Source organism: Parasteatoda tepidariorum, chromosome 1 (assembly GCF_982258835.1).
Source record: "Parasteatoda tepidariorum strain Cologne lab strain chromosome 1, Ptep-v5.0, whole genome shotgun sequence".
NCBI lineage: Eukaryota > Metazoa > Arthropoda > Arachnida > Araneae > Theridiidae > Parasteatoda > Parasteatoda tepidariorum.
The window spans coordinates 136,575,901-136,647,989 of record NC_141755.1 but is presented as its reverse complement, the minus strand read 5'-3'; the positions used below and the strand labels follow the sequence as shown (position 1 = coordinate 136,647,989).

General features: G+C 28.7%; 1 protein-coding gene across 4 annotated transcripts; it reads right to left on the bottom strand.

Annotated features, from left to right (window-relative positions):
* Positions 1-29,939: 29,939 nt before the first annotated feature.
* LOC147817058 (uncharacterized) lies at positions 29,940-56,199 on the bottom strand. 4 transcript variants are annotated; one of them, XM_087154304.1, is made up of 5 exons: positions 53,281-56,199; positions 48,588-48,680; positions 43,892-44,056; positions 38,143-38,249; positions 29,940-30,485 (listed from the first exon to the last, which is right to left on the bottom strand). In XM_087154304.1, exon 1 carries the CDS (start codon positions 56,008-56,010, stop codon positions 54,928-54,930), a length of 1,083 nt encoding a protein of 360 aa, XP_087010430.1. In that variant the 5' UTR covers positions 56,011-56,199; the 3' UTR covers positions 29,940-30,485; positions 38,143-38,249; positions 43,892-44,056; positions 48,588-48,680; positions 53,281-54,927. The 4 variants fall into 4 exon arrangements, with proteins under 4 accessions (XP_087010430.1, XP_087010429.1, XP_087010431.1 ...); XM_087154303.1 differs by having other exon boundaries at positions 48,575-48,680; positions 53,281-56,193; XM_087154305.1 differs by lacking the exon at positions 53,281-56,199 and adding an exon at positions 48,774-48,926.
* Between the last annotated feature and the right edge of the window lie 15,890 nt (positions 56,200-72,089).

Below are 72,089 nucleotides of genomic sequence, written 5' to 3'. Positions count from 1 at the left end.
GGATGTTTCTTTCTCTCTCTGTGTTCTATCTCCTTTCCTCTTTGTGTGAATGTGACCCGTCCTATAAACGGGTTTGGGGTTGTGTGACGTGGGCGACGCTGCTCCACCGCCGTGGCTTCGCTACAGGTGCCCACTGGGTAACGTAAAAAGAGTAGCAGTTCTGGCATTTCTGTGGCCAATGGGACAAAACCCAAGTGCCCGCCATCAAAAAAAATATTTTTACTTATAATTAGAGAGCTTGAAAATATGTATAAAGAATACCTGTGTCCGATCTGTGTCGGTTAAAGAATTTTTCTCATTGCGTTCTAATATGTTAACAAACTAAATTCCGTTATTTTATGTAATCCTTTTTATTCATTGAAAGCTCTTTATGCACCTCGTTACCAAATTTAAAAAGTTTTTGCATTTAAAAATTAGACTAATGAAGTTTCTCAAATTTTAGAGCATTTTGAAAACTTAGTTAAATTTTATGAATAGGTCAAATAGAACAAAATTTACTGAATACAATCAACTATTCAAATGGTTCACTTAGTTTCTTCAGAATTCTAATTTTCCAAATGCTGAAGGGGTGGAAAAAGACCTTGTCAAAACCATTATTAAATCTTAATCTCCATTATTACACGAGCGTAATATTCTAGCTATATAAGTTCTCCATTATGCTAAGCAATGTCGACCAAGATAATTTTCTACTGACAAAAGTGTACACACCAATAATGAAGTTTTTTGAACTGTTTTATATCCTCGAAATTAAATTCGAATAAAACAACAAATGGTTTTTCATTGTGCTTAAGATACAGAACTGGGTACATACTGAGGGTACAGAACTGGATATGGATCGTTCTCTGCTTTAGGTCTAAATTACGATCTGTGGATGTATGAACGGATCCGCCCTATAAACAGGTGTGATGTATGGTGTGGCAGAAGTCGAATTCTTGGCCATAGATGGCGTTTCTGGAAAACAAGAACAATCGCACCCTTCTACCTTAACAAGCATACGAGAGAGAGAATTGAATGGTTCCACTTTTGTATAAACTCCTTATTGACGGGGAATTTGTAATCTAAAACATTAGGCCCATTTTTATAATAACTTTTACATTTCGGTACTGTACATGTATAAATATAATATTATTTATACAATGATATAAAGAATAGCATATCCGACGGACATACGAAGCTGTTGTTCAATAACAAATATTTAAAATTGTCGGTTTTAATCAGTTAAGAGCTACTGTTTGTGACGTCGCTAAAAGACCTTGGAGATCTCAACGGCCTTATTTCTCAGAGGCTATGGTTCAAGGTCGGAGTTTTTTCTTTTAAGGTTAAATTTTATTTTATAACCGTGGTTGAACAGCCAACCCAATTTTATGGGTTTACGACTACTAATGTTCAACTCCGCAGCCTTGTAATTTTTAGCCCAATCCAGAAGACAAGGTAACTACTGGATTGAGTATTGGGAGAAATTTGCCTTCGTGATGGACTTTTTGATGGAGCTATCCCGCATCTGCGCTACATGGAGAGGAAGACCACGAGAACCTCGCATTGATAACCTGACGGCAAAGGGAACCCATGAATCGTCTACTACTACGGAGAATATTTCTTGTTAGTATTGTGGTCAGTGCAAGCGGGATTCGGACCCGGTTCGCCTCATTGAAAGGCGAACCCTTAGTCATCGCGGCTCTTTAAGCTTAAATTCGTGAAATCTCTAAAACATAAACGCGTTTTTTGATAATGTACTATAATGTAGATGAGCCGTGGTGGCTCAGGGGATAAAGCGGCCGCCTTCTAACGAGATGAATCTGGTTCGAATGCCAACTGTGACAAGTCGATACAAAATCCGCACCGACTACAGTGCTGACATAAAATGCCCTCAGTGGTAGGCGGATCATTAGGCACCTTGTTGTCAGGCTAACTGTGGGAACTTTTCTTCTCCATATTGCGCCAATGTGGGTTAGTTGCATCAAAAAATCCTCCACGAAGGTAAATTTCTCCAAATACGTGATACAGGAGTTCCCTTGGGCTCTGGATTGGGATCAAAATTACTTGTAATAGTGTGCCCTACCAGAGGAAATAGTTATAGGCTACACAATGTTGCTGCCCTATAGGTTACTATGTATATATATATATATATATATATATATATATATATATATATATATATATATATATATATATATATATATATATATATATATGAGTGTGCTAAATAGCGTTAAAATGAGGAAATTCGAAACCAATATTTTGTATTACAGCATGGCCCTATATCTCCCCTTAATATTGAAATTGAACCACGTATTATATTACCGGGTACTAGTGTACCCTACATGATTTTAAAGGAGATAATTACATGCTTAATAGGGGGCCCACAATGTGGCCCTATAAGTTACTAATTTATTTTTTTTATTGTTCTTTACTGAAAATAAATCGACACGTATTTTTGCGTTTTTGTTTAAATTGCATATTTTTGACTAAACGAATTTTTTAAAATTTCGCTTTTTTGAGCGCACGACTTTGCAAGTTATTTTTTAACGTATTGTCATCCAACAACAAAAATATTTAAATACACTTTCTTGAAGTGATTTTTCTCAAATTTTAAGAAAAACAACATTAAAATATAAAATTTTTTGTTTTTGACATAAAAAAATTCCTTTTTTGAAAAAAAATAATTTTTTTTTGCAATTTGGACATCTTTGATTTTTTTAATATTTCGACAGTGTGAAGTATAATCAATAATGATATTAATTCCAAATTTTTGGAATGGTAAGACACCTTGTTCGAAAGATATAAACGAAACAGCACGCACGCCTCGCTCTAGTTTAGTACGGGTAGCGGATGAGTTCGAGAACAACCGAGCCATATTCTAAATGCATACGCGGATATCACCTCATTTTGAGACTCTAAAACAATGTTTCCCAACCTTTTTTGTGCCATGCCCCACCTAAGCCTTTTTAAAATTCTTATGCCCCCCTATGTAACCTATACATTATTTTTACCATTAAAAAATTGAATTGTTCACTTAAAAAACTTAAATGATAGGTTTTCGGAAGAAATCACTAGGAAATTGTTAACGAAACACAGTATGTAAATTTTCAAAACGTATAATGAAAAACTAAAATTCAAATGCGAAATAATTTAATCAAAATTTTTCTACAATAATTTAATATTTTAATTTAGTGAGATCCTTGCAGTTGATGCTTGCTGCACAGAGATTTTATGTTAGGTTCCAATTTCGTTAGCTTCAGTCTCAAGTCTCCCCGTTGTGTTATATCCAGACGATTTCTTTTTTTTACCAGTAAATCATTTACAGCACTAAATCCACATTCAGCTAAATATGAAGATGGAAGCGGTAACAATAGTTTTCTTGCCCATTTGGTTGAATTCGAGTATTTGATTTCTGTTTCCTCTCAAAGCCGTGCCATCACTCCTTTTGTATTAAATAAAGTTTTAACTGACTCATCATTTTGCATTTCTGCGAGCTCTTTTTGATACAGCATATTTGGTATATCAGACAAATCCATTAACATTGGCTGCATCATCCATGTTGGAAAATAATTAATTTTAAATCAGAAAATCTTTCTTTTAAATCAGTCGGTACAATTTTCAGTTGATCGACAATAACAAGTAAAGCGGTATCATTTACTTCACATATTTGGAGCCAATGAAACTGTTCGAAGATTTTGTTGTTAATATATTTCTGACATAACTCAATAAGGTAATGAAACAAAATATCTTCGCTTTTGCGTCAACAAGAGTTTTATTTGTTCCTTGAAGTTGCTTATTTAAAATATTTAGTTTTTCAAAGATATCTGCTAAATAACTCACAAATGCTTTACCATCGACTGATAACAGATACTTCATTTTAGGTTTGTTGCTTAAAAAATCACTAAGAGTATCAAACAATTCCATAAATCTCTTCAAGCAGTACCCTTTAGAGAGCCATCTTACTTCAGTGTGAAGTAAAAGTCACATAGTCTGCATTTTGTTCTTCACAAAATAGCTTGAAGAGACGCTCACATTTGGCATTAGCTTTAATAGCATTGATACACTTTATTACTGAATGTAGTACTTTATTTAGAACAGTCGAGATGTTTTTAGCTACCAAGCTTTCCCTATGAATAACACAATGCAGAAGAATCATTTCTGGATTCTCATATTTCATCAATTTTAAGCAACCATTTTTTTGCCCATTATATTAGGAGCACCATCTGCAGCACAAGATGTTATATTTTTCATTGGAATATTATTGATATCTAAGTAGTTTTTTAGCTCATTATATATATCTTTGGAGGTAGTGGTGCTTTCTAATCTTTTACAGAGCAACTTTTCTTCAGCAAAATGTTTATCAATATTTACAATATTATCAATCTTTATCAATATATCTTACATAAGTTATCAATACTGCAGCACTATCTATCTAAGTTGATTCATCCATTAACACTGAGAATTTTCTTGTTTTCAGCTTTTCAACAAGTTGTTTTTCAATATCTTCACCAGGGATCGGTCCAGGTCGAATTTACTACCGTTTAGCGGTACCTTCACAAATTCAATTTTAGGAAAAACAGTAGTTTCACAAATTCAACTTTAGGAAAAACGGTAGTTTCACAAAATACATTTTCTTAAAATTTCATTTTTTTATCCCTTAAGAAACGATAAATCCATATTTTTGTGTTGATTTTTTAATATAATTTTTAATTGTTCACAAATTATGTCAACATTTTCACAAAATGGTACCTCTCAGAAAAACCTAGACAGACCCCTGTTCACTCATTTCGTCTATTTTTCAGATGCAAACAACTGCAGTGTTCAGCGAGATTTTAAAGCGTCCGAGGGTTCGCGCGCAGCCTGCAGCAGCGAGGTCAACTTGACGCCGCCAAAAACCCAGTTGATATTTCGGTCTCGTCAAACAAATTTATAATATTAATTGGCTGCAACTATTTAAGAATTTGCTTTTTTCTTTCAATTTTGGCATCGAAATCTAGTATTACATTCAAATGGCCCAGAGCAAAAGGGTTAAACTCGTGTCGAGTCCATTTTCAATTTGCCCCCCTTAACAATCAAATTGCCCCCCCTCCCCAGTGGGGCGTGGGCCTCACGTTGGGAAACACTGCTCTAAAATGATGGCGGTCCCGTGGGCTCGAATCACCAAACTTTCGGTTAAAAATGCTCTACAGTGGATAAATATTCAATCAACATAATATACTTCATGCATTTTTTGACTATAAGTTTTATTGCACTTAAGTTGAATATTACAGAGCGCCCCACTTTCAGGTGACCATCGGTAAGATTAACGTTCTAATGAATGAAAAAAAAGTGCGTAGGAAGTTATTAAAGGCCGTAGGATAGCCTGGTTGGTAGAGCACTGGGCCCATGTTCAAGACGTTGTGGATTCGATCCCCGCCGGCCGAAAACTCCCTGTGTAGTAAATGGTGACTGGTGCACGTTAAATCTGTCGAGTCACAAAGTCCTCCCTGTTCACAAAACAAATCATACCTTTGGGGGTACTGATCCAAGAATTTCCTTGTCTTTAATATAATATCAGGTCGAGTTTGTTGTTGTTGTTAATTTACGTCGCACTAGAGCTGCACAATGGGCTATTGGCGACGGTCTGGGAAGCATTCCGGAGGATGATCCGAAGACATGCCATCACAATTTTGATCCTCTGCGGAGGGGATGGCACCCCCGCTTCAGTAGCCCGACGACCTGCGCGCGAAGTCGAGCACTTTACGGTAGCACAGTTTAACGAGGACCAATACCGCACACCCTTGGTCCCTACGCAGACTGATCCAAGTGGTCACCCACCCGCACACTGACCGCAGCCAGTGATGCTTGACTTCGGTGATCTGCTGGGAACCGTGTCTTAACGATCAGTCCACTGCGGGACAGGTCGAGTTTGGAAATTATAGTTAAATATTGAAGGGAGATATGGGGCCATTTATATGTACAGTATATGAGCAAGAATTTCTCCATTTTACTGCTATTGTATGTGATTAAAAATAGTAGTTTTTAAAAAAATGTTTTATTTAAGTTACAAGATTTAAAAATAAATAAAAAAAGCACATTTATTTTCATTAAATATAATTTTTAAATATTGAACATGACCGAAGCTCGAGTCCCGAACCCTCGGGACTAGAAATTACTTGTTTCCTAACACTCAACCCATAGATGTAGACGAGGAAGATGAATCAGTTCACCTGAAGGGCGTCAGGGTAAACTTGAACATTGTAGTCTTTACTCTATATTCGCGCCATCTAATGATCATTTATATAACATTTTGTTCTCAAATATTTTTAAAGAATTATCGAAGAGCTTGGTTTTGAACATAACAATATAATGTAAATAATTTTTAAAAATTGAATCTTCAACGATATCATTGTTCAAAATGATATTTATTTATAAGGAACTACGGTGCGAAATAATATTTTTTTTTATTGAACACTTCGTATTTTTACATTTTCCACTATTTCCAAATAAAATTACCAAATATCAAAGTATTTTTCGTAAAATTTTTTTTTATTTGTTCGCAAATTTCAAAGAAAATTCTTTTCGTTCAAAAATAAAAAGGTCAAAATTAAGTCATGGCAAATCAGTTAATTCATAAATTAAGGAACACATAAAACGTTTTTAAATTAAATAATCATCTATATGAAAAATAAAATGAAACAAAAAAATAAATATGTTTACAATAGTTTTAAAAAAATTTCTTTAGAGCTGACATTTTTGTAATTATACCTTATGATTTTATTTAAAAGAAATTAAAGGCTAATAAGAATACTATGTTTCTTGCAAGAAATTTACACAATTGGCATATTTGGAATTGCTTTACAATATAAGTTTGGATTGCTTTATTATTTCAGTTTTAATGGTACTTTTATTCAATTGTTAATTCCTTTACTCTAACAATGTATTTTTATTAAAACGAAAGTGTATTTAAGTTTTTTTGTTTAAAAAATTAAAGAGAAAACTTTATTTTGACTTAATATCAAGAAAAATAAATTAATGCCCAATTATTATTAATCATAATTAAGTTCCTTTAAAAAGTTGTTAAAAATCGTTTCTCACAGTATATCATACCTTACGATAAAAAAAACTTATATTTATTGCCATAGAGTATTAGTGTAACACAATTTCAAACTCTACACATACTATAAATAATATTAATAATGTATGGATACCATGACTCATTCTTAGGAAGGATAATATTTTTCCTCACATCATAAAAACTTTTCATATATAAATAATATAAATTTTCTAAACTTTTAGTCACTTGTTACATTTAAGACCTTTTTTAAAACTTTCAGGACAAATTTTTAAGGTCATACAAATTATGCTGTTATCTCTATCTATTTGTTTAATTGACTTAATGATATGATTTTGAAAAATAGCAAAAGGTTGCATGGCCCTGCATACAAGGTTAAAAATCAAAAATTAATAATATAAAATTTCTACTAAAAACTAACAAAAACTTAATAATTTTGTTAAATATCTTATGATTATTGTATACATACCTAGATTTAAAATCAGGAAGGATAATAATTTCTAACCTTCTATACCAACCTTTTCCATAAAACTCTACGTATAAAACTCATTCAGCTAGGATATAGTATATACTCAGATTACAATTAAACCAAGCAATAGCTCTTGCTTCACTGTCCACCATTTGGCCAAGAAGTAATCCAACTAAATATTTAAACTATATTGGATCTTTGGCAATTTCACTGAAACCCTAATATAGTTCACCATTTAGTTCACGTTTGGATATGTTAAAAATCTGAAAATATAGCTTAAATCTACTGGGATTTTATAAAATAATTTTCAAGCAGAAACTAAAAAATAAATAAAAAAAGTGTAGTTTTACATAAAAAAATATACTATGCAAAAATATAATAACATATAGGACTATGTAAAAATATAATACAATGTGAAAATATAATAAAATGTAGGACAACATTAATTTTAAAAAAACTAGTAGTTTTGAAAAAAAATTACTAAAAATATTGCAATTTATTCAATTATCAAAGAATTCATTTTAAAAATAAACTATTGTAAGGACGCAAGACGATGGCAGAAAAACACCATCATAAAGAGCTCAGTATTTTTAATCATACTTTCACATTAAACATTTAACAATAAAGGGTAATAACATAACATTATCTAAAAAAAAAAAAAAAAAAAAGAACTTGAAAGTTTTACTCAAATGAGTGGGAAAAAGGGAACCATGATGGTTCGCAGAGCTCGTCTTGCGTCATCTCCAATTAAGTCAGAATGAAGATTATTGTTACTGTTTTTGCGGATAGAGGGGTAGCGCCATCTCGTGCTATGAATTAACTATCCGTTACACTATGAATATTGTTAAATACATACCAAAGTAAAACATCATACAGGAAAGTAATTTTCACCACATTCTAGAAATTATGGCAAACAATAATAATAACAACAATTAATAATATCAAAGTTCCAGACGCTAATAAAAGCATGCATTAAGAAAGAAAATATTATAAAATTCTTAAAAATAAATCAATAACAAAACTGTATTTAAACCTATAACTTTCCCAGCTTCAGCCTGATGCAAAAATCACACGCAATATAAAATTAATTATTATTATATTTATTTATAATATAATCAATGATGAAAAATTTCAAACATTAATAAAAGCATGCACTGAAAAAGAAAATATAAAAGTAATTCTTAAAAGAAAAAACAGTAGGTATAAATCTCTGTACAAAGTTTCCAGGCTCCAGCCAGATGTAAAAATGATATGCAACCTAATGATATGCAATCAGCATATGCAATCAGCTTAAAAGTAAGAAAAAAATGATATGCAAAAGTAAAAAATGATATGCAATCAGCTTAAAAGTAAGAAAACTTGTATTGCACATCACTACTGTTCCCATCTTGCTTTTATTTTATAATTTTGACATAAATTTTTTTTTATTTTATCATTGATAAACCTTTTAATGATATTTCATAAAGGAAAAAAAACAACACATTATATGGTTCTAAAACATAACTATGTCAACTCAAAATATTATTTTTCCATGTCTAATAACTTGGCACTACTGTGCCACTAATTCTTTCTCTTAACGATAGGAATAAAACTGTGTTATTAGAGAATTACAAATTTATTATCATAAATTAATGATTTTTACTGAATTTTTCTTAAAAAGAAAATAATTTTAAAGGAAAATAAACTTTGAGAAGCAATATGTAAAAAATTGAGTAAATTATTTATACATATTTTTAATTAAAACATTAAAATCAATGTATCAGAAATATTTGTAATTAACATTTGTGACCAGTTTGGTTCTGATAAGGATTTTGTCATTTTTCTGTTCCTCACTACAGGGTCCGGTGTTGTGGTAATATAATATTTTGAATATAATTCAATAATTTATAGAAAAAAACTTCAAATAAACCTTTACTGGCCTTTATGGATTGTGTGCCCGGTCAGAACATCATGTCCAAGGCATACACACATTTCAGTTATATCATTTTATTTCAATTAGTCGGTAATTTCTAAACAAAAATTTCAAATAGTCACGAGTGGTCTTTATGTGCATCAGATTTTTTACTGTACCCAAAGTGCACAAAACAAAGCTTGAATTCATAGTATATAGCAAAGTGGATGTTTGCAGCTTTCAAAATTCAATTTTTAAAAAAATTGATTACTTGTTTTTTTAAACAATTACAGCTAAAAGTACATAAATCATATCATCTTTCAAGTAGGTAACAAATCAAAGTAAAGATATTTATAATCAAATTTTAAGTTGAACACAATAACAATAAGCAAATTAATAAAAATAGCTAAATATAATTCTTTGCATAGCACTAATAATGAAATTAGATTTTACGATTTAAAATCAAAATTATTTTTAAAAAAAAATAAATATATGTATTTTTTATTGATTAGTTATTGTAAAGTAAATTTTTTTAAGTGAATTTTTATGTTATTCTCAATTATTTTTTTTCTTTCGAGTAAAAGAACAATTGATTACATAATGTAAAAACTAACAGAATAAATAATATTGATTCTGTTTTATTAGAAAACTATAAATGTAATTTAAAAGCCACTTTAAAGCACTACTTTTTATATATGGTTCAAAAAATTCTTTGATGTAACTTTATTCTTAGATGTGATGGTCATAAAATAAGTTAATTGTCTTGATATGAAAATACTTACATCCTCTATTAATTACAAAATGTCAACCGTTAGAAACTGACTATGTAGCTTTGTTATTGATTACTTTGTTATTGATTATTGATTTTATATTTTAAATATTATATAGTAATAAGTAGGAAAACTTTTAAAACATTCATGATTCAAGTAAAAGTGTAAAAACAATAAAAACCTATAATCAGGAACCTTAAAGTTGACTTGATTGCAGATTTTTTCACCTTAAACATTAATTACATAATAAAAAATATCAGTTAAGAAAATAGTTTTAATTGGACAGCATAGATACAAAAAATTAAGTTTTTCTTAAAATACGCAGTGAGATGGCAGATAAATGCTTTCAGAAATCTCGATTACTAAATTGTAGTTTATAAGAAAAATTTGAATTTTGTTTATTATGATTTGTTTTTATACGCTAAAATTCAATACATAAGAACCTCAATCGATCCTTCTCGGGGAACTATTCTTCACAAACCACAGATGCAGGAAAACGACGACTGAGGGTTAACTTTTAAGAATTTGGAAATGTATGAAAATTAATACAATTGTAATAAGTATAAAACATTTAACTGAAAAATTATTCAAAATATTTACAGTGCAAAAAAGGGATAAATAAATGTATTAACTTCCTTAAAATATTTGAAATTTCGGTTTTCTTTTTTCTTAGGACAAACAATAAATTTTTAACAGCTGTTACAGATTGTAGTTCATTTTCTGAAAGTTCCTGTGAATACAGAAAGCTCCTTATTGTTTTTAAGGCTTTCAGACCGCCTGCAAATGTTTGCTTTAATTGGTTGTGTTAAGTTCAGTCTTCATTGGAATTATATTGCACTTCTTCTACTTTTACAACTACTTCTTTAACCGACTACATCACAATGTTTTTATCAATTGATGCATAAACATCAAACCTGTTGCTTCAGGTGTTTTACCCAAATTGTAATAAATCCACACTTTTTCTTTCACTATTAGCATTAGGATTCAGAAGATATTGTTTGTCTTCTCAAAACAAATTAATTTCAATATTTTTATCAAATGTTGGTAAAAATTCTTAACAAGGAAAAGAGTACATGTAAGGAGCATAAATATATCTTGATTAGAGTAAATTCTTTTTAGTGAAATATCATCTTAAAGTAAAAATAAACAGAAATTTAAAAAAATTGCAAGCCATATTATTTCAAAAAATAAAAATACCTTATTTTAAGAAGCCTTGACACTGACTTAGCTTATTATTGAGTAAGTGTACATAACTCAACAAATCTACTCATTATTATTTGTTCAAGATAATGATTTGTGTTAGCCTTTATTTAAATGTTACAAATTAAATTTTAAGTTCATTTTTCTTAATTTAAATTTAAGTTTAATGTTACAAAAAATTAGGCAAAAATCAAAACTTTCTTCTTTACACAGATTTAATATTGCCAATATGCTTTTAAACATTTAACAGTTAAAACATTCGCACAGATTCTGTATTGTAATGCATGAATGAAAGTCTACAAATTTGCTTGCAGTTTATGATCACAGAAAAATAGTAAAAATCTAAGTTGCCGCTTTAAAATATAATAATTTTAAATACACTCTCCATTCATTATGTAGAATAAATAAGTACACCTATGTGTCTCAAATTGTTACTATACATTTTTGCATACCTTGAAAGTTTTACTTGTCAGAAAGTATCATCAATAGTTATTTCATTGGACTGTAAAAAGAAAAATTTAAAGTATGGAAATAATTAGCAATTCAAAATTATCACAAAAATTAAAAACCATGTAAGCAATAAAAATTTGAAATGACAGCTTTTTCCATGTTCAAAAAAATACTAGTACATAAAAATAAGGATTGCAAGCCAAAATGAAATAGTACAAAATTTTTAGCAAATATATAACATCTACTATCATTTTTACTAAATTAAAGTCCTGTATAAAATAAAATTATCCAAAAATAACGAACGATGAATACCAAAATGAGAATCACATAGTTTCATACAAGTTATAATTAACAAATTCAAGCAATGTTATTTTTTATTTTATTTTTAATAACGTGCTGCATTTTTTATTGCTGCAAATATTTCAAATTTTTACAAAATTAGTTGGCAAGTAAAAATTTATTACATATGATTTACTTTTTACCTTTAACATTCTCAATCAATGTAACTTTTTATCTGACCAACTAATGAGAAAAATTTGTTCAAAACTTTTGCTTTAAGCAATTTCTAAATTGAATGAATGATACGCAAGACTGAACAGAGATTTCATGTGCCTCTGGTCAAGTTCTACTATTCCTCAAAATACAAAAATCCTATTTTCATATTTGTAGAATGTTTTGTAAAATTTATAGAATATTTGTAAAATACGTAGAATATTTGCAGAATATTTGACTCTTAATACAAAATTGCAGTTTTTACTTAGATATAAAAAACTTTCTTTAAAAAAACTATAATTAATAAAAACTAAATTTTTTAAAAAATTTTTTTGATAGAGCCCTAAGCAGACCCAACTCCAGAACTATGTCCTTCTCCATCACCCCTTGAATACCGCCATAAACAAGAGGACTGAGTGAGGCAACAAGTGAAGTACTAAAGTAAAAATTAAGTAAATTTCATACAAAACAATTTATTATATGCTCGTTATTCATGTAAAAAAAATTCATAGCCAACTTTTAAAGTTTTACAAAAAATTTTTGGAAACATAGATATAAATTTAATACATAAATTTAATACATAAATAATCAAGTTAGTTCATTAAAAAAATATCAGTCTCCAAGTTCAAAAAGAACTATTAAAATTAGAGGACTTTAAAAAATATCAAGAAATTAAAGTTTAGAAATTATATTAAAAATATAATTTTCTAATAAATAAGTTTCAACTATTAAGCTTTTTTTTAAAAAAAAATTTATCTACCACCTAATAGATGAAACTAAAATCAGCCAAAATCATGATAAATGTAGCTGCTCACTTTCATATTATAATAAATTTAAATGTTAATAATTTTTATACCAGAATAATGGACTTTGAAAATTGTTTCAAGCAGTTTAATCATTCATTTTTCAATTCATTGTAATAATCACTTTAATTTTCCTACATTTATCTACTGACATATCCTGCTTGCAGATACGACAAAAATACAGATAAATGTTGACCTATAGAGTCGTATTTCATGTAATGGTATATGCTAGGTTAAAGGTTCAATACTATGTTTTAACATGACCAGTTTAATCTTGTTATTATAATACAGATGCAAACCAGGCTCTGATAATCAAGATTCACAGATACATACTTCAGAATAATATTAAGCCAAGGACGGAAACAGATTGAAACTAATCTAGGTACTTTTTCATTTCGATTGCACAAGTAATTTCAGCAACTAACTTATCTATTTTTTTTCTTTTTTAAAAACATTACTTATAAATAATAATAATTAAAAAAAACTGTTTAATTTATTTGCACTAAGTAAGTCTGCATTGATGACTTTATCCCCTACCCTGGCAAAATAGAAATATACCTAAATTTATTTAAAAACTGTTAACAACTAATTGAAATCTAAAAATCAATAACATGAAAAATATATTCCAATACTCCATGAAGTTAAGAAAGAAGTAAAAAATTAAAAACAGGAGAAGTAAATAGCTAGGAGAGAAAATTACACAATACATGCTCAGCTTAAACATCTATGAGAGTTTGTGAAGCACGAGCCCTTTTGTAGGACATCTGGGGCAAAAGGCTGAATACTACTAGTTTTTAAAGATAGAGCACCGCCAAAAATGACTCCTATTATTATGAGCTAATGCATGTGCTCCGAAGAAGCGTTTGAAATTGGAATAGCTATCGAGGAAACAAATTCTCCTTATTTTCGTCTCCCATTGTTATGCAGATCTGAACAGTCCAATTGATTTTGGCCCTCATTGTTACAGTGTTACTAACAATATTAAAACTTAAATAAATTGTTTAAAAACTACCATTAGCCACCATTCATTAAATTTTTGCCATCTCAAGGGTATTTTTATTATGTTTTAAAATTTTAATATTTTTTTTCCTATTTTTTTGATGAATTTTTACTTGCAATGACACTTTTCATTAAGAATACTTGAATTGATTATAAAACAAATATCTATTAGCTATGAATTATTAAGTTGTTTTGATCAGCTTTCTGACATTTTTATTTCATCGTTCTTTGTGTACTCTTTCTTTGTTAGGGTTTCTATTGACTGCAAAATGTTAAAAAAAAAAGGGAATGGATTGCATAATTGGATCGGGGAATGGAATGCATTGGATCTTATTGATAGATATTATTATTAATATTTGATTTTTCTCTTCAATAAATACTGTAATTACAAAACTTGCTGGTTGAAAATACCTCATATACTAAAACATTCATAGATTAAATTTAATAAGTGCCGGCCAGGTGGCCGAGTGGTCAGCCTGCCTGACTGCGAAACCAATGGTTGCGGGTTCGTATCCAACTTAGTGCATGGATGTTTCTCTGAGTGGGCTATTCTCTGTTGTGTGAATGTGGCCCAACCTATAAAGAGGTATCTGTGACAGTGTAGCATGGGTAATGTTGCTCTCCTCCGTGAATTAGTTTTACAGGTGCCCATTGGGTAACTTTGAATGGGCAATACTTCCGGCATCTTTCAAGGTGAAGAATGAAAGCTCAGTGCCTGTCATTAAGATAAAAAAAAATTACTTAATAAATTTTAAAACTTATAATTGTTTATTAATTCAAGCATTTACTTCTCTTTTTGCTTGCAAAGAAATTTTCTAAATTATAAAAAGATATTCACTAAGCATTAGGATGATTATGTTGTTTTTCGTCATTCTAAGGATATTTTAATTAGATTTTTTTTTTCAGTTACTTTTTTTTGGTTGGATTGCAATAGACTACAAAAAATTTATAAAAATTATGGTAATAATGTCATTGATATTACGATAAGTTTTAAATTTTTCTTTTCAAAAATTATGTGATAAATACTGTACTCACAAAACTTTTCAATTGAATAAACATTATATTCCATAACATTCTAATGAGATTGAATTGTTTACTTAATAAAATGTTTAAAACCTAAAATTGCTCATAACTGCATGCATTTATTTTAATGAAAAATAAATAAAGGTCAATAAAGATACATAATTAAAAGAGTAAATAGCTTAAAATATTTACTCTATGAATTAATTCAAATTGCTGCAGCAAATTTGCTTAACTGAATTCTTACAAATGAAATTTAACCACTAAATATGTTCTTTTTTTACTCCATTAAATATATTTTAAATTTTAACCTTTGAAAAAGGGTAATATTATTCAACAAAAATCAAATTTATTTTCCAAGATGCATGTGTTAATTTTTTTAACAAATTATTTAAAAATATGATTATCCATGTTTTTTTATTATTATTAAAATATCTTTTGGTATAAAGTTTATTTTATTTTTTTATACAATTTATTTACAACTACTTATTTTTTTACACAATTTCATGGCAAAAAATACTATTTAATGAATTAAGAAACATATTTAGAATTAAAATTATTACGATTACACGTAAAGAGAAGGGTAATAACTGAAAATTTAAAAAAATAGGTATGCTCTTTTTTTAATTTATGGTAAATATTATTTGTTTGAGTATAAGTAAGAATATATAATATAAAATAAGAATTGCCAATAATATGTACATTTTGGCTACGAACAATTTAATCAAAGATATAAACAGCTTTATTTACTTATTTGTAAATATCAAAAATTAAATAAAAAACTATATTTTTATACATAAAATAGAGTTTTATACTGTAACTGTCAATATAATTTCTACAGGTAACATTCCATAGAAATATACTTTTAAAAAAATGTGCACATGCATATCAGAAAAGAAAGTGATGTATTTTTTTCAAATCTGTATTATTTAAATTAAAGTAATGTAAGAAGAAGAAAAAAACATGGCGCTGAGACATAAGCACGGGAAAAATTGTTAAGAATTCAAACATTCCTTTCAGAAATCTAAGACTAATTACTTTTAAGCTTACAAAATTATTACAAATCAAATTTATAATAACACATGCCACCAAAACGTTTTGAGGGAGCATGCATGAGCTCAAAGCAATAGGATCTGATTTTTTAGGAACTCAGTCTCGTGAAACTAGTTTAAATAAAGAAGATTGCAGATTTAATAAAAAAAGTAAGCTGATAAAGAATTATGGTGGCTAAAAAAAATTAAATACTTGAATGAGCAAATGTTAAATTGGTGGGTCTGTTTGTATTCCTGAGATCTTGAGGGCCTCAATTCAGAGTTTAAATCCGCTGCCGAATTCATAGTTTGTGATGTCACAAAAAGTTTAATCGGTTCAGTTGTTTTGGAATCAAAGCAAATTTGGGTGCTTCAGAGAAATGAGAGTCAACTATATTCACTAAAAAATTTTAACCGATTTTGTCTTTGAATAGTTTAGAAAGTCGCTTTATTTTAATATATTGATGAAACTTAACAGTTGAAAAAGTTTAAAGTCAAATATTCCAACTAACTGTCTATTTGATCACAACACAAAATAGAGCAAAATACAACATAGCTAATTTTAAATATGGACACAGGCGAAAATATTTATCAATGTGGTGATTGTAATAGTTTTACTACTAAAAGTTTTGCTGAAATAAGAATGCGCTCCCTTTACTGCATTGGTTAATTTCATGCTTTGCTTCAAGATATTTTATATTTATTTTTATCCTAGACAATTATCAATCATGTTGAATTTAGTATACTAATTTTGAAGCTCTAAAATATATAGAAATTATTAAATTTTGTTAAAAATACATTGTCAGCAAAGTTATTTAATGCTCAATTAATACTTATCATATTATTCAAAATATAAAAGTAGTTATTAAAAACCTAACTTGCGCTAAAAACTAGTTAGATTTTAGAATGTAGAATAAGCAGTCGTTTTCTCCGGATTTTGTTAGAACATTAAAAGTTAAATATTTACAATTTGGTGCCCGTCTTACCTAAGTGTTTTTTTTTCATATTCTGACAGAAAACTGGTAAATTATTTATGAGTGAGATTTTTCTAAAAATAAGAAATCAAATTATTATATGTGAATTACAAATCGAAGAAATAATAGGAGAATGTAAGAATTTATGTATAGTAAAAGATCTTAGATAAATTGCTCAATCAAAGGGATACCTTATTGTATATGAGAACTATTTTTGCAATGAAATTAATTTGATTACTAAAAACAAATTAAAATATTGCTATTTTTCAAATGTTCTTTTTATTTATTTTTAAATTTGAGGTAATTTTGAAAAAAATAAAATAAAATAAACAATCAAACAAGCATTATATTTTAAAGGAAAAAATCTTCTAAAACATGAACGAAATTGTTTCTTTTCTTTTTTTTTAAATTCAGTAAAATGCATTCCTTAGTAAAAAAAAATTTCTGTCATTCAATACCATTTACTTAAAGAGACTGTAACATTTTCTAGTAACTAAATTCCCAATTTAATCATGAGTAAATTAAATGATGAAATATTATTTTTTGTATGGAGCCCTGCCATTTATTTTTGGGTAAATAAGTTTTATTATGTACAATAATGTTTTAATTCATAATTTTATTTTGATGATATATGTAAAAAAAATTTCAAGAGTAATACTATTGGGTCTTAACTTTTGAAGGATCTGGCTTTATTATGATATGTCTCAGACTTTGAAAATTATAGACAGTTAGATTAGCTAGTTTAAAATGGTAAATCTGGAGGCTCATCAAATTAATGACATAAAACTAGACATTTTTTCAAATTGTTTGTATTGATTTTTTTTTTTAAAATTTCAAAATTTTTTTTTTAAAAATAAAGAACAAATTTCATTAATTTTCTTGTTTCGATTAACTCAACAAATCATTTTAAACAATTAGTAGCTATTATGTACATAAATTTCTCCATTACAACATCATCCGTGAAGCAAAATGCATAAACATATAGACAAACAAATTAGGCTAATTTTTCTGAAGAATCCGAAAAAGTTCATAATTAAGATTTCAAAGGTTACCCTCATCCTTCACTCAGGGGTGGAAGATCAAGTTTGTTATCTTTGACTGCTTATTTAAAATATTGCTTAAATCATGTTGAAATAAATTTTACTTATGTAGTTATTATTTAAAACAATTCCTTTTGCAGACAAAACCAATTGTGCTTTTATATGCTTTGTGAGGTTCTTTTGTGTTATTCATAATTATTATTTCTTATCAATTAGTTTTATTATTTACTAAAACATGTATAGCTACTTGTAATATTCGAAACAATCTAGCTTCGAAAATAATATTTGTAATAAATTATTTTTAATGTTTGATGAATTCTATTGCTAATTATAAAATATATTTTAATTTCAGCTGTTCTTGCTTTCTTTTAAGCTGTAATGTCACATTCTCCAAGACATGACTGCAAAACGAGATCCTGGAAGTAAATGGTACAGAAATTCTCTTTATTGATCCTAAGTTTAATTGGAAAGTGTTTATCCAGCCTTTGATTCAACTATGGTTAAAGAAAATATGAAACTGCTAAAGAAAAGTTCTCATGTTTTGCTACTGCAGGATGGGAGGTTGTTGTGACCTTTTATACATTTTTACTGTTGGCCAATTCGTCATATTTATACAAATTCAATTACTCATGTTTTATTTAAACATGCCTTTGTTTAAATTTCTTATTTATTTGCAATATTTAAACAGTTAAGCACTGAGGATTCATTTCAAAACTGGTGAGTTCAGTAAACTATTTCCTAGATTTTCTTTTAAAATTTTTGGTTCAAACTTTTTTTTGGTTTTGGATTTTGGTTTGGTTAATAAATAAAAATATTTGGTTCAAACTAAGAAAATTAAAACTTATTATAATTTATTCCAATCAAAGTTTTAATTACTTTAGATAGAAATTATTTCTATTTCTATATATGTAAAGATTTATACTGGTGAAAAGCTTCATTTTGAAATATTTGCCAAGCAACTCGCCAAGCTTTGTTGCATTATCATAACATAAAATATAATAATCATTGTATTTTTTTATTTTTAAATTTCTATCTTTATTTCAGTTGATTGTTAAAGCATGTGTTTGATTATTTGAAAAATTTATTTTATTTCTATTATTATTGAAATAATTATTTTATTCTTCCCTAAGAATTCTTTTAATTTTTGAAAAGCTTATTTTAAAACAAGTTAGAAAACATGAATATTTATCTTGTCTCTCACAAAGTTACCCCTTTTTTTGGTAATTATTGAAAAGTATTAAAAAAAGGGTAGTAATATAAGAAGTAATTTTTAAAAAAACAAATTCCCAAATCCCTTATCTGTTTTTACATTAATCCCTCTTTTTTTGGTATATGATGATTTGCATAATATATTGTTTATTATTATTCAATGTTAACTATGGATACTTTACTTTTTATTTATACTTTACATTTATCTATTGACACTTTACTTTTCTACAATGGTAGTAAGTATATAAGTTTACCTTACTAATTTTTCAACATACTTTCATTTTTAATAGTCTTCATTTATAAATACAATTAATTTTTTTAAAACAAATTTCAGCCCAAACATTAAAGCTACAAAATCAAATATCTGCCATGTTTCATAAGAATAATCTTAGAACTATAATCAAAATATCTGACAAACTTAAAATCAGTTTATAAGGGATGCCTGAAGGCTTAACTGATTTCAAATTAATGGTATTTAATCCCCCTTATTCTAATATGTGCATTCTAATGTTAATGTGTAAAATTTTATCATGATAGTGATTTCTTTCTTTTATTTTAGATATTTTGTTGAATCTTGCAAGGTTTTTTTGGTGAAGAAGGAAAGAGATGTAAAATTTTTATGAATGAAATAAAAAAATAAAAAATGTAAATGAATAATGTTCGAAACATTTCACTTGGTATTAAATGTTTAACTTCTTCAATTGATTCTTGCATTATTTAAAATGCAAAACACATTTAAAGCCTATAACTAAATAATATGGTACATAAAAAATATGCTCTTTATAAAATACTGTTTTTTTTTCCTAGTTATTAATGAATTTATATAGTGTATAATTACAATAAATTTGTCTTAAAATAAATAATGTAATTTTGAATTAAATTATCATATTCATATAATGAATGCTTTAAATTTTACAATAATAAATTGCAAGTATGACATTGAAAATCTTCTTATATTTAAAAAATAATTTTAAAAAGAAATTGGTTTTTCATAAAAATGATATTTCTGATACGCAATGTGAAAATAATGAATGAAAGTTATGATCCCTTAATGCAATGTAAATTAATTTTATGACAATAAATTCTGAGACATTATTTACTGTGTATTTTTTAGACTAAAGTAAAAAAAAAAAAGAATTGATTTGATAGATCTAACAGTTTTGATGTTATAAATATTTTAAGATTAAAAGGTAAGTCAAAAATTGCATATTTCATACATTAAACCCTCATTTCTTTTTAAAAATTATTTCAAAGGACTATTTTATTAGGTTAAGCATAAAATATTGAATTTGAAGTTAGTTATTAAATTTCAACGCGAATTAAATTGCACGAAAATTGAATAACAAGGTGAACTTTGAATGAAATATTGATAGCAAATTAAAATTTTATCTAGGAACACCCAAAAACTTATACAATAATAAAAATAAATGGATAGGATAATTTTTAAAATTTCACTAACTGTTACTTCTTGACCACTTTGACTCTTGTTTTCTTTGAAATATCTTAAATCTTGTCAAAGGAGAATAAATGTAAACAAAAATTATATCATTAATTAAACTACACACTAATACTGAAATAAAAAAAAATAATTATTTAATTTATTACCTGTGTACAATTTTTTTAGATCATTCTTATAGTAATTGCAAAATAGTAAAAAAAATTCCCCTTTATTAATCTTGGTTTGATAAGAAATAAAGAAATTGGGAAAATATTTTAAACTTTTTCCACAGAAATTCGCAAACAAAATTTACCTAAAATTAAACAATAACATCTTGCAACTTTAATTAAAAAAAAATATATCATATCAAAAAATATTTAAATCGCTTACTGTTGTATTCATAACACCTATTCCATGAGTACATACAGAATTGGCTATGTGGCGAATATTTATAGTACTCAAATGCTTATTATTACTTGAGCATTCAACAAATATCCATAAAAAATAAGAAATATAATAAACATAGAATATAAAATCTAATCACATTATAGTTAATTCAATTAAATGGTAATGAGACTTTGAAATAAACAAACATAATCTTGATAAACAAAATATATAACAAAACATTTTATGCCACCAAAATATAAACAAATGACATAAAATAAATTTTTACCAGCAACTTCCAACAGCTTTATTTTGTTCTCAATTTCTAATTTTTTGTTTTTATTTATGATCTGCACTTTACAAAACTTATTTGCATACAGTGCTAAGAATGTTAAAAAAAATATCAAGCATGTTAACCATTCCAAGCCTCTTCCTGTTCCTTTTTAACTATCATAATTTTAGACGTCAGCCAGATTTTTATAATTCCCAGATAAGTAGCTGACCTTTAAATGCTACATTTTAAGGTAATTATACATTAAATCCAGAAACTTGTTAAATATTAGAACTTTATAAGCAGATCCTGCAGTAATAAATTACCAAGTGTTTTAACAAAAGAAAAAACTAACACCATATAACCATTGAGAAAAGTATTAAGAATGAGTAAAATACAACAATAAGAAAAATGTTTGTAAAATAGAGTTATAATGATGGCTATAGCTTTTTAATAACTCTTAAGAAAATGTTAAATTAATCTATAGATTAAGATGAATAAACAAATGAATGTGTGCAGTGAAATAGTGAAGAAGCTTTATCTGATTATTGAGATTGTAGAAGTATATATATATATATATATATATATATATATATATATATATATATATATATATATATATATATATATATATATATACATACATATATATATTGATACAAATAAATGAATATTCTTCTTAATTCCAAGAGTATTTAAACCCTAAAATTAGAATTATTAAAAAATGGAGAAACATTAAGCTTAAAATAATGATTTAAGCAGAAAAAATGTAGAAACTTTAAAACAAACCAGTTCTAAATTTTGACTAGGAAGATGGGCTTCGTCAGTTTCTAAGCGATACTTATGTGAAGCTAAGCTCCTCTTTTCCCACATAAGTTTTCCAATCGTGAAGGGCACGGCTGATAAATTCTAAAATAGTTTGTAAAGACAATGTTCAACATAAGCTGGAAAACGATACAAAAAAAATTTATAAACATATAGAACACACTTTTATAAAAAATATATTTTATAATTAAAATTTAAAAATGCATTTCTCGATTTAAGACTTAAACTAAAGCAAACAAGTTCACATATTTGCAAATTATATACAATATTCCAGTGCTTTAATTCTAATAGTTTTTCCTTCCTAGCATAAAAAGAGGCATACAAATAACTGAAAAAACAATTGTTAGAATTATTTAAAAAAAAAAAACTCCTGTCATTCAATCAAAACAGGATCATTTTTAAAATTTGGTGTCACTTGAAAACTGGAAAGAGAAACAACACCTTTTCATTACATGAGAGAGTATAATTTTTATAAATACAAAAGCAAATAAACTTCTTTATTAGATAAATGTTTTTCATATTTTTTTAGCATTATTAGTTAATACATTTTTGGTTAAATACCCTAAAGATTGACATGCCTGTTGCCATAATACCTATTATTTTTGCATATTCTAGATCAGTGATTCTCAACCTTTTTTTTGTGGCGGTACACTTTTAACAATTTCGAAATTTGACGGCACGCAATGAAAATAATTAGTTTAAAAGTTGTTTACTTACCTATATTACACTGTGTTAAATAGTTTGTGATAATAATTTTGAATGCGAAATAAAATAATATGTACTACAAAAGCATGTTTATTAAGGGTTTAATTATTTCTTCCGACTAATTTTTCATTAGTTAGTAACAGTTATTTATTTTTTTTGCTAGATTTTAATTGTTAGCTTGTTTTCTATAGTTATTAACTGTTCTGTTTTTTAAATTGTTATTTTTTTGCGATTTCTTATTAATTAGTTTTTTTGCTAATTATTAATTGTTAGCTTATTTTTCTGTTAGTTATCCTTTGTTAATCTGTTTTTATAACTATTAATTGCATAGCTTACTTTAATGATTAGCTTTTATTTCTGTTTGAAAGTTAATATTTAGCTTGCTTTCCTTTGTTAATTTATAATTTAAATGGTCATTAAATTTCCTACTTTTTTCAACATTTTTTTAAATTGTGAGCCATAGAGTTTAATCACTTCCTTCTTATTTAAATTTATTTTAAGATTGTCAGAGACAAGACAATCGCTGACAAAGATGTTCACACGGTTAAAGCGTGGAAAAATTATAAAAAGTACTGCAATTTCACGGAGAAAAGCCGCCCTGGTATATACACTGCACCCTCAAAAATCGACCGAAAGAAAAAAGTTTTTCACCGGACACGCCGCAACGAATTTTTTTACAATTAACGAATTTTGAACTTAACGCAGGTATTGATTAAAGACTTGACACATGTGTATATAATTTTAATAGTTAAATAAAAATCAATAAAAGGATATTGAACATACAAAAAAATAAAGACAATCCTAGTATATAAAATAGATTTCAGTAACTTTCTAAGTAAAATTAAGCATTTTCTAATTTTAAACAGAAGTAACCATTAAAATATAAATAAAATAATTAATATATCAAAAACCATTAAAATAAGTATGAAATTTTGTAAAAATAAAACGAATCAACAATCCAAAATCCTGTTTTAGAAATAAACGATAAATCCAAACAAAATTTGTTCAAAGAAAAACTTAAGAATAATTTATTTAGATATCACCTATCACTATATATTCATATCACTGCACGTAAAAATCCCTCAAAATCAGAGCTCTCTGTATCAGAGCAAATTAGGTTTACTAGTTAATTGTTTATTTCGGATTAATCTCCGTCACTCACACTTTCAGACTAACTTTCGGTTTTGTTTTGTCCCGGGATTTCTGCTTTTTTGAAGCCATTTATCAGGTTTTTTTTTTTCCTCTTTTAATTGCTGACAGCTTAAACGCAGCGTTATAGTTCTTCCTCTTAATGGGAGGCATTTAAAATGGATAACTTAAATAAAGTTATGTTTAAAAAAAAACGAAAATAGCATAAACGAAACAAAAATATTAATTAAAGAAAAATATTAATAAAACAAAAACGCATCAGAATTGAAGATAAAACGTTTAAAAAAAATTCATAATAAGCTGAGGAAGATGATCAAAATCACACAGAAATATGAGCAATGAAAAAAAAAACAATAAAAAGCGCTCTCCCAAGCATTTAAAACAAGTTTCTATTTTTAACAATTCCTCCCCCTATTTTTCCTTCTCAAATCCAGTTTCTTTTTTTAATTGACTCCGCCTAGGAGGGTCTTTCTTTTATCCCTGTCTAAAATTCTCACACACATTGATCTTTTCCCTCTTCACAGATCCTCAGATAAAGTTTGAAATTCTTTTTGAACTTTCTAATTGTAACATTATTGAAGGTCATTCCAAGCTCATCAGCATCCTTTATTCATCAAACATTCACATGTTTTTAACAACCAGTTGAAGAAAAAAGGGGAGTGGAGAGGCATTCAGGACAAGTGGAAGAGACATATTTCCTGGAAACAAGGGAGCATTTGTTTTACAGTTGATGTTATCACTGGCCCCACCCTGATTTTCATCATTTATTCCTTTCTGATTTATGCTTCTCCACTCCACGCCCATTTCTTACACTCTACAGCTGTTCATATGGCAGAAGGGAAAGAGAGACTTCCTTCTCTTGTAGATAGTGGTCTCCAGGAAGTGAGTCCAAAAAAGGATTAGGGAGGGGAAAATTTCAGGTATGCTGACCATTCCTTGGAGTAACATTAAGCATGAAAAAATAAAAAGCACAGTAACAGGTGGAAAAAATGATGATGAAATTTGTGGGGTTTCTAAAAAGCAAAATTTTTTGAAGGAAAAAAAAAAGGTAATACTATATAGGCCGCCCCGTCAGATACACCTTCCTACTAAATTTTCAAGCTTTAAATCAATAACGCTGCGGCCTATCTCTGCGAAATTACGGTATATATATATATAATATTATATATATATACACTTCTCTTTTATTTAAAGTTTACTTGTAATAAGAAAAAACATTGCAATTTTTATTGTATCATTTCTAATATTTGGCTGCAGACTTTCAGAATTTGGCGACACACAAAAGTGCCGCAAACAGTGGTTGAGAAACACTATTCTAGACAAAGAAAGATATTTCATGCATAATTTTAATAATATTGAATGCAAGCAAAGTTAAATTTTTTTTAAAAAAAACTTCACCAAAAGAGTCATGTCTGTAAAAGAATGAAAATTCAGAAAACAGTATTTTAATTCTTAAAAAAAATCAGAAAACAAAAACAATAAATTCTATTTAATTTAGGCTAAAAATTACTAAGCTAAATTATTCAGTTGAATAAATAAATATTTTTTATACTAATAATTATGATAACAGACAAGGCATAGTAAAAAAACTCTTAAAAGCTTCATCAACCAAAGAGAACATTCAAAGTAGATTATTTCCTTTTGAAAAGTCTCCATCCATGAATTCCAATTGTGTTACTTAAAAAACGTAAATAAGTGATGACAAATACGGCATGAATTTAAGGACAGCTGTACTTAGTTAAAAAAAAGTTTACAATTTTATTAGTTGATTCTTATAATCTTTATAGAATCTTTTTAGAGTATTTAACACTTAAGTACACTTTTAAGAGTATTTAACACTTAAGATACATGACAGAAGAGAAACATTTTAGGGTTTATTTAAAGAACCACTATGCTTTAACTTCCCTCAAACTTAACACTTTAAATACTATTTTTCTAAAATACTGTCAAAACTCATCAATAAATATTATTGTGAATACTACTTTTCTTCTTTATTCTTATAATTTTATATTTTTCAACTTGGAAAGTATCCTACAAATGTTTAATAATTAATTTAATACACAAAAATTATGTAAACTTTAACATCTTCAAGAAAAAAATATTTTTCAGATGGCAAATATATCCGGAAGAAAAGAATCCGAAAAAAAGGGGGGAATTAATAATATACCAAAAAATAAAAGACATCATCTTTTCAAATGCTCACACGATTACATCTTCAAAAAAAAAGAGTGCTTGCCAATATTTTATCAATATAGCCAAGCAAAATATATCAATACAATAGAGTGAGGAGAAATTAAAAAAATTACAAAAATTTACAACAAATAATATAGAACACATTAAGTAAAAATATAATGTAAAGACAGAAATTAAAATAAAAAAAACAGAATAAAATATAAAATGAAATCTATAAAGCGAGTAACGAATGAACTTACATAAACCAGTAATTTTTCAAGAATGATTTAAAATATTTTCGTAACAAGATTGCCAGATTACAAAATATGAAAACAGAAGTGCAAATTGAGGTAAAAGCATAAATAGAGGGTTTTTGTTCTATAGTGCTTTCTTACTGCAGTACTGAAGAGCCTATGATTTGTTTGTTGCCAAGGATGGGCATGAAAATGGATGTGCGCAAGGTAATATTATACTGGATAAAGTTGAGACAAGTTGACAAGAGAGTTGACAAGTTTTAGAAAATTCACTTTTATTTAGAAAAAAATAAAATAAAATAGAAAAGAGAAAGAAACATGAATTGCCTGTTATGTAAATAATTTTAGCTACAGATTTGCCGGCAATGAATTTGCACATGGTAAAAATTATATAATTTAACAAAAAAGTTTTTTAGTAAATTTACTTACAATAATATACAATTAACTAAATGATTTTATATAGAATTTAATTACTTAAGTATCCATTATTTATTATCGAATTTTGAAAAATTTGTCTATTTGTTTTTTGGATAAATAAACATTACTACAAATTCTTTTAATTCTATTCATTTGATTAAAAATGGTATTTAAATAGATGTTTTTAGAAACATTAGAATTCCAAGTAATTAGTTTATTTATATTAAAACTAAAATAATTTCTTTTATCGTATAAATCAACAAAACAGATATTTACTTCTTTTATAATACCCAATTCTAAAAAATTAAAATTAATGTCATCCTCATGATTATGAAGCAAGATTAATTTCTCACGGTAAATATTATTTAATAAAATAGTACAATCTTGAAAATTAAGGATAATTAAATCATCAATAAATCTAAAAACAAATTTAACATTAAGAGTATAATTTTTTTTATAATAGTGCAAAAATAAGTTAGCTAAGAGAAATGAAAAATTTAATCCTAGTGGTATTTCATCAATTGGAAGAAAAAAATCTTTTCCATTGTAAAGATAATTATTAAAAAGATAAAAATAATCAAAAACGCAACTAAGGATATTTTTAAAATGATAGTAATAATTCAAAAGGAAATCTTTTAGTTTAGAAAGGGGAATGCTATTGAAAAGATCCTGGAAATGAAAGTCGCAATAGAATTAATTTTATTCTGTTAAATAAATTCTAAAATCGTATGATTATTAGTGATAATCCAATAAAAACCTTCTTTAATAATATTGTTAATAATTTTATTTAAGTATTTAAAGAAAATTGTGCCAGGTTTAGTTAGGTAATTATGTTAGACCCACATGCGATTGTTCTAAATTTTATAGGAATTTTATGAAATTTAGGACTGATAATTAAGTAAGGAGATTGTATATTGCTAATTTTAATTTTTAACCTCTTATGTAAAGCCAAAATTTTTTGATGTCAATATTATTATTTAAATTACTAAGTTGAAAATTTTTACTATTTTTTAACTCGGTATTTAAAAGTTCAACATAGAATTTTTTACAGAAGATTACATAATTATTGTTAGCTTTGTCTATAGGGGTAATTACAAATTTTTTCTGTAGTTGCTTAATTGATTGAACAATTTTAGAAAAATTTGTTGAACTGTTATTTAAATTATCCTCATTATTGAAAACAAAGTTTTTAAAGTAATAATAAACACCCTATTTCCATTCTGTTAACAAACCTAAAGATTAAGAGAATCTATTCGATATCTTTAAACAAAAACTATTGAGATCATTGAGAAAGTATCTTGGAATTTTATTAACTGATGTATGGTAAATGGTCTAAATTTTGTGCCTTTTATCATTAAATTCCTAAGTTCTAAATTTTCTATAATATTTAAATTACCAGTAATAATATGTTTATGATATATATCAACAAAATTAAAATATTTCTCTTTTTCACAGTGACTTTCATAATCGAATATATTTATCTTCCCTAAATATTTGCTTATATCATTATAATTAACTATAATTCTATCAAGAGATTTATTACATTTAAAGCTTTAAACTATGTTAATGGATACAAATTTTTAAAATTTTCAAAAATATTATGAAATTTGATCTTATTGAAAATATGGCTTTGAAAGTTAAAAATGAAATATAAATTATCTAAATTTTTCTCTTTTTTTAGGGGGGGAGATTTTATTCATTTTAGCTTTTACAAGATCGAAACAAAGAATTTTGCTAATAATAAGATATTGAAGATTATATACATTATTACTCTTAACGGAGAAAACAAAATATTAGATTGGTTTAATATTATAATGATTATTAAAATCTTTTTCCAAATCAGAAACAAAATTTTTATTTAATTTGTCACTATTAAGAGAGTTTCTATTACTTATTGATCCCCGTTTACCTCAATTTGTAAGCTTATCTTCAATATGAAAAAGTGAATAAGTTGGAGTTATTTAAGTTAATCTGTGTATGTTGGAAAGTATTGTTTAGCCCATACAGCAAAATTGTTTTGTATAAAAGTAAATATTAATTTTCTTTTTGTAGTCTTAAATCTAAATCTTCTACTATATCTAAAACATTAATTTTGACACTGCTAAAATTATGTTCTCTAAAATTATTCAATTCCAGGTTATTGATAATTTTATTACTGTTTATATCAGAACGGTGTTGATTAATTCGAATATTAAGAGAGTTACTGGTTTGTCCAACATATTTAATATTATAAAAACCATAGGTTAACATATAAATAACAGTTTTAGTTTCACAAAACGATTTGGAGCCATCGTTATTAAGAATTGTGTGTTTGTGGTCAATATTAGGACAAGTTTTGCATCTTTTATCACCATACTCTTTATAAGACGGTAAAATTTCGGGTATTGAATGTAATTCAAAAAATCTTTTGCTTCCGCTTTCATACTAGCAGGATGTCGATCCAAAGGTCCCCTCTGAATTAGGCTCTTCGTATTGTGTACAACATGAAGAATAATTTAAATATCAGACATATTTTTTTTTAAATATTGAACATACTTTTTACCAGGCGCTAAATTGTTATAACTGTTTAAATCCATAAAAATAGGCTCATAGAGCAAAGTCCTAAGCACACGCAATGTCCCAACCACACGAAATTAGAAAAATAATTAATAAACGGAATTAGTAGGAAAACGAGAGTAAGTTAATAGTAGATAATAGAAAGCATTAAAGCTGTATGAAATATGATCACTAAACCATAGCATAATAATTTATTTTTATTTTTTAAATAGGTAAAAAAATGTATTTGAACTTGAGTGGATAAATAAAAAATATTTTGCTGTCAAGTTGTCATTCAAGTTGAGGGCGGGGTAGTGACAAATTCTTATTTTCTCTCCCATCATTGGCTATCAATCAAGCATAAAGGCGTGGCATGCTAATTGGGTTCTCTTTATTTTTTCTTGTGTGTCTAAAGGGGATTCCCCCTCCACTTTAACATTCAAAAAGGTTCCAGGAAATGCCTCTTTTACTAGCCAGCTGCATAGAAAGAAGGGGGAGGGAGGGGACTCAGTTGTGGTCTTTTGAAAACAACCCCCCCCCCTTTCCTGCATTCCAGAGGAAGAGCGTCATGGTCTTAGTAGATCTTCTGTTGATTTATGGGTTCAATGCATAGATCTCTAAAAGCTGAGAAGGGAAAAAACCTTTCAAAAGACTTCGTTTTTTTTTTTAAGGAGAGGGGAAGATGAAGAAATGTTTGTTTATTTTTGATTGGTAAAAAGTGTCCGGGAAATCGACCCTTCCGGAAAAGGGACGTCCGGATATGGGACGTTACACTGTGTATATATATATATATATATACACACATGCAGAGCATTAAAGAAATAACAACAAAATCTACATGCCCGTATCAGGTTTGATCGTGTGTCAGTGCCATTTTAATACAGATCAACAACATCAGTAGGGAAAACAGCATGGTGCCAATATACGAAGCTGCAGTCAGAAGCATCCTTCAACCTAAAATAAAATAAACGAAATTTAGTATAAATATTTTTAATTAGAAAAAATAAGTTTTAAAAAGCTGACAAAAAATAACTTGGAAAGCATAAGCTACAAAAAATTACTTATTACTTTATAAAAGCGAGAAGAGTTTTAAAATTTATAAATTTTTGTTAATAAAACTGATGAGCGCAAGATACATGGTAGCTAAGATCTTCAATTAAGTTCTTTATAAAATCTAACAAAATCAAGAAAAAAGTAACTAATAATTTTAAATATAATTTACTCTTAAAAGATAAGATTTCCAAGTAGTTAAAAAATAAAGAGATACTTTTTCTAAATGCATAAAAAAACCTGGGTATACATAGCGTAATTTTGCAGAGATACACCATGGCATTTATGATTTATAAACATTAAACTTTGGTATGCACTGCGTACCCAATGAGGCAGCCTATGCAGTATTTGTTTTTGGAATAATAATACTTGAGCTAGAAAATTCAATTTTGTTCAATTGATTCTCCAAAATTTCATTATTATTCTTAATCTTTTCATGCTTTGCAGCAATCTATTTTTATAATTGATGATCAATAATGATTTAAAGAATTAATGCAGGTGAAAAACAGTTTGCAAGAATGTAACAATAATGCAACATACGTTCCACCCTTCAACCAAAGAAGCCATTAATGAATTCACCTCCCTCAATCACTCCGCTAATAGTCTCTTACAAAGATCGACAGAAGTATGATCCCCCCTTTTTTTCTGCTGCAGGCGTGAAGAAAAAATGTGAAATATGCAAGTTATTCTCTAAATCGAATGAGTGAAATGGTAAAATGATCTATCTTAAAGGCCAAGTTTATCCCCACTTTCAGCTGAAGGTCAGCTTCATTATTTTTAATCTCAAAAATATACTATTTCCAAATTTAGAATAAAATGATGCAGCATGATGAGCACGTGGATAAAAGAGGAATGTGCAAACTGCTTTTTATTTTACATCTAATGTTTATTTTAAATAATTTTTATTTATTTATAACTTGGACATAATAAATTAACTACAAAATAAATAATGCATTCACGATCATTTCATGTTTTATTTTTGAGCAATCATTTGTTTATTTTTATAACTATTTTTTTTTAAATTTTTTAAAAGTTTTCAGCTGTTTATCATTTGATAGGCTAAAATTTTAGAAATTTAAAATTAGTAAAAAGAAATAGGATGCATTAATGATTGTTTTATAGTACAATTTTGAGTCAAACAAGACATATTTTACTTTATTCAATAATTATTTATATTTTTTGAATTATTGTAATGATTTTTAGCTGGGTTTAATCATTTGATTTAATAATATTTAGGTATACAGAATATACATCACGAACCATAAAATATACAAGGGGTGAATAAATAAATAATGCATTAAATACATGTATATAAAAACATTTCAATCACGTCTAAATGAAATAAACATTTGAAAATATTGCCCATTTCATCATCTTTAAATGAGCTTAAAATAAATGCATACAAAACAATAAGTATATTCATTTGTAGCCTGATACTATGCAAATATTAATGAAATTTAAAATAAGTATTAAATAACTTATTTTACGTTACAATGTGAATTCGGATAGAAAAATATAAATAAAGATGTTACTACCTAACAAGTTTTGGCTCTATAGTTTGACAACTAAAAGTGCAATTTAAATTTGTGTTCCACATATTATTTAAAATTTTTAGGTGAGTTTAATTTCAAGTAAAATGTTAAATTTATTATTCATTTTAGTAATCAATATTTTAATAATGAGAAAAAATTATAATACGTTAACCAATGTACCTTTTATGCTAAAATTAAATTTTTGAAAGTAAAAAATATGGTAGCATACAACTATATTTTTAAAAAATAAAATATAGTGGCACACTATTTTTCACTTTAAAACAAATAGCTTTTAAAAACAGACATTCTATTTTCCAAACCAAAATTTTAAAAAAAGTTAATAAATCTCTATAGAATAATAAAGATATAGAATAGAAAATTGAAAAAATATCAACTGCTATTTATTTTGTCTTAAATATAGATACATATTCTGTTTCAACTTTATTTAGAAATAATCTATTTCGTAAATTACATTGCATAGGAACAGTAATCACTAAAATAAACTTATTTTACCATGAGAATTTTCATGAGAATATCATTCTGAATATTAGTGTACACATTCCCATTAGCACAAAATTTTCATTTTAAAATATAAAAAGATTTCCTTTTTATTTCACATGTTTTGCCAATATAACTTTTGAATTTATAAAGTAGGAAGACAATTAATCAATATATTAACAATATATAACATTACTTATCAAAAGTAATGAAATTTTATTAGCCAGAAAGAGTATATATGCAATAATAAATCAAAACATACTCATGGTAATGCAACATTTGAACTATATTCAAAATACTTTTAGAGGAATGGGTGTCACAAGACATATTTTTTCTTTTTTCTTGTGTGTGTTAACATTGTGTTACATTTTTCAAAAACTATTAATTTCAGAAATGCATGCTCTTTGAAACTTTTGACCCAAATAAAAAACATTTTAATTTTAAAAAAATGCAATTTACTTGACTTGAATGACTCTTAGAGCACCAACTACTAATTTTGTGAAAGATATCAGTGTTTTAATTCAAATAATATGTTAATTAAAGTCATTTGTATATTAAAATCCAGTAACTGAAAAATGCAGTTGTTATGGAATTATTCATCATTTTATGTAATTCAAATAAAATAAAATGGATTATAACATGTTTTACTTTTGACTGAAATGTGAAATAATGCTACTATTTGCACTCCTACAGACATAAGCAACCAGTCTTCGCTCTTTTGCACATTTAAACTCACACTTTATAATCAAATAAAAATAATATAAAACTTAGCAAAAGTTTAATTCATTCTTATGCAAAGCTCTTAGCAATATTTTTTTCATATTTCCAATGGGCATTGTAATATTTAATACTAAATTATTTTTTAAACTTTTTGAATGAGTTTAAAACAATCAATTTCTCTAAGTTCAAAGGGGAAGAGAACTTATTAAGCAAGATGGAACTGGACATTACAAATGTTTTTTTTATCATTATATACTGCATAAAATGCAATCTATCATACATAGGAATAATTTTACAGGGTGACCACTCAAATCAGATTTCAAATTTCCCTGATTTTTCCAGATAAAAATCTTAAAATTTCCAGGTTTCAGTTTCTTTATTCTAATAAAGTGTAGCCAAGAAAAGTGTCTATAAATTATAAAATATTTTATTCAAAATGTTATTTTTTTAACATATCTTGAAAAAAATAATTTATTTTGACAATTTGGCAAAATTTTTTATTTATTTTTTAATGTTTTGGTACAAAATTTTGAATCAAAAATCATGTATTGACCAACAAAAGAGTAAAATTAAATATTAGTATATAGTTAGTTCTTAAAAAAAGCCTTTTTTTAAAATTAAAATATGTTATAAAAGGTTAAAATGAAATAGAAAAAATTAGCATTAATGCAACAATTGTAACAATTTGTCAATAAACATAGCTGTTAGTGATTGTAAAAAAAAAGTGATTGGTTGGTTTGCTAAGAAAAAATAATTCACAGATTTCTTTTAATGGGAATACAAAAGCTTTCAGAAAAAGAGTGCATTATAAAACCTATTATTATTATTAAATTATAACCAACTAATTTTTGGGGAATTTTATAAAGTTAAAAGTACAAAAACATTTTGTCAAAATGGAAAAAAATTACCACGAAATCATTGGAACAAACTTAAGCCATAATAAATCATTTTTAAGTAAGAGAAAAGTCAATATTTAAAAAGGTTAATTATAAAAAAATTGCTAATTAGATAATTAATTTGCAGCCTATTACTGCAGCAGTATATAAAGTATGAATAAAAAAAAATTAAAAAAAAGAAAGAAAGAAAATAAAATAAATAAAAAAATATTTCTAAAAAAAGAAAATTTAACACTAAATATTTATTGGATCAATTCTTTTTGAAAGCATTTTTGATCTTTTATGCTTTTTCACACAATTCAAGAAGTTTATTAAAACATTAGCTACATCAGGTCTCTATAAGAGTAATTTGGGTACCTTTTATAACAGTGCCTATTAACACAAAACCCGTAGCAACTAATAATAACACCATTAAAAAATAATCACTGGCCTCAATAATAATTTGTTTTATGCTCCACCCATGAAAAAGATAGCATACTTTATTTTACGTTTTTTTTCTTCAAATTTATTATACAGGTTCAAATTTATTATACATTTATTATTACTGATGCTTTATAAAAAATCATTATAAAAAAAAGTTATTGCAATTATAAATTTGAAATAAAATAAATAAAACTAGTATGATCACGAATGACCATCTAGCCTTCAAATGCTTACATAATTTTGTTTGATTTTATGATAAAAAATATCCCTGTCAGTAAAAAAAATTACTAATTTGATTCTTTCTCTACATGCAAAAGTTTCCAAAATACACTAAATTCTTTTTTATCATAAACACTTTATTTTACACATCTCTCCAACATCGTTATTTATAAATCATGAATAATTCGCAGAACTTCAAATTTAACACTAAACATACCATTACCGGTAAAATGACCATTTAAGAATTTTTGCATCGAAAATGTGCTTATCAACTTATAATTTTTTAACATTTGACTTCATGACTTTTTCTAACAATTATATACAGTTAATATTATATTTTTCTTTTGGTATTTTGTTTGTTTCGAATAATACTTGTCATATACCTGTTTCTACCACAGCCAGTCATTTGACCGGGAGAAAAATTTATAGCTTTATAAGGTTATCGGATCAGAAATTACGATGTAATGCGCGTTCAATGTATTGCGTTAGGTGAGTTGCACATTTCTACTAAGACTGTTGCATATTAGTTCAATCAGAATAACTGTGAATTCAAATTTCAAGAAAGTGCCTAAAATTTAAGATTTTGACATTTTTGTGAAAGAAAAGGTGGCAAAAACTGTTTTCGTAAGTAGCTTATATTTTATTTTGATAGCTATATTTCATTTCTAACTAATTGTTAGTTTTTACAAAGAAAAATGTCAAAACAATCAAGACAGCACAAGTTCTTATAAGAAATAATATTAATTATAAGAATTATAATTCTTATAATTATAAGAATAATATTAAGAATTATAGAAATAATAATAATTACAAGAAATATGTCTGTGGAAAATGTACAGTGGGAAATTGCTCTAAAATCCAATAAGAATATATCTGAGATATCCAGATAAAACATACAATTCATAAATGAAAGAAGTCCCTCAGATATATCATGGATATCTGTGATAAGTCACATGTATGTGTCAGATGTTTCTGGGATATACAACAGATGTCACAATACCCAAATATCTGTTTGATATCTAACAGTTGTAACTCCTGGATTTCAGAGGAGCATTTCATGGATATTCAGAAGATTTGGAAATATCCAGCCTTTTAGTATACATCTCAAAGATTTTTTGGGAATATTTGATGCTGCACAGGCTTATTTCTGTAATACCATAATAATTATCACCCTTACCGCAGAATTTTTTCGAGCTATCTGCGACAAAACTCTCTAGCACTAATATCTTTCTGCAAGACACTTTTAAGAATAACAAACATATATGTTTCAAATTTAAGATAACAAAATCGCTGTGCTTACAAAAAAAAAAAAACTTTATATATTTTTTAAATAAAACATGCAATAATTTTTAATTTTAATATTATGGGTGATATTCTCTCATTTTGTAGGGGTGGGGTGGACACAAATTATTTCCTACTTTGCATTTTGTAAATAATCATCACAATAAAAAAATTAATAAAAAGTATGAAATCCAAAGATCAACAAAATCATGCGAATCCGGCTCCACAAATGCGTGTTTCGAATCAGGCTCCTCAAATGCTTCGTTTCAAGATTACCTTATTGTAATAAATAACAGCGCATAAAAAAAATATCAGATTTCAAAAAAATGGAGAAATCAATAGCAATAACTGCAAAAAGTAGGATAGAATTATCAACTTAAAAAGTAAATACTCAAATGCACGATACGAATGTTCCATATTGTTTCAAATATATGGGGATATTTAATATCCAAGTGAAAATCAATATCAATAACTGCTGAAAATACAATTAAAACCTTATATTGATTTACGATACTATCGGCGTAAATTGAGCATGTCAAAAATTGGTTATCTATATGCATAATTCAAATATTATGTGTAAATTTCTAAAAAGAAAATTAAATATATATTTTTTTACCTTTCAAAAGAAAGATCTTTTCGCAAGAACTCTAACGTGCTCAGACGGCGTGTCTCTATGATTCTGACACAGGGATTATCACTTCATGTTATTTTATACATTAATATGTGCACTCCAGCGTGTCAATTTTATTGAACTTTTCTACATGTACAGTAGGGAACCGATTATCCGGAACGATCGGGACCATCGCTATTCCGGATAACTGATTTTTCCGGTTTTCTGAATTGCTACAAAAAGCCGTCTTTTTTTATTGTTAAACCGAACTAAAAAAAAAAACAAATTTGGAAATATTCTTAAAATGAAGTAATACACTGATGATTATTTCCAAAATGATGGCAAGATAAATTTCTTTCAAAGTAGAAAGAAAAATCTTAAAATCTTATGAGGAAAAAAAATTTTTTCTTTTGAAAATGGCGGGGAAATGTATGGAATTCTCATACTCTGCATCATACTCTGCATTCATACTCTGCATCTTCATATTTATTTTAAATTTAAAAAACAGAGTAAAGAAAAAGTTGAAGCAATAAAATAGCTGAAAAAAATACAAAAGCAATTTGTTTCTCCTCTTTTTTACTGCAGAAATATATTTTAAAGATGCTTTTCTTGTGTATCGGAGATTAAAGAAATACTCCTGATATTTCTGTTCTCTTCTCAGAATAAAAAAAATGGCCAATGACTGGCTTGCTTCAGCTAGAGTTTTAAAATGATAAAATAAAATAAAAATAATAACAAAAATTCTGAAATTACAGAAGTTTAAAAGATAATTCGCTCTAGAAATGATGTTTTATCTTTCATTTTTATAAAGAACACCATAATTTTTAAAGAACACAATAAAAACATTTTATATTTTAATAAATATGACTGTGAGTGGGGATTTTGTTACAAATTCAGATATTCAGTACATCATGAAATTGTGTGTGTGAGGGGGTAAATTCTATTTTAAAAAGAGAGACTTTTGGGTGCCCTGAATCCATGATTTTTTTAGAATAAATAGTTAAAATCAAGACATTTCATGACAAATTTTGTTCAATACCAAGATTCAAGACTTTCCTGGTGTGCAGATACCATGAACTTAAACCTGTTTCTCTATTGATCATAAATTGAAAAAGTTTTTGAAAAAAAGCAAGATCAATTAGAAGTCAAAACTAAATGAACACCAAAGATAATTGCCTAACAGTTATCAAATATAATTAACAGTACACAACTGTAAGACCTCAAAAAAAAATTCAAAATATTTTGAGCTTTGAAACCAAATTATTTAATTTACACTCATAACTATTCTAATTTATCCAATCTGAAACAAGAGTAATTTAATTCAGGGAAATTGCATACTAAAATACTACAACTAATTTATGACATAATTAAAATTAACATACTCGTTTTTTTTTACTTCCAATCTTGTCAAGAAATAACATCAGTTGAGTATATGGCCAAGACTTTATTTGTTAAGCTGTTACTGCTCGCCCCTTTTTGACTTGTTCAGCTAGATGACAAAAATTGATAAAATGAGATATCTACTTAAAGACACGAGAAAAAGAATGACATTTTGTTCACAAATATAGTTTAAAATTACTAAATTTAATTTAAAAGAAATAATTAAGAATAAATCATAGAGCAAAAAAGTTATTTTATAGATTTATTACAGGGTTGCTACTCAAATCTGGGAAGAAAAAAAAAGCTCCCTGCGTTTTCCCTGTATATATTACACACAATATACTAAGAGGAAACACACAATTACTGCGCAAATTTGTATGCTATATCAGGATAACTAATACTAGCTTTAATTGCTAGAAAAACTTAAATAAGGAACAGTTTAACATACATAAAAAAATAAAAATACAGCAAATAAAATAGTAAAGTATAACTGAACTATATTTAAATACCCCATAGATTGCACTTAAAGAGGACAACATTTTGTAAAAAAAGAAATAAATACTCCTTGCATTTTCCCTGTTAATTTAGTTGATTTTTTAATTCCCTTTATTTTCCAGGTTTCCCCTATTCTCCCTGTGGAGTGGCGACCCTGTATTTTATTTTCATTTCCTTAATTTAATTTTAGACGTTAGATACCAACTATTTTATAAGTTTTTAAGCAAATGTCAAAAGACTATGTCAATCAAACAATGTTCAACATTCATATGTTTAGAAATGAAAATTATCACATTTTATCCATAAAACTCTTGATCACTGTAACAATCATTTGCCTCATTTCTCTTCCTAATTATAATTTCTTTATCTGGATTTTTATTCCGATGTTTTGTTGAACTATTCAGGGGTGATTGTGATCCCAACTCAAAAATCCTGAAACTTTCTTATTAAAATCATTAATGACGCATTTCAAAAAATTAATGTCTTTATAAAGTTAAATCATTTATATTTTCAAAACATTAAATTCTAAATAAATTATTTACAGCATAATTTAAATGAATAATTATAAGTTTACTTTTATCTCTAATCACATTTATTATTCTGCCAGAAAAAATATTTACAAATAAAAGACGCCAAGTATAAATTCTAGTTCTAATATTTCTTAAATAAAAGAGACAAGAATTTTTACACATGATCGGTGATTTCTTGAAGCTTCTGGACCTAGGATTTCCAGAAACTTCAGGAGTGTTGTTAGCGAAAAATCCGGTATTTTTCCGGAGCACAATCACCTCTTTAGCAGACTTAGCTGGTTTAAAACAATACCGTTTAAACCAAATGATTTAAAAGAAGAAAAAAAAGAGAGAAAAAACAAAGTCAGAATATTTTTTAAAAAGGATCTTTTTAATAAATAAATTTTCCTGTATTTATATTGATTTTTTATTTGTTTAAATATTGCGAAGTGACAAGATGGTTTTCTCACCTTTTTGGAAATTTTGAGTTAAATTCTGTTATTTTAAATAAACACAAAACTGCAATTTTCAAATGTTTAGGGTTTTGAGTTTTCACAAAAATACCAATGTGAAATAAAGTATTGTAAGCAAATTTAAAATAAAAACATGAGGTTTTGTAAAAATGCTTAAAATAAATTAGACCATAACAAATTCAAAAGTAATTCTTGTTCTAACAAAAGTATAAACAAGAATAAGGTGCTTTTCTAAATTTATTTTTTCAGTTCAATTTCATATTTGTTTTCTGCTACTTAGATAAACAAATTTGAATTGTATACAAATTTGAATTTTATGCTTACATTCATTATTTTAAAATTCATTTAAAATATTTTTTAAGTAAATGTTTCATAATTTTGCAATATGTCAATAAGAACATTGTTATATTTAAAGCTCAATTATGTTAAAATAAATGACACAAAAGTAAATAGTTCTTTGTTTTTCTAACGGTCAAAACTAAAACTCACCTTTACTATAATATGTGTGTATATATTTATGTAACACATTTATCAATTTTATTTCTTTTCATCAATCTTTTATTAAATATTTCTTAATTGAAAAAATACATTTTCTTGAATATCTCATTCTCCTTTATATTAAAATTCGTCACAACATATATACATATTCACACATTACTAAGATAACATTTAGATATAAAATACTATTTAACCTTTCGTTTAAAATAAAAAAACACCTGGTTTTTGGGTTTTTATGAGACAAAAAATAACTTTCTAAACCCTGTCTACTAGTCGTGAAAAATTTCAGTAACCTTTACTTCCTATTTAATGATTTTCAAGGACTTTTGAGGTAACTATTTTTTTTTCTTCAACAAAAGTAATGTTGAGAAATTGGAATTAGTTTTAAAAAAAAAATGGTTATTAGCAGATCCACTAAAATATTTTTATCTGAGATGGTAGACAAAACTTTAAATATTTAATTAAATAGCTTAACGAGAAAATTAGAATAATTTTCAGCATCATATTACACAGTTTTTCTAAGATGCAGGTGTTTGACCAATCTTAATCAGCCTTGATTTCTCAAACATATGTAACGATTTTCTTTAACAGCAAACTTTCTAAGTCTTAGAGACCCATAGTTCTCAAAATCTAACTGAATCTATGAATGACTATACATCTTTTGTTGTAAAGAAAAATATGAATATTTATTAATTTTAAGATTTTTATTTTATTACGTCTATCATCTTGGTTATTTATTTTTTTAAAAGAAATTTGTCGTGGCATATTTTTTAAATTATTAAGCAACAAAAAATTTTGTACATATAATGAATATTAATAAAACATATAAACCAAATTACTGGGAGCACAAGTTTATAGTTATAACAGTCGTCTTTAGATAATTTTTGTTATTGCTTAGACATGCTTTTAAGAACTGATATAGGTCAAATAAAAATTATGCAACCTGGTTGCTTCGAATTAATGTGATCGAGAAAATGTAAAATCAATGCAATTTTAAAATGCAGCATCATGGGAGAAACAAGACAATGTAATATTTCAACTAAATAATATAATTAAAATGATGAAAAGAATAAAATTGATAAATGGGCTACATAATTACAAACATTTAAAATTGTAAAAGTATATTTCAGCCTTAATGGTTCTAGAACACACAAAAAAAAAAATTTACTTTTTGGTCATTAGCTTTAAATGTAACAATGTTCTTATTGTTATATTTCAGCATAAACAAAAAAAAAATATTTTAAAAACAATTTCTTAAACTTTTTTTTAAATAAAGTATAAAAATAGCAATTTTAAATATTATAATAATAAATATAAGCAGACTGCATAAATACAATACAAATTTGTTCACCTAAATAATAAAAAATAATTCTGAAATTAAACTGTTAAAATAAAATTTAGAAAAGTAATTCATTCCTGTTTATACGTTTGACTGCAGCAAAAATGTATCTTTAACAAGTTTGTAAAAATAAAGTTTGAAAAACTTTTATTCTTTCAGTAATTACACAATTTAACTAATACAGTAGAGAACCATTTATCCGGTATCCAGATAACCGGGAAAAATTTTGCTCGATTTTCCCGTTATTTTAAACTAGAACGAAAAAAGCGGAAATTGGACTCATCTTTGAAGTTGAGTAGAGGAAAATGTAAGGAAGGGGAAAATCTTCTTCCCCGTTTACCCAGAGAAACGTCATTTCCTCCGTGACCTTGAAGGCAGGGAAGGGAAGAATGTTTTATTTTTTTCTTTAGGCCGTCAATCAAACTCAAGGGTGTGGCATGCTGATTTCGTTTTCTTCTTGATTTACGAGGGGGGTGGGGAAAATGCATTGCATGCATATCAGTGAACAGAAAAAGAAAAGAGAAAAAAATATTTATTTGACATCGAATAATAGAAATAAAATCTTTTTCTTTTTAATAAATTCTCATTCTTTGAAAGTGCGGTATCAATTGCAGGTTTTTCTTGGTGTGGAATCACATCTGCTGTAATTAAAAATCTTGTTTTTATCAACAAAAAAATAAAATAAAAGGAGAATTGTTTATTAATTTAAACATAGGATTATTTTATGAAGCAAATTACAGTTTTGTTTTTCTGATTCCACTATGTTTGATTTTTTTTTCTTTTCGCGATAAATTTCGCACTCAATAAATTAATTCTTTTTATTCATAAATTTTATCATTAGATTTTTTTTTTTTTTTTTTTTTTTGAATTCTGTTGATCTTGCCTTGTTCCGGGTTTTAATATTTATGCTAGTGCCTTTTTTAACTATCGTTTCCGTTCGATAATTTTCAACTGTTTTTATTTAGATTAATAAGTTTTCCTTTTATTTTATCGTTTCTCCCCGTATAATTAGGTATGAAATATATTGCGTTATTTAATCATTGGTTTTGTTTATATTATTCAATTTAGGAATTGTAATTATTTTTAGAAAATAAATATGAGAATTTTGTATTTTTTAAACTTGATTTTCTTGTCTAAACTTGCAAATTTTTTTATTCTTTTAAATGTTATATTTCTACCATTTTTTTTCTTTTTAAAGTTAGGAGTTACTTTCTTTTTTCTCTTTTTTTATGCATTACACTTTTTCCTTGTACTTCGGGTTCGATAAAACATCGATTAACGTCACTTTTTGGTCGATCCAGAAAACCGGGAAATTCAGATATCCGGGATAGCGATGGTCCCGAGCATCCCGGATAATTGGTTCTCTACTGTACAAAAAAACTAACATAACAGGGAATAACTAACAATCTATTTTATTTTAAACATTTTAAGAGTTATGATTTTATCTAAAAATTGATTGCTTTAATTTCTTTTACATAGGCTTTTGTTTTTTTGGGCAGGGACAAAATTATTTTACATAAACAATTAAAAATTGCAGATTTATGTCTATTTCAAGTAGTTGAATTCCAATTATCAATTAAACTCAAAATTGTAACAAATGTGAGAATTTCTATTTCATTTTTCAATATTTAAACTAAAAACATTCACACAAATAGCAGAAAATTTATTTAAAAAGATGTTTATTAAAAAAAAAAATTATAAGAAAACCAGGCTTTATCTTTTTAAAAAAAAAAAAAAAAAATTTTGTTTTGACCTTGTTTTAAACGGACAGACTATGATTCATGAAAGAAATTAAGGGAAATATACTAATGAACAAAACAAATTGCTATTAAACAACTGAAAACAGAATTTTATTATTTTTTTTAAATGATCTTCAACAAAATTTACTGTGGACAGGTAAATAAAATATATATGGGTAATTAAATAAAATATAAACCTAAGGGTAAAAAAAAATTTACACTCAGGGGTAGCTAAATAAGAAATAATAAATCACCAAGCGTCGAGGTCATTTAAAATAACTTAATTTTAAAGCAAACGTAGGAAGTTAAATTTACATTAAAGATGGCATTTACATAAATTAATGACATAAAAGTGAGAGCGAAAACAAAGCGACAAAGAAGAGCCGATCCACACAAATGATTATACATAGGTAGTTCTAAATTAAATTTTTTAAAATACAGAACATCTGAGTCTCAGTTGTTGTTAGTTTACGTCCCACTAGGTCTGAACTATGGGCTATTAGCGACAATCTGGGAAGCATCGCAGAGGATAATTCGAAGACATGCCATCACCATTTTTCATCCTCTGGAGAGGGGATGACCTCTACTTCGGTAGCCTGATGACATGCAAAGTCAACCACTTTGCTTAAAACAGTTTAACGAGGACCGATACAGCACACTCTCGGTCCCTTTGCATGCTGATCAAAGAGGTTACTCACCCGCACACTGACCCCAGCCAGTGATGCTTGACTTCAGTGTTCTATTGGGATCCTGATGATCAGTCAGTTCACTGCGGGACTCAGAGTCTCGGTGCAAAACAATAGCTATGAAGCCCCAACGTTATCACAGCCATTAGGATGAAGTCTATTAAGACCCATTTAATCCTAAAAATAAAATATATTATTAATAAAATATATAATAAAATAAATATATGTTGTGGGAAACTATCAACAATTTGAAATTTCTAACTTTTTGGATTGATTAAATAGATCGGCATCATAAGAACTAAATACTGCAACGAACTTGATTAAAATTTATAAGGTTTATGCCAATATGGCAACAATCTTCGTAAAATGTTCTACAAATGTCACCCAAATTATATGCATGGGCCAAATTTGTCGAAATGTTAGGAATTAGCAAAATAATAATGAAAAAAAAAATTTATATTTAATTCCATGTTTTAAAAAAAAATTCTAATTTTATTATTCTAAGTTGAAGGTTTCGGTAGCGAATATTATAGAAATAAATAAGTTCATCCGCGCATTGGAGGATGGCCATAGTTTGGAAAATTTTTAAAAGAGGCACCAATTACTTAATGAGGTTATTGTAAGTTTTAAAGGCTTTAATTTTAGGGATATTTCAGGAATACAATTTATCAGCTGTAACATAAATTTACAAATATTTTTGGATGACAATTGCTACCAGCTTTTAAATTTTTCTGGAAAGTGGCTACACTTGGAAGGTTTCTCCTCCCACCCCCCTTTTCCATGAGATGAAGCATTTAAAATTGAAATGTTTAAATTTCAAATTTATGTGCTTTCTGTGGACTGACAGCGAGATTTGTCTATCAGCTAAAAGAAATATCTTTTGGGCTTTGAAAATTTACTTTATTTAGGAATTTTTAGATAATTAATTTTTAGTATATTTTGTTAATTTCACAGTTTTTCTTATTATCTAATCTCAACATTTTACTCAGCATGTTAAATTTATTTACAAATATTATAGCTTTTTTTTTTTTTTACTAAATTTTAATAAACAGTACTCCTAAATCATCATGGGGTAATAGTTTTAAAATGTTTTGGATAGTGAGGAACAGGATAGTGTGGAAAAATCATTTTACATAGCTTATATTATAGCAATGGTAAAAGCATACTTAATATTTATAATAATTATTCTTAATGTTGCTGATAAAAATTACTTTACATGATATTTACTATTTTGGACAATGTATTAGTCAACAAAAAAAGTTAAGTTCCCTTTTACACAGTCAAGTCACATTAATGTGACCACCACCTACTTTCGACGTCAAAGTGAAATAACCAATCGCAGAGTGTAGGTGGCAGCACATTACAGTGTAGTGTATATATTGGATGTCCTAGGGCATCGAAAAGCATTTCAGTCGTTGGCGCAATGCAGAAATGTAGTGATTTATCCAACGTCCAAAAGGGCATAATTATTGGCTTTCGGGCCAAGGGTGGAAGCATTTTGGAAACGACTGATTTTGTGAACTGCTCGCGTACCGCCGTGGTAAAAGTATACCGTGCATGGCAAAATGGCACTATACAAAACAAGCGACGTGGCACATGTGGTGCACCACGGGCCAAAGATGGCACAGGCGAATGAAGGCTACGGAGATGCGATCAGACGAATAGACGTGCAACTGTTGAGCAACTGACCGTCCAGATGAACCAAGGGGCTACCAAGAGTGTATCCTCAACAACTGTTCAGCGAACGCTGCTGCGCATGGGCCTCCGCAGCAGACGCCTGGTTAATGCACCCATGCTGACTGCTGTTCATCGGTGACGAAGGCTGGAAATTGCATGCCAGTACCGCAACTGGACGTCCACAGAGTGGCAACAGGTGGCTTTTTCCGATGAATCACATTTTATGCTCCATGGGATAGATGGACGTTGGCGTATACGGCGTGAAATGTCTGAAAGCAACACCCTGCAACAATTGCCGGAAAGCTGCAGGCTGGAAGAGGGAGCGTTATGGTTTAGGGAATGTTTTCCAGGCATTCACTGGGTGCACTCATCATTGTGGAAGGCACGATGGATCAGTACAAGTACGTATCTGTCCATGCGGACCATGTCCACCACTACATGCAGATGATTTTTCCTCAGAATGATGGCATCTACCACTAGGACAATGTGAGGTGTCATACAGCTCGCAGTGCATGTGCGTGGTTCGAAGAGCACCAGGATGAATTTACCATACTCCCCTGGCCGGCAAACTCACCGGATTTAAACCCAATCGAGAATCTGTGGGACCACCTCGATCAGGTTGTTCGTGCCATGGATCCTCAACCGCGTTATCCAGCGCAGCAGGCCACGGCACTGGAGTCGGCATGGCTCAACATCCCAGTGAACACTTTCAGAAACCTAATTGACTTTCTTCCTGCACGTCTCGTAGCGGTCCGCTCTGCCAAAGGTGGTTATTCTGGCTTTTGACAGGTGGTCACATTAATGTGACTGGACTGTGTATGTATAAGATGCATTGCAGTGTAATGATATCCATGTGTATGGTTTTAATTTTTTATGTTGATAGAAGTCAATGAAAACTGCATTTATCTAAAAACAGAGAGCTTAAAATGCAATTTTTTTAATAATATTTATTAATGCAAATATATTCTAGTTAAGTTTCCTTATTCTATGTGTCCCGATTTCTGTTTTTTATTCTATGCAGCTGTCTCTTATCTCATAGCATGTGTACCATAACATAAATTATGCAAACATAAAGTTTTATTTTTCCCCTTCAAGTTTATCTACCATGATAAGATCACGGTACACTAAAAGAATAGTACTCCCATTGGTCTTCTAAATTTTTATTGTTTGGTGTGACTTTAAAAACTTATAATACTATAATTTATGCCTGACTAAGTTCTACTAGATAATAGAAAAGTCTGAAGCATCTGAAACAGGCTTCCCCGACCCAGGGATGACTATTTCCTCCAATCAGATAGCTTATTATAGTCACTAACTAGGCTTGTTATAAGAGTTAGAAAAAAATAAAAAAGCTAAAATACACATATCAACTCGTGAAAAAATAATTAAAAAAAAGCATGTAAAACTCATTTTCATAATTTACATACTTATTTAAAGTTATAATTTGTGCACATTAACAGTCTAACAAACCAAAGATTATCATGATTAAATAGCATAACATAGTAAAGTAAAACAAAATAATGCAGAAATATTAAGAAAAATAGACACTAAAGATTTTTTTTTTATTCAGGAACTTTTTTCTAAAGTTTAAAAAGTTTGAAACTTTGCCCAGGGACAAGTCAGATGAATCTCTTGCCTGGCTATAAAAGAAATCAGCTATAAAACTGAAATGTTATGAATATATTACACCAAAGACCATAATAATCTTCAATTAGTAACAATCTTTAATAAGATTAGATTTTGACTTGAAAATATTTCTTATTTCATGCAAATTTTGCAGTTAATACACAATAGATTTACTTAATGGACAGAAAACATTGAGAAAAATATTATAAAAACTTTAAAATGGCGAGCATAAATTATTAAATTGATCATTAATTTTTGTAAAGATTTAAAAAATTTTTAGCTGAAGCAATGTAACAAAAGCAAAAGAAACATTAAATAAATTGTATGTGAAAACTAAAAACTAATCTATAAAAATAAACAGACTTTAAATAAAATACTTTCATCAACAAATAATTTGAATGAAATGCTTATTATTTTACCATACTTAGTCAAAACTACAATTTAAAAGAAAAACAAAAATTTTAAACATAGAAATGTTTAATAAATATAAATTATTATATCTTCCTTTTACAAAGTAAATATTATGTTTAAAAAAAAAGCCACAAAATATAAGTAAACGGCAAAAAAAAGAGAAATAATTACACCTGCATCAGGGTTCATACAGAGACCAGAAGAAGAAATCCAAGGAGTCCAAAATTTTAAGGACTTATCAAAAATTTAAAAACTTTGTGTAAAAGATAACTAGAGTTTTTTTTTCTTTAAATTAAAAAGCAGTTATTATAAGGAACTTGCAAAAATGTATATTTCACATAAGATATTTTTTTCCTAGCCCTTTTGAAATAAATCTTGACTTTGTCAAACTTCATCAAGAAAAATAAAGTTATCACTTTCACACATAAATAAATACATAGTACAGATGTTAAAGGTTAACATAAGAACCTACCAATCTTATATTTTTAAATTTGAATACATAACAAAATCTAAGGCATTTCATACAAAAAAAAATCACAGTAAATCATTAATTAAGTTTGCTCGTAGCATGTAAAATTCAAATTATTTGCTGTTATTTTTTTCTTCTAACTCTAGCAATTCAACTTTTTCTTTCTTATTACGGAAGTTTTTCTTAAACTATTAGATTTTAACAGCTAAGTCATATCATTTTGTTTCCCTGCTTGAACAGCAAATTAATAAGTGGACTTAGTAAGTTCATCTATGCAACACAATAATCTAAGGAGTTTCTAAGGACTAATTTTGAAATCTAAGTAGTTCCAAGTACTCCTTGGAGACTTTTTCATTTCCAAGGAGTTTTTAAGGAGTATAAGGAGTCTGTATGAACCCTGCCTGCATAAACAAATATTTTTGATGAAAAATGTAGACCTCCAACTTTTTTTTAACACATAAAAATTTAAATAAAATAATTAAATTTCTTGTGCCTAGCTAACTGAAAAATACCTTGTTTTCGTACCCTCTTGTCCACCAATACCACAAGGATAAATAGATACAGAACCTCTGTTCATCATCCAGTGCACATTTCAAACTATTTAACTGAGAATATGCTCTGAAAGAGAATAGAAAAATGTTATAAAATTTCAGCTAAACATCCATAGAAAAGTATATAACAATGTTTTTGAGTAAAGACATGAAAGCTTACTTCATTGAAATGAAGTAAATTTTCATGCCTGGGGAAAAAAATCAAAATTGAAGCAAAGAGGACAAGGTTATTAACAGTGGAGAAAACGCTAAAGTCAAAGTTGGCATGCATTAGACAATTGACTGTTTTATCCAGATTTAAACACAGTTTTAACACTCATATCAGAAACCTAAAATTTTAGGTAAGAAAATAATTATTAGCTAATATGAATGTGAAGTAATTATAAATAAATAAACATAGAAAATAACAAGTGATCAACTATGATGTTCAATGGTTCTGACATTAACCCCCCTTTTAGTTTTGACAATCACTGTCGAAAATCGTAAGTTTTGGTGAAGAGGATGATTGATTATCAATAGTAAATATTGAATAATTATGACTAAGAATTTGCAAAATTGCAATTTATCTAATTTACTACTAGAAAAATATATAGAAATTGAAAAAAATTATGATTTTTTTTTCAGAACAAAGTGCAGTCACTGAAATATACGAAGTATAATAAATAAAGTTATGAAATAAAAAAAAAATAGAAGTAAATTTTGCTTCCTCCCCACAGATCTAATAAAATAAGTCAGAGTTTAACAGATGTAACAGTTGCTACAGTCAAATTTTTAATTTTCACTTCAAATCTATTGCAGTTTATTAGTAGTATATTTCATTTGAATTACCTATATGATAACTAAAATTTATTGAGAATAATCTATTTGATTAAATTTGTGTGAATACAATATTTTCATATTAAGTTATGCTGAAGCTACCAAATATTATACACTCATTTTTAAATTATTTTGCACACAAGCAATGGACAGATGTAGTTTTATCTTATGCTTAGCAAAGTGCTTCTTGTTAAAATTCTTAGTTGAACTATTACGGAATTAGTTGCAAATCACAGTTTTTCAAATTTTTACATTTTATTCAGATTTTTAAAATAGACATAGCTGCCAACATAGAGAGGAAAAAATCCAGTAGCTTTTACGAAATATAAATTTCACGATAATTGTTGCATAATGTATTAAACATTTTAGAAGTAGGAAATTCCAGGGATTTTTATAGTCATCAAAGTAGAAAAACTGCAATATTCTATAGTTATGATTGGCATTAAACATAATTGAAAAGTTAAGTATTACATTTACTCATAATTTTGAATATTAATAGGCATTTAATTCATCAAACATAGTTCAAAGATTTTTCAAAATTAATTTAAAAAGAATATTGTGAGTAAAAATAAACTGAACATTTTAGAACAAAAAAAGTTTTGGACTGATTTCTATAAATGAAGTTTGCTTCATTATATATTAGTAATACTTTTTAATTATTCAAGCAAGCAATCATTTACACAAAAAATTAATTTTAAAAGGGATTTTTTAAGGAAACTTACTCAATTTTAGGGAATTTTCTAAAATGTACAAAAACCAGGAGAATTTTAAATAAACCAGTAGACCAGGAGAAACTGGCAAAATCCAGTAGTCTACTGGAAAATCCAGTAGAGTTGGCAGCTATGAATAGAGATATTTAAATAATTTCAAATAGAGACCTGCTTTTACAAAAAAAAAAAAAAAAAAAAAAAACCCAGAAATTTAGAATTACAGGCTTCTAAAGATCTGCAGCTTCATCAAAGCTAGTGAAATCACCGGAGTATTGGGAAATTTATTTTAATAACTGTACTAAATATTGTTATCAACTTGATAAAGCACTTTAACCGATTGATTGAAAAAAATTAATCGATTTATACGAGTAAATGATATAATGATTACATAGCAAAATTATTCCGTAAAAATATATATAATTGTGCACATTACAGTATAAAATTTTTTAGATTATTATTGCTAAATCAGGGGTCTGCCTAGGTTTTTCTGAGAGGTACCTATTTTGTGAAAATTTAGATATAATTTGTGAAAAATTAAAAATTATATTTAAAAATCCAACACAAAAATATGGCAAGAATATGGATTTATCATTTCTTAAGGAATACAAAAATAAAATTTTAAGAAAAAGTATTTTGCGAAACTACCGTTTTTCCTAAAATTAAATGTGTGAAACTATCGTTTTTCGTAAAGTTGAATTTGTGAAGGTACCGCTAAACGGTAGTAAATTCGGTCTGGACAGACCCCTGTAAATAAAATATGCAAGTTATTTTTTTGCATCGAATTATCGTTGGATAAACAAACTTAATAATTGTGGGCAAAACATTTTCAATTCGACTAAAAAGTTCTTCAGATATGACGAAATATTCGAAATATAAAACTTAACATCAAGGGGTACAAATTTTGGACTACTCTCCTGACCAAACTATTGGGACCTTTTCCACGATTGTGGGTCAGAAATCCTAATTCTTCAGAATATTTTGGGAATCAGATACCTTAATCCATCTTATTTTGTACCTTAAAATGTCATCTGCACTAATTAATTGCCATGTTTGAGATCACCCTTTCAAACCATTAGGACTGAGTCAGAGAATGTGATGATCTGATCATTAGATCAAAAATCATCCTGGGTGGTCTGCTTATTTTTTTCACGCTGCACACATGAGCATGAAAAACAAATAATGTGAATTACAAAAAAAAATTCGCAGGTTAAGATTATACAATTATTAGTGACAACTTTAGTTTTAATTAAGCTAAGAAATCTGTCTAAGTTGTACCATCAATATTCAGACGAATAACAACTACCAACTCAACAATTAGAACAATAGTAATTATCTGTAATGTAAACTTAACAGTTATAATATATCAAACATAATAACCTTAAAATATAAATAATACATTAGTCATTAAGAAAGCAAATAAATTATTTTAGATACATTTTTAATATATGATGTATAATATGAATAATAATTATATTAGTAATTAAAATGCAAATATTATGCATGATTGAAATAATTATGTAGATGGATGTTTAATAAAATATCTTTAATGACAAAAAAGAAACATGTCACTGGTTTTTATAAGTTTTTGCCACATTTCGACAAACAGTTTATTATACTTTTCGACAGGTTTTTGACATGTCGTGTTAAAACCAGCTTTTGATGCAAAAACTAAAACCCTGGACAGTAAATGAAATCTCTCCAGGAATTTTTCCATATCACAAGAACCTGTCGTGCAAACTGCAATTGCCAATGCATTTAATAGATTTTAAAATCTCAATTTAAAGAAAAAAAGACAGGGTTGGGTTTTTGACGTCAAAAAGTGGTTTTTGACATGACAAGGGTATAATACTGGTTTAAACCGTCAAAAACCCGTCAAAAATGTCAAAAACTGAAGTTTGCCAAGAAAATATATAAATTTCAAAACTACCAACAGTTGCCATGCATTATATTGAAATTTAATTATACTATAGGTAATCAGCAGGTTTTAAAATATTTTTTAATTAAAATTAAGGTCAAATAACAGATTTAAAATCTCAGAAATTTATATTCAAATGCATGTGCAGAAAAATTTTGCACAAAAATTGTTTAAATATTTATATTTAAAAAAAAAAAAAATTTTTTTTTTTGATACTTAAGAAAATTAAAAGTTTATTACTATGCATTTTTGACATATAAGGAACATATAACTAATATTTATAAGGAACTTACAAGTTATGTTGTATAAATACAAACTTGATACAAGTGTATAAAAATTTTTTTTTAATGTTTTACCGAATATCTTTATTATCCAGTATGTTAATTTGAATTTAAAAGTAGTTATATTTATGAATAATGATAAATATAATTCATATTGTTTATTATATTTATTTATAATTATTACACTTATCATTTTAAAACAATTTTTATCTCCACTTGTATTAAGAATACAAATAATCAGAATGTCTTGAAAACAAGAAGTAATTATTCAACAGCTGAATATTTAGATATTCAACAAAACTATATCGTATTCAGCAAAATGAAATTCACAAGCATTTGGATAAACTAAATTTTCAGCATAGTAAATGAATAGGCTGAATATACTGTAAATCGACACTAACTACTCTGTGTATTTAACAGAAAGCACTTAAATTTGTATTGTCTTATGTTAAAAAGATTATTAAGAAGATTTAAAAGAATATTAAAAAGATTTTTCTTTAAAAGAAGATGTCTAATGTACAAAACTGCTAATGTTTATCTTTAAAAATGTCTAATTTTTAGTATAATCTATACTATACACTAAATTTGGTTAAAAATAAATTTCTTAATAATATCACTGCAGATTTTCAATAACACATGAAAGTGAATACATAATATTACAAAAGATGTAAGTTTTCAAAAGTACAAGAGTTTGGTTACTATTCAAAATATAAGTGTTTCTTCAAAATTTTAAATTTATTTTTTCTAGAACATATTTAGAAACTCTATCCTTTATAAAAAATATATAAATGTTATGTATTAATTAAATTTCACATATGAATATAGGTTTTTGACATTTTCGACATTTTTGACAGTGAGGTTTTTGACGTGACGGTTTAAACTATGGTTTAAACTGTCAAAAACTGTCGCATGTCAAAAACCTGCCAACCCTGAAAAAAGATATACAAGCTTGATTGGAGGTCATGAGATATATATCCTTCAAGTTGGTCCTCGTCTGTAATGTGTCCAGTACCTTGTAAACCACTGCCCGGAAGTTGCAAATGTTTGGAGATTATTCAGCTACAGATCATGATAGGGAAATCTTCCCATTGCCCAAGAATATATGTTTTTTTTCTTCCGAGTAACACTTTTTCCTAGAGAAATATCAAAATTAAAACAACTTTTTTTAAAGCATCTTATAATTACAATCTAATTGATAATATAGATAGTAATAAAGATTTTCAAGCTATAATAAATCTTTTTCAAATATGTGATAACTAAAATACAATAAGCAAGAAAAATAAATTTAACGGCTTAAAACAGCTGTAATCCTTTAATATTTTACATAAACAATATAAAGACTTTTTTTTAAAAAAATTATGATCTAAAGAATTATTAAAATATAATGAATTTTAATTAATACAACTAAATATAACAGGTACACAACTCCAAATCACAAATTTAATTCACAACTACTAATAGCATAGAAATTTTTATAATCATATAATGTTAAGTATGAATACTTAAACGAAATTTTAAATATAATATACTACTGATATTACACCTACATTTTAGAAAAATTTAAAAATGAAAATTATTACATTTTATATCTTTTAAGAAAATCAATATAGAAATGCATAAAATATTTACTAGTATAATAAATGGTTAAACTGAGCTCAAGAATAATTAACCTTAAAATTAAATCATGAAATACCTATTGCATTTTAATATATTTCACAATGCAAGCTATATTAAAATTTAATTTAGGCCAAGGGTCAGCAAATTAGTAGATAGAAAGAATAAAATACAAAAGAATTAACAAAAATTACAAATTGCAGATTTGCAATGTGAAACCAAAGCAACTAACAGAAAGCTTACTTGTTATTCAAATTAAATGGTTAATTCTATGTAGCTAAACTATAAAAAAGTATTCTTTAAATTTGAGTGTTGTAAAATTACCGGAAAATTAAAACATTTTATTATATTTGAAAATGTAAACAGTTTTAAAACTCAATTTAGACCACCGCTGATCATAGTAGTATATAGGAAAGTAAATAAAACACAAGAAACAACAGACATTTCAAATAGTAGATTTGCAAAGTTAAGCTTATGAACTAACTTCATCCAATAACAAAAAGTCAATTTGTTACTGAAATAAAATGGTCAATACTATAATAGTTAAGCAATAAAAAGAGTGCTTTTTAATTTAAAAATTTCATGAATTGTTTCATTATGGCAGCAGTAACTGAGAAATACTAATTGTAAATACATAAAATTGTAAATAAAAACACTTTAATTAAAATAACGGATGTGATATTCTACTGTATTTACAAAAATAAAATTAATATATCTGCCTGGAAATAAAGACAGATGTACAGACAGAAGTAACGGTGGCTAGCTTAGCCTTGGAGTAGAGAGGTCCCTGGGTCAATCCAGACCCTTAATCCTCGTTCATGATAAATAAAAGATGACATGACACAAAATTAGTTTCGCTTATTAAAGGTGCAAAGGTTAATAATAGATTGCAAAAATTACAGAGTGATTTACGTTGTGTAGACAGAACGACTATTAAGAACAAATTTAAGATTTCCAATAACAGCGCTTCGCCTAAGCCTATGTTAACCAATCAAATTCAACGATGCGCATAGAAATTTGCACCTCAGAATTTGAGAGGGAATTTAATTTTGAAGAACCAGTAAAATGACGAACAGCCATGCCTAATGCAAGATGCTTCGGTGTCTGTATTCTGCCCTTTGAGGAAAGAAAAATTAAATCTTGGGCTATAGATAGCAGTTTCAATCTGATGCCTGGCTCTACATTGACGTGTCTTTCTAAGATGACATCTTCTGAAGCGCCAATACACCAAGCAAGAAAATTAAACAGTTCTGGTGGAATAATTTTCAAAGCAGCATCCTCTGTTAAATCACATGCATTAGGAGGCCAAGGACAAACATTTGAAGGCACATCATTAATAATTGTTTTTGGTGCAATGGATGAGGTATACAAGTCTCTTAGAAGTCCTCCTGAAAAGTTATTTGTGGCTCTAAATGTTTCATCAGCATCTTCACTGTCAGTGGAGCTCTGTTCGCATAAATTTATTATTGTTGGAGCTGATGTCAGGCAAACAACTAATTCACTCATATTTTTTGATTTTTGTTTGACAAAATCAATTTGAGGACATGCTTTTTTAATTTTTTTCTTTAAGGTATCATTCCTGAAATCTTTCATTTCAATACTTTCAACTTCCTTTACAGTTCTGATAAATTTTTCTTTTTTCTTGTTCATATCATAAACTTTGTGCTTTTTAATGACTTTTTCTTCCAAAATACACTTTTTAAATACCTCAAAAGATTTTTCGTATAGTTCTGAATTTTCAGAAGAAACTTCTTTTACAGTCAGAAATTTAGTGCAATTTTTATGACAAAACCTATGGTAGCAAACTTCGATTGCCACCATATCTTTGTCACGTATTTGCATAAGCAATTTCTCATCGTTTTTAGAAATTGCAGCAGACAGCAATTTATTTTCTTTAGTTTCACACTTACTTAATGTTTCTTTTTTTCGCTTGCCAGAATGACGTTCTTTTGTGTATTTTTCTGTACGACACAAAATACATATTTCAGGCAAAACATTTGCACGTTCTCGATTAATAAATTTTTCATTGTCACTTCGAGTAATTATTTTCTTTTCCATCATTTGAAATAAAGCATAGCAGTGATAAAAATTATTAGTGATAAGAATGAAAGAACTATTTATTAAGAATTAAATAATGTTTTATTCAGAATTTAAGTTTTATTTAAGAATATATATGAGAAAATAATACGAAAGCAAAAACATTTGAACGAGCATTTAACAGTTTGTTTACAAACACAAGATCGAAGCAACAGATGTTTTTAAGAAAGAGTCGATTTGATTCGTTAGCTGTCTGAGGCATGTTTTGAAACCGGCGTTTTTATTGGTTCATTGCTAGCGAGAAGAAATAAGGCTGATAAAAAATAGTTCGTACTTTTTTAAGACCATATAAAATAATGTGCAATTATTGAACTTTAAATTTTGCGTAATAAAATATTACGAAACATATTTTTTTATTTAAATGAAAATTAAAGTTGCCCCTTTTTCATCGGAACGAACTTGAATGATAAACGCTCTTGGCCCAGGGTCTAATTGGGGAAAAGGTCGCCAGTTCAATGATTGATGATCATAGTATCTTTTTAAAAATTTTGAGTTAACGACTTTGATTTTAATCTTTTTGTTTTGAAAACCCATCCTTCAAGATATGATTATGATGTGCCGTAATAAGAGTGTTTTTTTCGTGATTTATTCTCCTTTTGAAATAAAGAGAAATACTTGGAAAAAAAAAATTTTATAGTAGTGGGGAGAAAAAAAAGTGTTTGTATGCTGGTTTCAATGAATTAAACTTCCTTTTTAACCTTATCGCATAAAAACAAATAAAAAAAACAGACTAAAATATGTTAATTTTTCGAGTTGAAAGTATTTCTTATATGATTAAAAATAACATTAAAAATTTTATTTATTAATATTCAAGGATTCTATTTTTTCATTTTTCCTTGAGTGAAATACGAAGAGGTCGAGCTAGATTTATTATTATTATTATTATTTTAAGTTTGTTATGAATTCGAAATCCGAGGATTTAAAACATCCAGAACATGCAGTTTGTTTCGTAAAAAAGTTTTTATTATGAAATTTCAGAATATCAGAATCCTTTAAAAAAATGACCAGAAGTCTCAAATCGGTATTTCAGCGATAGAGAGAAAAAGAAATTTTTTTTTGTCAAAATCGAACCATTATAAGAATGAAGTTGGTAAAGAAAATATTAAAACCACTTTGAATACGATTTAAACTTGGTGTTTTTAATAATTGCTTTATAACTCTCCATATTTCCTCTATCAGTGAACCAAGTTTTGATGTTTTCAGACCGACCCCCTCAGGCGGCGATTGATAGCGTTTTCTTTCTTTTTTCCTCTCTATTAAATTCACAACTCCCACTACGCAGACTTTTATGACTTCTATTTTTTAAAAGGGTACTAAAAATATACATCGAGGCAGTTTTTACGTAACAACCTATATTTTGTAGCATTAAATTCTCGATTTGTTTAGGTTAATGCGATAAAATAAAAAGATATGCTCGTTTATTTTTCTATTCAGCTAATTGACTATAACAATAAGTTGAATTATTTTATTTTATTTTTATATTATAACCGTCGTTGAACAGTCGACCCAATTTTTGGGTTTACGTTTACTAATGTTCAACTACGTAGCGCTGTAATTTTGAACCCAATCCAGAAGACAAGGAAACTCATAGATCAAATATTGGGAGAAATTTGCCTTTGTGAGGACTTTTTGATGGAACCAACCCGCATTTGCGTTACATGGAGAGGAAGACACCTCCCACGGTTAGCCTGACGGCTAGGAGATCCGTCTACCACTGAGGATATCTCATATCAGCACTGTGGTCAGTGCAAGCCGGATGCGGAATTCGTATCGACCAGCCATCGCCGGGATGGAACCCCGGTTCACCTCATTGGAAGGTGAACGCTCTTACCTCTGAACCATCGCGGCTCAAGTTAAATTATTTAACAGAAATCACTACCGAAGGGCAGCCTGGTTGATAGGGCATTGGGCCCATGTCCAAGAGCACGCTGGTTCGAACCCAGCCGGCTAAAGACACCCCGGGCAGTAAATGGTGACTGATGCACGTTAAATCTGTCAAGTCACAAAATCCCCCATGCTCCCATAACAAATCAAACCTCTAGGGGTACTGATCCAGGAGTTACCTTCTTCTGGATTGGTTCAAAAGTACAAGTCTATGGAGTTGAACATTAGTAGACGTAAACACAAAACAAAAGTGGGTCGGCTGTTCAACGACGGTTATAACATATAAAAATCACTACCGTAACTTTAAAACTACTCAAACATACACATTGTTCTACTAACTGGTCATGCGTTTCTACTATTTATATCCTAAAGGCAAGGGGTATATACATATACCTACTTATCGTAAGTGTGATTAGTTTCTTCAAAATGTCCTGCACGAAGGCTAGATTTTCGCAATGCTTGTCCCAGGAGTTTCCTTGTTTTCTGGGTTGGGTTCAAATTTTAAGGCTACAGAATTGAACATTGATATGCGTTAACTCAGAAATGTGTTACCTGTTCAACGGTGGTTATGAAATAAAATAACATTCAATTAACCAATGTCTTTTCATCTGCTTTCTTTAAATAAAAAAAAATATATATTCTTATGACACATTATAAGATAAACTTTTCTACAAAATGGTCATAATATCAGGAAAATTGTGAGACACTCAACTCGATTCTTACAAGTTATACCTAATATTTATTTTTTGTTCAAAGCGATAAAAAAGCTTTTTTGCTAATAATTTTTTTTACATTAGGTTAAGTAATTCAACATTATATGATATTTGGTATTTATATTCAAAATAAAAATACTATTTATATGCGAAAATACACCTTGGAAGGATAATATTTTAAAACAATACACTTATCATTGGAAAACCAATTACATTTAATTATCGAAAAAGAAAAACAGTTATCATGTTATTTTTTGACTAGCTGATTGCTATCTATCACATGTTATTCGTTAAGAGAAAAAAACAAAACATGCATGTTAGTTAGCATTGTGTGCAAGCATTTTTAGTTAGGAAATGAGTTATTTTAATCATTTCGTTAAAACTTTATGTGTTAAAAAAGGCATTCACGCTACAATACATAAACAATATAACAATTTCAGAAACAAAAAGGCGTATTATAGATCGTATTTCACATTTTATTTTTAAAATTTAACTGCATGTTTCTAATGACATTTGTAAGCATAATAACAATATTGTTTACATGTGTACTAATTTTGATGAAAAATATATAAACAGTACAAAAACTAGTTGTACAAATTATTTAATCTACTGATTTTAAAAGTTTTGATTTTAATCGAAATGTGCGTTTTGCCGAACTCCCTCCCTGCCCTTTGTAACAAACTGTTGCAGTTTTAAGAACTCCTACCCTCCCCTCCAGGCGGGATGTCATTATTTTATGTGCTATTATTAATTTAATACGTATCTTACACTAAAAATTCCCATTTAGTGAATTAGCAAGTTTGAAAGGAAACTATGAAAAAGATAATGACTTAAATATGGGAATCATGCAAGAGAAGGAAAAAAAATTAGAATTCCTCTCTTAAAAGGAGACCTTACAAAGAAAAGATTGAAAAACACAAATGGATGACAAGGGACGGGTAGAGTGCCGGAAGTAACTTTGAGCGATTTTTAAATAATTAATATGTTGGCAAGTAATCAGAAGAATTTGCAGCCGTAATTTAAATCCTTAACTTAATTTCTCATTTTATTCATTTTTTTTCTATCCTCCTCAGTTTTTATTTCTTTATACTTTTCACACTTTTTAAGAAATATAACTCAACTAAACTCAAACACAAACCCGTATTTTCCTTGCATTAAATGTAACTTTTTTTTCGAAGGATTTCGATTCGTTATCATCAAAACATGGAGGGTTGTTGCCCGTAGTCTATAAAATACGGGTTCCAAATATTAAGGCTGGTGAGCGATTGAAAGTTCGGTACCCTAATTGTTAATGTCACTTTGTGCGTATTTCGCTATTACTTAAAAACTTTTAAAGCAAATCGTAAAATTCATGCACACGATTATAAAATTCCTTTATCCGATGATAATTCAACATAAAAAATAGTTTTTAATAATTATTTAAACTAATTCAATAATATCCTCCTTAGTTTTGCGTGTGAATTGTGTTTAATCAATGAAAGGCCCTCGAGTGCAAAGGGTTAAATTTATTCGCATTTTCTTTTTCTTTTTTAAAGCGTTACTTTTAAAAATAACCGTCATTCAGGTGATTTGCAACGTCCGCCCTTAAACCGCTTCGCTAATTATCCCGAGTTAACTCGGGTACGTCTATATTGCAAATATTTATTATCCCGAGAAAACTCGGGCATAGCAGAATTTGTCGGTACGCTTTGTTTTCCTAAAGCAAAAAAAAAAAAAAAAAAAGAAAATCTGCTGTGATCAGAAGTTTGTTAGGGAGTTATGCTGTTAGATTGTGGGACTGCAAACATGTTTTGTGCAATTGTTTATACTATGGTTGATGACATTACATAGCAGAAAGAGGGTAAAACAAATGGGACATCACTTCACTGGCTGTTGTAAAGTATTAATTTGTGTTGTCACTTTTAAAAGCTATTATACAAAGACTACTATTTAATTTTCTTCACTTTCCCGAGATAACTCGGGTTAGTAAACTAATAGTGAATTAAATATTTTTTCACAAATAAAAAAAAATTAAAATTTTAACTTAAAACTTGTTTATTATGTTTTGTTTCAGTTCCTTGTATTTATTAATGAAATAAAAAAAATATGTCGATTTTATGCATTTGTTTCAACAAATATTGGGTAAGGGAAGCGGTTAATATATATATTTTTAGAATCCTTGTCACAAATGAGGAGAAAAAAAGTCGTAAATTAATGTTTAACACCGTCAAACGATAATTATTGAAGAAGCTGGGACTAAAATCTTCTTAGCGTGTAAAACATAGCTTCCCAACTTATTTTGGGTCACCGTCCTCTTCACAAGTGAAAAACCTTTCAGCTCCCGCGTATAGAAAAATATTTGAATATGAAGTTATAAACATTTTAGTCCCATATTAAGTCGTTTAACATTTTTGTTTTGATGCTCTTCTGAAACCTTTCTATCAAATAATGGAAAATATATTTTATAGCTAATGCATTTAAACTATAAATGTTTTTTTGCTGTTGCTAATTTTAGTAATAATAACTCAAATGCAGGTAGGTACTTTATTGACGTCGCATTAGAGCTACACAATGGGCTATTGGCGACGGTCTGGGAAACATCCCTGAGGATGATCCGAAGACATACCATCGAAATTTTGATCCTCTGCAAAGGGGATGGCTCCCCTGCTTTGGTAGGCCGACGACCTGCGCACGAAGTCGAGTACTATATGGTAGAATAGCTTAACGCGGACCAATACGGCGCATCCTCGGTCCGTACGCAGGCTGATCAAAGTGCTACCCACTCGCACATTGACAGCAGCCAGTGATGCTTAACATCGGAGTTCCATCATAAGTAAATAATTTAAGTGTTTTTGCGTAAAAATAAATTCAGCGGAATCATTTTGAAATTTAAATTAAATACTTAATTAAATAATTTTGTTATATTTTATTGAAAAATTTTTTCGACAAATTTTATCAGAGCTGCTGTAGATAGAGCGTTCACCTCTCAATGAGATGCCCTAGTTTGGAAACCCAGAGGTGCTGGTTGATTCGAATTCCGGTCCCGACTCGCACCGAACACAGTGCACTCGTAGGATATCCTCAGTGGTAGATGGATCAAGGGTTAGTATACCTCAGTCTTCGGGCTAACGGTGAGATGTTTTCGTGGTTTTCCTCTCACTATAACGCAAATGCGAATTAGTTTCATCAAAAAGTCCTCCGCGAAAGCTAGTTTATCACAATGCTTGATCTATGAGTTCTCTTGTCTTTTGGGCTGGGTTCAAAATTACAAGACTAGTTGAACATAGATAGTCGCAAACTCAGAATTGCGTCTACTGCTCAATGCTGACAAAATAATAAAAATGTTATTTGGTAGATCTGCAATCCACCGCCTGATTTTTTTTTATTAGTACTACTCTGAGTGAAATATTTTTAAAAATCGAATCACATATACTTCATGAGTTAACAAAAAATGTGAGGAAAAGTATATTTGAGAACATCCCTTTGAATTATCACACAAAGAGAGAAAAAAAACACATAAATTATACAAATAAACTATCTTACCAATACCTTCAAGAATTCTTTACAAAAAGTGTTAAAAACAAACAAATATTTGCATACTTCATAGTTTTCTAGTATCAAATTTCCAAATTTGAAAAATATTATATTTAATTAAGATAAAGGATACATCAATCTTCAAAATTTTCCGAAAATCCATAACATCTCTTAATCAACCACAATTTTGTTAGGTCCCTGCAGAAGGGCTGCACCGCCTAATGCGATAATCCCCCCATCCCTGTCGGGAAACTATGACACAGAAAAAAAGAGGAATTGAAAGGCCATTATAAAAAGAAAGAATACAATTTTTTCAATAATCTGACTGGTTTGGATGCTTTTCTTCTTACCTTCCAATATCCGTTTAAAGAACTTCCTTCCGGTTAATAAGCAAAATCTATTTTGGCTCATTATGTGCCCCCTAAATAGTGTATAAAAATTCCCTTTGGAACATAAAACTCTAATTTCCGGCAGATTTTGAAAATTATAAGTTAATATTAAAGGGAGTTACGGAGTGAGTCATGAGCATAGCTCCAGATTCGAAATTTATCCGTTTTTTAGCTAATATTTCCTTTTTTCCAAAAAAGAATAGTTATTTTTATTAATAGAAAACTTTATTCATGCTGAAATGACGAAAAATAAGTTTCAAAAAAATAAAATAAAATAAATAGAAAAAAAATTAAAAATTAATCCGTGACCAGCACCGACCCCGTGACCACCAGGTCTACAATCTTCTTTACCCATGGCGCTAACAATCTCACCACGACTCACACGTTGCTTCCACGAATATGAAGCTTAACGAACTTCCTTCGGGTTAATTAACAAAATCAATTTTGGCCCTTTATGTGCCCCCTAACTAGTGTATAAAAATCCCCCTTGGTACGATTGTTTGGAATATAAAACTCTATTTTCTGGCAGAGTTTGAAAATTATAAGTTAATATTAAAGGGAGTTACGGAGTGAGAGATGCGCGTAGCTCCGGAGATGAAATTTATCCCTTTTTACGCTATTAATCCCACTTTCCCAAAGAAAAATAATTATTTTTATCTATATAACACTTTATTCACGTTGAAATATCGAAAAATAAATTTCAAAAAATAAAATAAGGCAAAGAGAAAAAAAAATACAAATTAATCCGTGACCTGGACCGAACCCCTGACCACCGCGTCTACAAACTTCTTTACCCATAGCGGTAACAACCACTCCACGACTCACACGATGCTTCTTCGAATATATAGCTTAAAAAAACTTCCTTCCGGTTAATTGACAAACTCTATTTTGGCCCTTTATTTGCCCCCTAATTAGTGTATAAAAATCCCCTTTGGTACGATTGTTTGGTATATAAAACTCTATTTTCTGGCATAGTTTGAAAATTATAAGTTAATATTAAAGGGAGTTACGGAGTGAGTGATGTGCGTAGCTCCGGAGATGAAATTTATCCCTTTTTCAGCTATTAATCCCTCTTTCCCAAAGAAAAATAATTATTTTTATCTATATAACACTTTATTCACGATGAAATATCGAACAATAAATTTCAAAAAATAAAATAAGGCAAAGAGAAAAAAAAATACAAATTAATCCGTAACCTGTACCGAACCCCTGACCACCGCGTCTACAAACTTCTTTACCCATAGCGGTAACAACCACACCACTACTCACACGATGCTTCTTCGAATATATAGCTTAAAAAAACTTCCTTCCGGTTAATTGACAAACTCTATTTTGGCCCTTTATGTGCCCCCTAATTAGTGTATAAAAATCCCCTTTGGTACGATTGTTTAGTATATAAAACTCTATTTTCTGGCAGAGTTTGAAAATTATAAGTTAATATTAAAAGGAGTTACGGAGTGAGTGATGTGCGTAGCTCCGGAGACGAAATTTATCCCTTTTTCAGCTATTAATCCCACTTTCCCAAAGAAAAATAATAATTTTTATCTATATAACACTTTATTCACGATGAAATATCGAAAAATAAATTTCAAAAAATAAAATAAGGCAAAGAGAAAAAAAAAATACAAATTAATCCGTGACCTGGACCGAACCCCTGACCACCGCGTCTACAAACTTCTTTACCCATAGCGGTAACAACCACACCACGACTCACACGATGCTTCCACGAATATATAGCTTAAAAAAACTTCCTTCCGGTTAATTGACAAACTCTATTTTGGCTCTTTATGTGCCCCCTAATTAGTGTATAAAAATCCCTTTTGGTACGATTGTTTGGTATATGAAACTCTATTTTCTGGCAGAGTTTGAAAATTATAAGTTAATATTAAAGGGAGTTACGGAGTGAGAGATGCGCGTAGCTCCGGAGATATTTATCCCTTTTTACGCTATTAATCCCACTTTCCCAAAGAAAAATAATTATTTTTATCTATATAACACTTTATTCACGTTGAAATATCGAAAAATAAATTTCAAAAAATAAAATAAGGCAAAGAGAAAAAAAAATACAAATTAATCCGTGACCTGGACCGAACCCCTGACCACCGCGTCTACAAACTTCTTTACCCATAGCGGTAACAACCACTCCACGACTCACACGATGCTTCTTCGAATATATAGCTTAAAAAAACTTCCTTCCGGTTAATTGACAAACTCTATTTTGGCCCTTTATTTGCCCCCTAATTAGTGTATAAAAATCCCCTTTGGTACGATTGTTTGGTATATAAAACTCTATTTTCTGGCATAGTTTGAAAATTATAAGTTAATATTAAAGGGAGTTACGGAGTGAGTGATGTGCGTAGCTCCGGAGATGAAATTTATCCCTTTTTCAGCTATTAATCCCTCTTTCCCAAAGAAAAATAATTATTTTTATCTATATAACACTTTATTCACGATGAAATATTGAACAATAAATTTCAAAAAATAAAATAAGGCAAAGAGAAAAAAAAAATACAAATTAATCCGTAACCTGGACCGAACCCCTGACCACCGCGTCTACAAACTTCTTTACCCATAGCGGTAACAACCACACCACGACTCACACGATGCTTCTTCGAATATATAGCTTAAAAAAACTTCCTTCCGGTTAATTGACAAACTCTATTTTGGCCCTTTATGTGCTCCCTAATTAGTGTATAAAAATCCCCTTTGGTACGATTGTTTAGTATATAAAACTCTATTTTCTGGCAGAGTTTGAAAATTATAAGTTAATATTAAAAGGAGTTACAGAGTGAGTGATGTGCGTAGCTCCGGAGACGAAATTTATCCCTTTTTCAGCTATTAATCCCACTTTCCCAAAGAAAAATAATTATTTTTATCTATATAACACTTTATTCACGTTGAAATATCGAAAAATAAATTTCAAAAAATAAAATAAGGCAAAGAGAAAAAAAAAATACAAATTAATCCGTGACCTGGACCGAACCCCTGACCACCGCGTCTACAAACTTCTTTACCCATAGCGGTAACAACCACACCACGACTCACACGATGCTTCCACGAATATATAGCTTAAAAAAACTTCCTTCCGGTTAATTGACAAACTCTATTTTGGCTCTTTATGTGCCCCCTAATTAGTGTATAAAAATCCCTTTTGGTACGATTGTTTGGTATATGAAACTCTATTTTCTGGCAGAGTTTGAAAATTATAAGTTAATATTAAAGGGAGTTACGGAGTGAGAGATGCGCGTAGCTCCGGAGATATTTATCCCTTTTTACGCTATTAATCCCACTTTCCCAAAGAAAAATAATTATTTTTATCTATATAACACTTTATTCACGTTGAAATATCGAAAAATAAATTTCAAAAAATAAAATAAGGCAAAGAGAAAAAAAAATACAAATTAATCCGTGACCTGGACCGAACCCCTGACCACCGCGTCTACAAACTTCTTTACCCATAGCGGTAACAACCACTCCACGACTCACACGATGCTTCTTCGAATATATAGCTTAAAAAAACTTCCTTCCGGTTAATTGACAAACTCTATTTTGGCCCTTTATTTGCCCCCTAATTAGTGTATAAAAATCCCCTTTGGTACGATTGTTTGGTATATAAAACTCTATTTTCTGGCATAGTTTGAAAATTATAAGTTAATATTAAAGGGAGTTACGGAGTGAGTGATGTGCGTAGCTCCGGAGATGAAATTTATCCCTTTTTCAGCTATTAATCCCTCTTTCCCAAAGAAAAATAATTATTTTTATCTATATAACACTTTATTCACGATGAAATATTGAACAATAAATTTCAAAAAATAAAATAAGGCAAAGAGAAAAAAAAAATACAAATTAATCCGTAACCTGGACCGAACCCCTGACCACCGCGTCTACAAACTTCTTTACCCATAGCGGTAACAACCACACCACGACTCACACGATGCTTCTTCGAATATATAGCTTAAAAAAACTTCCTTCCGGTTAATTGACAAACTCTATTTTGGCCCTTTATGTGCTCCCTAATTAGTGTATAAAAATCCCCTTTGGTACGATTGTTTAGTATATAAAACTCTATTTTCTGGCAGAGTTTGAAAATTATAAGTTAATATTAAAAGGAGTTACAGAGTGAGTGATGTGCGTAGCTCCGGAGACGAAATTTATCCCTTTTTCAGCTATTAATCCCACTTTCCCAAAGAAAAATAATTATTTTTATCTATATAACACTTTATTCACGTTGAAATATCGAAAAATAAATTTCAAAAAATAAAATAAGGCAAAGAGAAAAAAAAAATACAAATTAACCCGTGACCTGGACCGAACCCCTGACCACCGCGTCTACAAACTTCTTTACCCATAGCGGTAACAACCACACCACGACTCACACGATGCTTCCACGAATATATAGCTTAAAAAAACTTCCTTCCGGTTAATTGACAAACTCTATTTTGGCCCTTTATGTGCCCCCTAATTAGTGTATAAAAATCCCCTTTGGTACGATTGTTTAGTATATAAAACTCTATTTTCTGGCAGAGTTTGAAAATTATAAGTTAATATTAAAAGGAGTTACGGAGTGAGTGATGTGCGTAGCTCCGGAGACGAAATTTATCCCTTTTTCAGCTATTAATCCCACTTTCCCAAAGAAAAATAATTATTTTTATCTATATAACACTTTATTCACGATGAAATATCGAAAAATAAATTTCAAAAAATAAAATAAGGCAAAGAGAAAAAAAAAATACAAATTAATCCGTGACCTGGACCGAACCCCTGACCACCGCGTCTACAAACTTCTTTACCCATAGCGGTAACAACCACACCACGACTCACACGATGCTTCCACGAATATATAGCTTAAAAAAACTTCCTTCCGGTTAATTGACAAACTCTATTTTGGCTCTTTATGTGCCCCCTAATTAGTGTATAAAAATCCCTTTTGGTACGATTGTTTGGTATATAAAACTCTATTTTCTGGCAGAGTTTGAAAATTATAAGTTAATATTAAAAGGAGTTACCGAGTGAGTGATGTGCGTAGCTCCGGAGACGAAATTTATACCTTTTTCAGCTATTAATCCCACTTTCCCAAAAAAAAATAATTATTTTTATCTATATAACACTTTATTCACGATGAAATATCGAAAAATAAATTTCAAAAAATAAAATAAGGCAAAGAGAAAAAAAAAATACAAATTAATCCGTGACCTGGACCGAACCCCTGACCACCGCGTCTACAAACTTCTTTACCCATAGCGGTAACAACCACACCACGAGTCATACGATGCTTCCACGAATATATAGCTTAAAAAAACTTCCTTCCGGTTAATTGACAAACTCTATTTTGGCCCTTTATGTGCCCCCTAATTAGTGTATAAAAATCCCCTTTGGTACGATTGTTTAGTATATAAAACTCTATTTTCTGGCAGAGTTTGAAAATTATAAGTTAATATTAAAAGGAGTTACGGAGTTAGTGATGTGCGTAGCTCCGGAGACGAAATTTATCCCTTTTTCAGCTATTAATCCCACTTTCCCAAAGAAAAATAATTATTTTTATCTATATAACACTTTATTCACGTTGAAATATCGAAAAATAAATTTCAAAAAATAAAATAAGGCAAAGAGAAAAAAAAAATACAAATTAATCCGTGACCTGGACCGAACCCCTGACCACCGCGTCTACAAACTTCTTTACCCATAGCGGTAACAACCACACCACTACTCACACGATGCTTCCACGAATATATAGCTTAAAAAAACTTCCTTCCGGTTAATTGACAAACTCTATTTTGGCCCTTTATGTGCCCCCTAATTAGTGTATAAAAATCCCCTTTGGTACGATTGTTTAGTATATAAAACTCTATTTTCTGGCAGAGTTTGAAAATTATAAGTTAATATTAAAAGGAGTTACGGAGTGAGTGATGTGCGTAGCTCCGGAGACGAAATTTATCCCTTTTTCAGCTATTAATCCCACTTTCCCAAAGAAAAATAATTATTTTTATCTATATAACACTTTATTCACGATGAAATATCGAAAAATAAATTTCAAAAAATAAAATAAGGCAAAGAGAAAAAAAAAATACAAATTAATCCGTGACCTGGACCGAACCCCTGACCACCGCGTCTACAAACTTCTTTACCCATAGCGGTAACAACCACACCACGACTCACACGATGCTTCCACGAATATATAGCTTAAAAAAACTTCCTTCCGGTTAATTGACAAACTCTATTTTGGCTCTTTATGTGCCCCCTAATTAGTGTATAAAAATCCCTTTTGGTACGATTGTTTGGTATATGAAACTCTATTTTCTGGCAGAGTTTGAAAATTATAAGTTAATATTAAAGGGAGTTACGGAGTGAGAGATGCGCGTAGCTCCGGAGATATTTATCCCTTTTTACGCTATTAATCCCACTTTCCCAAAGAAAAATAATTATTTTTATCTATATAACACTTTATTCACGTTGAAATATCGAAAAATAAATTTCAAAAAATAAAATAAGGCAAAGAGAAAAAAAAATAAAAATTAATCCGTGACCTGGACCGAACCCCTGACCACCGCGTCTACAAACTTCTTTACCCATAGCGGTAACAACCACTCCACGACTCACACGATGCTTCTTCGAATATATAGCTTAAAAAAACTTCCTTCCGGTTAATTGACAAACTCTATTTTGGCCCTTTATGTGCCCCCTAATTAGTGTATAAAAATCCCCTTTGGTACGATTGTTTAGTATATAAAACTCTATTTTCTGGCAGAGTTTGAAAATTATAAGTTAATATTAAAAGGAGTTACGGAGTGAGTGATGTGCGTAGCTCCGGAGACGAAATTTATCCCTTTTTCAGCTATTAATCCCACTTTCCCAAAGAAAAATAATTATTTTTATCTATATAACACTTTATTCACGTTGAAATATCGAAAAATAAATTTCAAAAAATAAAATAAGGCAAAGAGAAAAAAAAAATACAAATTAATCCGTGACCTGGACCGAACCCCTGACAACCGCGTCTACAAACTTCTTTACCCATAGCGGTAACAACCACACCACTACTCACACGATGCTTCTTCGAATATATAGCTTAAAAAAACTTCCTTCCGGTTAATTGACAAACTCTATTTTGGCCCTTTATGTGCCCCCTAATTAGTGTATAAAAATCCCCTTTGGTACGATTGTTTAGTATATAAAACTCTATTTTCTGGCAGAGTTTGAAAATTATAAGTTAATATTAAAAGGAGTTACGGAGTGAGTGATGTGCGTAGCTCCGGAGACGAAATTTATCCCTTTTTCAGCTATTAATCCCACTTTCCCAAAGAAAAATAATTATTTTTATCTATATAACACTTTATTCACGATGAAATATCGAAAAATAAATTTCAAAAAATAAAATAAGGCAAAGAGAAAAAAAAAATACAAATTAATCCGTGACCTGGACCGAACCCCTGACCACCGCGTCTACAAACTTCTTTACCCATAGCGGTAACAACCACACCACGACTCACACGATGCTTCCACGAATATATAGCTTAAAAAAACTTCCTTCCGGTTAATTGACAAACTCTATTTTGGCTCTTTATGTGCCCCCTAATTAGTGTATAAAAATCCCTTTTGGTACGATTGTTTGGTATATGAAACTCTATTTTCTGGCAGAGTTTGAAAATTATAAGTTAATATTAAAGGGAGTTACGGAGTGAGAGATGCGCGTAGCTCCGGAGATATTTATCCCTTTTTACGCTATTAATCCCACTTTCCCAAAGAAAAATAATTATTTTTATCTATATAACACTTTATTCACGTTGAAATATCGAAAAATAAATTTCAAAAAATAAAATAAGGCAAAGAGAAAAAAAAATACAAATTAATCCGTGACCTGGACCGAACCCCTGACCACCGCGTCTACAAACTTCTTTACCCATAGCGGTAACAACCACTCCACGACTCACACGATGCTTCTTCGAATATATAGCTTAAAAAAACTTCCTTCCGGTTAATTGACAAACTCTATTTTGGCCCTTTATTTGCCCCCTAATTAGTGTATAAAAATCCCCTTTGGTACGATTGTTTGGTATATAAAACTCTATTTTCTGGCATAGTTTGAAAATTATAAGTTAATATTAAAGGGAGTTACGGAGTGAGTGATGTGCGTAGCTCCGGAGATGAAATTTATCCCTTTTTCAGCTATTAATCCCTCTTTCCCAAAGAAAAATAATTATTTTTATCTATATAACACTTTATTCACGATGAAATATTGAACAATAAATTTCAAAAAATAAAATAAGGCAAAGAGAAAAAAAAAATACAAATTAATCCGTAACCTGGACCGAACCCCTGACCACCGCGTCTACAAACTTCTTTACCCATAGCGGTAACAACCACACCACTACTCACACGATGCTTCTTCGAATATATAGCTTAAAAAAACTTCCTTCCGGTTAATTGACAAACTCTATTTTGGCCCTTTATGTGCTCCCTAATTAGTGTATAAAAATCCCCTTTGGTACGATTGTTTAGTATATAAAACTCTATTTTCTGGCAGAGTTTGAAAATTATAAGTTAATATTAAAAGGAGTTACAGAGTGAGTGATGTGCGTAGCTCCGGAGACGAAATTTATCCCTTTTTCAGCTATTAATCCCACTTTCCCAAAGAAAAATAATTATTTTTATCTATATAACACTTTATTCACGTTGAAATATCGAAAAATAAATTTCAAAAAATAAAATAAGGCAAAGAGAAAAAAAAAATACAAATTAATCCGTGACCTGGACCGAACCCCTGACCACCGCGTCTACAAACTTCTTTACCCATAGCGGTAACAACCACACCACGACTCACACGATGCTTCCACGAATATATAGCTTAAAAAAACTTCCTTCCGGTTAATTGACAAACTCTATTTTGGCCCTTTATGTGCCCCCTAATTAGTGTATAAAAATCCCCTTTGGTACGATTGTTTAGTATATAAAACTCTATTTTCTGGCAGAGTTTGAAAATTATAAGTTAATATTAAAAGGAGTTACGGAGTGAGTGATGTGCGTAGCTCCGGAGACGAAATTTATCCCTTTTTCAGCTATTAATCCCACTTTCCCAAAGAAAAATAATTATTTTTATCTATATAACACTTTATTCACGATGAAATATCGAAAAATAAATTTCAAAAAATAAAATAAGGCAAAGAGAAAAAAAAAATACAAATTAATCCGTGACCTGGACCGAACCCCTGACCACCGCGTCTACAAACTTCTTTACCCATAGCGGTAACAACCACACCACGACTCACACGATGCTTCCACGAATATATAGCTTAAAAAAACTTCCTTCCGGTTAATTGACAAACTCTATTTTGGCTCTTTATGTGCCCCCTAATTAGTGTATAAAAATCCCTTTTGGTACGATTGTTTGGTATATAAAACTCTATTTTCTGGCAGAGTTTGAAAATTATAAGTTAATATTAAAAGGAGTTGCCGAGTGAGTGATGTGCGTAGCTCCGGAGACGAAATTTATACCTTTTTCAGCTATTAATCCCACTTTCCCAAAAAAAAATAATTATTTTTATCTATA

Coding starts and splice junctions, on each gene's coding strand:
- LOC147817058 (XM_087154304.1), bottom strand. CDS start 56,010: ATGATGGAAAAGAAAATAATTACTCGAAGTGACAATGAAAAATTTATT.